Source organism: Dromaius novaehollandiae, unplaced genomic scaffold (genome assembly GCF_036370855.1).
Source record: "Dromaius novaehollandiae isolate bDroNov1 unplaced genomic scaffold, bDroNov1.hap1 HAP1_SCAFFOLD_31, whole genome shotgun sequence".
Lineage (NCBI taxonomy): Eukaryota > Metazoa > Chordata > Aves > Casuariiformes > Dromaiidae > Dromaius > Dromaius novaehollandiae.
In genome coordinates, this window is record NW_026991289.1 from 4,849,501 (window position 1) to 4,912,709 (window position 63,209).

General features: G+C 64.2%; 2 protein-coding genes and 1 pseudogene across 5 annotated transcripts; 1 reads left to right on the forward strand and 2 right to left on the reverse strand.

Moving 5' to 3' along the window:
- Positions 1 to 2,010: 2,010 nt before the first annotated feature.
- On the reverse strand, positions 2,011 to 3,691 carry LOC135325572 (class I histocompatibility antigen, F10 alpha chain-like; annotated as a pseudogene).
- A 24,067-nt stretch (positions 3,692 to 27,758) lies between these two features.
- Positions 27,759 to 33,973, reverse strand: LOC135325583 (NACHT, LRR and PYD domains-containing protein 1b allele 2-like). Of its 3 annotated transcripts, none has more exons than XM_064503683.1 (16): positions 33,916 to 33,973; positions 33,570 to 33,653; positions 33,377 to 33,462; positions 32,756 to 32,956; positions 32,552 to 32,605; positions 32,236 to 32,292; positions 32,089 to 32,142; positions 31,679 to 31,740; positions 31,172 to 31,233; positions 30,713 to 30,936; positions 30,307 to 30,563; positions 30,035 to 30,160; positions 29,200 to 29,341; positions 28,677 to 28,757; positions 28,414 to 28,461; positions 27,759 to 28,281 (listed from the first exon to the last, which is right to left on the reverse strand). In XM_064503683.1, exons 4-16 carry the CDS (start codon positions 32,757 to 32,759, stop codon positions 28,028 to 28,030), a joined length of 1,425 nt encoding a protein of 474 aa, XP_064359753.1. In that variant the 5' UTR covers positions 32,760 to 32,956; positions 33,377 to 33,462; positions 33,570 to 33,653; positions 33,916 to 33,973; the 3' UTR covers positions 27,759 to 28,027. The 3 variants fall into 3 exon arrangements, with proteins under 3 accessions (XP_064359753.1, XP_064359751.1, XP_064359752.1); XM_064503681.1 differs by having other exon boundaries at positions 29,044 to 29,341; XM_064503682.1 differs by lacking the exon at positions 32,756 to 32,956 and having other exon boundaries at positions 29,044 to 29,341.
- A 4,296-nt stretch (positions 33,974 to 38,269) lies between these two features.
- SF3B2 (splicing factor 3b subunit 2) lies at positions 38,270 to 60,406 on the forward strand. Of its 2 annotated transcripts, none has more exons than XM_064503645.1 (22): positions 38,270 to 38,453; positions 40,084 to 40,130; positions 40,402 to 40,479; positions 41,359 to 41,634; positions 42,379 to 42,438; positions 42,554 to 42,671; positions 43,510 to 43,604; positions 44,103 to 44,208; positions 44,305 to 44,393; positions 44,475 to 44,663; positions 44,747 to 44,884; positions 46,301 to 46,381; positions 47,776 to 48,003; positions 50,427 to 50,576; positions 53,594 to 53,683; positions 54,293 to 54,400; positions 55,152 to 55,259; positions 56,968 to 57,110; positions 57,202 to 57,303; positions 59,659 to 59,758; positions 59,839 to 60,024; positions 60,154 to 60,406. In XM_064503645.1, exons 1-22 carry the CDS (start codon positions 38,321 to 38,323, stop codon positions 60,223 to 60,225), a joined length of 2,697 nt encoding a protein of 898 aa, XP_064359715.1. In that variant the 5' UTR covers positions 38,270 to 38,320; the 3' UTR covers positions 60,226 to 60,406. The 2 variants fall into 2 exon arrangements, with proteins under 2 accessions (XP_064359715.1, XP_064359716.1); XM_064503646.1 differs by having other exon boundaries at positions 60,157 to 60,406.
- Positions 60,407 to 63,209: the final 2,803 nt, after the last annotated feature.

Below are 63,209 nucleotides of genomic sequence, written 5' to 3' on the forward strand. Positions count from 1 at the left end.
GGCAAAGCCTTAGCTCACTGCTGGGGCAGTGTTCATTGTTATGATTTAGAATCACCTCCTCCTCCTCCTCTGGACTTTGAGAGACAACAGTAAGACCCAGCAAGAAACAAAGGTACAATCGTCGGCAGAAACCACAACAGTAAAGATAAGGAAGAAAAAGAGCCTGCCTAGGAACAATGATGAGATCCAATGAGGAGCAGGAGACCCCAGACCTAAAAATTACTATTGGTCTAACTACCGCGTGAGGGGTGGGAAATTTAAGTTGAAAAAACTATAATTGCCCAGGATTTTTTTTTGTTGGGGTCTCTCTTTGGAGGCACCCAGCTCGAGCTGTAATTATTGCACGCACGTAACTAAAATTTACTTATTTAATTTGCTTTGATTTGGCTCTGAATTTTACTTGCGGGAACCTAGGGTCGGGCCCTGTTATGGTGGCCGACAAGCCTAATTTCCATAACAGTACAGTCAGAAAACAGCATTGTTGTTGTAACAGACACACCTAAAAACAACGTTCCTGTGCTACGAGACGCACCACAAAAACAGCGTTCTTGTTCAGAGGCCCACCACAAAAACAGCGTTCTTGTTCAGAGGCCCACCACAGAAAGAGTATTCTTGTTTGAAGAGGCCCACCACAGAAACAGCATTCTTGTTCGAAGAGAGCCACCAGGACAAGTGCTGAAAAAATCCAGCAAATTCTCTATTTCCCAGGCAACTGGCAGATGGAAACCCTGCCTCGCACACTGATAAAACTGGTTTTACCCCAGCTCAGAGCTGGGACCACGGCAGGAGCAGGCTCCGAGCGCTCCTCTTCTCTGGGGGCTTCCTGCCACCATCACAGCTTTTTGCAGCACGTCAGAGCCAGGGAGCAGATCCAAGGCACAGTGAGACAAAAGCCTGAGCCCCCCGACCTGTCCCCGGGTGCCCACCTGCACCCCGCAGCACCCGAGCACCCAAATGGGGCGGGTTTAGCCTCGAGCGGGGCGTCAGGTGCTGCTGCTCCCGGGCTGTGGGAGCCGAGGGGACTTGGCGGCGTCCCGGAAGCTGCAGCGAGGAGACGGCAGGCGCTCGGGCGGGCTGGGCCCCCGCTGCCCACGCTGCCGGGTCCGGCCGCGGCTCCTCGCTTACCAGGATGGAGCGCTTAAATGGCGGCATTGCTTCCTGCAAAGACAAGAGAGGAAAAAATCAATAAAGGCAGAGGTGTGAGGGGTGGGGGGGTGCACCCGCACCCCCGTGCGCGCCCTGTCCTGCAGGTCCCAGCCCCACGTCACCGTCCCCCACGGGAGCTGTGCTGCGGGGCTAAATCCCCCCTCCCAGAGCCAGGGGAGCAGGCAGAAGCCCCCAGGAACCCAGCCATAGCGCCCGGCCGGCCGGCAACCCCATGGCGGGTGCCAGCCTGGTATCGCGCTGGGCCGGGGCCCCCCGCCCCGCTCCCAGCACCAGCTCTGACCCATTCTGGAGCTGATGGATGCCCCGTCGTGGCCTGTGAGAGAGGAGCGGCAGTGAGCCCCGGCCCCGTGCCAGTGGCACTGTGGGCCCCGCACCAGCCGCGGGCAAAGCCGGGCCAGGGCAGAGCCCGCTGGGCCGGGACTCAGCCCTGGAGCCGCCTCACAGGCACCACGAGCAGAGGGCAGCGCCCGGGCGCCTCAGCCTCCAGCGGCGGGATGCCAACCCTTTCCCTGCCCTGCAGCCAGGGAAAAGCTGCGGGGCGCGGAAGAGAGGAGACGAGGGCAGGCGGGGGATGAGATGCACCAGCCCCGCGGCCGCCAGAAACCAGAGAGCAAATGCTGCCCTGCTGCCGGGCGCGGCCCGGGACAGAGCGGCCCCGGCACTCACCTTTGGCGATCGCGTACCCCTTCTCCGTCCTCCCTGCGGGAAGAAAGAGGCATCAGGCCACGCGGCCCCTCGCAGCCCGGCTCTGCTCCGGCCCCAGGGCGCCAGCTCGGGCCCCTTCTCCTCCCGGCCTCCCTCCCCCCGCCTCCACAGCCCTGGTGCTTTACCCCATCTGCTCTTCTAGACCACAAAGTCGGCGATCACCGCGATGACAACCACCACAGCGACGACCGCCCCAAGGACAACAGGCAGCAGGGAGCTCGGTGGCTCTGGAAGAGAGTGGGGCCGGGAGCGGGGGCTGGGAGCTGCCCCCAGCGGGCACTCCACAAGCTCTGGCCGCCCGCGCTCACCCCAGGAGAAGAGGCCGGGCTCCGGCAGGCTGGCGTGCTCCACACGGCACTGGTACTCGTGCTTCTCTGTGGGGAGGGCCTCAAAGCTGGCCCAGGCAGGGAGGTGCCATCGCTGTTGGGTGTGACGCTGTCCCGCTTGGTCTCCTGGGCTTGGACGCGGCCCTTTTTCAGCCAGCTGATGCTGATGGGCCGCGGGTAGAAGCTGTGAGCCTGGCACGACAGGGTCACGAAGCCGTGGCTCTCCTTGGCCGACACTCTCACCGTGGGGCGCTCTGGGGAGACGGCGCGAGGGAGGGAGGTCAGGCAGCTCGCGCCCAGGCCCGGATGCACATGCCGCACCGCGCCGCCAGCAACGCCCTCGAGCGCCTGGGCCCAGCGCCAAGCCCAGGGCCTGTCCCTGTGTCCGGGGGGTCCCGCCTCGCCCTGTCCAGCGCGGCCCTCCCGTGCTCCACGTATGTCCGCAGCGCCTCGATGCAGCTGTTCTCCAGGTAGTGCTTCCAGCACTCAGGCTCATTCTCAGCCTCCCACTTCCTCTTCGTGATTAGCGCAGCAGCATCCGCCGTGACGAATGTCAGCGTGTCCTTGTCAAAGGCGATGAAGTCCTTCCCGTCGTAGCCAAGCTGCATAAACCCCCGGGTCCCGCCATCCTCCAGGAGGTCACAGCCGTACGTGCGCTGCACTGTGTGATACCCTGAGACACAAGCAGGGAGACGGGGGCTCAGGGGCAGCAGAGGGGCTCGGACCCAGCACCCAGCGCAGGGCCGGGGGCACTCCAGCCCCACAGCCCCCAGCGCTGATGGCGAGCGGCTGCCGCCGGGAGCCCCGGCCCGGCCCCTGGAGCCCCGGCCCGTGCTCACCCCCACTCTGGTTGTAGCACTCCTGCAGCATGTCCAGGTACACACGGAAAGTCTCCTGACAGTCCTGATTGATCCGGGTCTCCTCGTCCCAGTGGTCCTGACCCTCCTGCTCCATCCAGGCCGCGCCCGGCACCACTCTCTGCGTCTCGCTGTCGTAGCGATCGATGAGCTCCCCGTCCACGTAGCCCACGGAGACGAAGGCGGGCAGCCCCGGGCTGGGCTCCGTCACGGCGATGTTGAAGTAGCGCAGGGAGTGGGGGCCTGCGGGGACATGGGGTGCGGTGAGGGGCCGGGCGGGCACATTGGGGGGCATCCGGGGGATCAAGATGTCCCGGGGGGACAAGACGGGCGGGTCGGGGGGGCAGCATGTCCCAGGGTTCAGGTCGGGGGGGCAGCACGTCCCGGGGGGGGCAGGTTGGGGGGCTCCGGGGGGGCAGCACATCCCGGGGGGGTCCAGGGGGGTAGCACGTCCCGGGGGGCAGGTCGGGGGGGCAGCACCTCCCGGGGACGGTTGCAGGCCGGTCCGTGGGGCCGCTGACAGGGAGCCCGGCAGCGGGGGAGGGCAGAGGGGGGCTGGGGTCCCCGCCCGCACTCACCACTCGCCGCCGCCCCACCGCCCCCCAGCAGCAGCAGCAGCAGCAGCCCCGGCCCCATCGCCCGCCCCGCTACCGCCTCCTCGCTGCCATCGCCGTCGCCCTCACACAGCACCGAAGCCCACGGGGGCCACGCCCCCGCGCCGCCATTGGCTCCGCTGTGATGCACCGCCATTGGCTGCGCTCTGTCCCACCCGCCAATAGCGGCTCGAGTCGACCCAGGCGTCACCAGGCGCTGGGCAGATCCCGGCGCGGCAGGTTGGGAGAAGTGAAAGTGAGGGCGCGCGCGGAGGGCACTGCACAGGGCCGAGCCGCGACTCCCGCCCCACCTTGTCGCACAGCCATTGGCCCCGCCGGCGGCCGCCCGCCAATGGCGCGGCGCGGCAGTGGTGACGCCACCGGGCGCCGGGCAGATCTCTGCGGAGCGCGTGATGGGCGGGAGCGCGGAGGCCATGTGGGAGGACGAGGACGATGTGGGGATGGAGATGATGTGGGGACGGGGACACTGGGGGGATGGGGATGATGTGGGGATGGGGATGATGTGGAAGTGGGGACGATGTGGGGATGGGATGCCATGGGGATGGAGACGATGTGGGGATGGAGATAGAGTTGGCTCTGTCACAGGGGCAGGGGGACACTGTGGGGATGGGGATGATGTGGGGTTGGGGACGATGTGTGGACGGGGACACCATTGGGATGGGATGGAGTTGGCTCTGTCACAGGGGCAGGGGACGTGGTGGGGACAGGGACACCGTGGGGATGGGGATGCCATGGGGCTGGAGATGGAGTTGGCTCTGTCACAGGGGCAGGGGGACGTGGTGGGGACAGGGACACCGTGGGGATGGGGATGCCGTGGGGCTGGAGATGGAGTTGGCTCTGTCATGGGCAGGGGGACGTGGTGGGGACAGGGACACCGTGGGGATGGGGATGCCATGGGGCTGGAGATGGAGTTGGCTCTGTCATGGGCAGGGGGACGTGGTGGGGACAGGGACACTGTGGGGACGGGGATGCTGTGGGGCTGGAGATGGAGTTGGCTCTGTCGCAGGGGCAGGGGGACGGGGACACCACGGGGATGGGGACGTGGTGAGGACGAGGACGGCAGGCGAATGGGGATGCTGTGGGGATGGGGACACCGTGGGGACGGGGATGCCGTGGGGATGCTGATGGAGTTGGCTCTGTCACAGGGACGGGGGGACACGGTGGGGACGGGGGTCAGCTCCGGGGATGGAGTTTGGCTCGGCCAAGGGACGGGGACCCAGCGGTGGAGATGGGGACCCGAGGATGCAGGGACGGGGGCAGGGATAGGGACAGGAGACCATGGGGACATGGCGATGGGGACACGGGGCCAGCAGCGGGAGCTCAGGGAGTGGCGCCCATCGAAGGCCGAGCGCTGGTAGGTGGCCCCCGGCCCACTCCCTGCACCCGTAGATCTACTGGAAGATGTGGAAACCTGCCCAAGGTGGCACCCATGGGTGAGGAGCTGCCCGGGGACCCAGGCGTCCAGCCCCGTTGCACCCCTGGAGCCAGGCATCCAGTCCCATCAGCACCCACACCCATCCATGGAGCCAGCTGTCCAACCCCATCAGCACCGTCCGCCACCCATGGACCCAGGTGTCCAGCCCCATTGCACCCGTGTTGTCACCCATGGGCCCAGGTGGCCACCCATCAGCACCCACCACCACCCATGAACCCAGGCCCCCCCACCCCATTGCACCCATGGTCCCAGCCCACTGCCCCATTGTGCCCACAACCTCAGGCCCCTGCCCCATTTCACCCATATCCCAAGCCTCCCCGCCCCATTGCACCCATATGCCCAGCCCCCTGCCCCATTGCACCCATGTCCCCAGGCCCCTGCTCAATTGCACCTACCTCCCCAGCCCCCCGCCCCATTGCACCCATGTCCCCAGGCCCCTGCCCCATTGCACCCATATCCCAAGCCTCCCCGCCCCATTGCACCCATATGCCCAGCCCCCTGCCCCATTGCACCCATGTCCCCAGGCCCCTGCCCCATTGCACCCATATCCCAAGCCTCCCCGCCCCATTGCACCCACCTCCCCAGCCCCCTGCCCCATTGCACCCATGTCCCCAGCCCCCTGCCCCATTGCACCCATATCCCCAGCCCTCTGCCCCATTACACCCACATCCCCAGGCCCCGCCCTATTGCACCCATATCCCAGGGCCCCTCCCCACTGCACCATATCCCCAGCCCCCCGCCCCACGCAGACGGGGCCACACTGCAGCAAGCCCAGCGCAGGCCCCCAAGCTGCCTGGCAGCTGCAGCACAGCACACAGGAGCAGAGGCCAAGGGTGCTGGCTTTGTGCAGCCGGCGGAAGAGAAGGCGTAGGGGGATCTCACTGCTGCCTGCAAGAGCCTAACGGGAGCGTGCAGAGAGCATGGAGCCAGAGACGTCCTGAGGGGCCTGGGGACAGGTTGAGGGCAACGGCACAGCTTGCGGCAGGGAAAATTCCCCTCAGAGACTGCAAATGGCCTTGGAAGCCGAATGGTGGTGCAACACTGGAGCAGGGTGCCAGAGCTGTGTGGGAATCCATCACCAGAGACGGTCAGAGCTCGACCCTGACAGGGCCTGCGAAACCTCCTCCGCTTGCCTCCACTTGCAGCAGGAGGTTGCAGCAGACACCTCCGGAAGACCCTTCCCACCCCAGCTGCTCTCTCACTCTGCGACTGCTTGTAGGGCTTTCTCTGCAGCCCTGACTGCCTTCCTTGGCAGCGCCTGCACTAGTCTTTCTCCTGACAGTTCCCTGACACCAAGTAACACGGCGGGAACAGCTGCCGAGGGTTTATTTGGAGCAGAACATGGGCTGTGGGACACGATGCGGCAGCATTGCTGTAGCAGCCAGGAGAGAGCCTCCGTCGCTCTGCCTCTTTGCTCTGCGCCATGCCCCATCTCGGGCCACCTGTCTGGCAGCTGCATCCTCGCGCTGTTCCTCTCACTGCCCTGAGACACAGCGGCAGCTAAAAGCTCTGCGCAGAGCCCGAAGCGCTGCCCTGAGCCGCGATGGCCATCGCCTGGAAGCCTCAGCATGCGGGAGGGCGGCGATGCCTGTGGAGGAAGGAGAGCCGTGGGCGAGGGGCTGGGCAGGCGCAGGGCAAGCACCCGCCTGTCCCTGGCAGCAAGGGCTTTCCCGAGGGCTCACGGCCTCGGCATGGCCAGCCCCTGGGTGCTTCCTGCTGCCAGCCTCAGTGCCGCTCGCTGTGCCGTCCCCAGAACGGCTCTCGACTTGGGTACCTACCTGAGTCCACCTCTGGCGTGGGCCTGAGGGAAGACGACGACTTGTGCTCCTCTTTGGGCTCCCAGGCAACCTGCATGGGGAGAGCAGCAACACACCCCTGTGTGGTATCAGCTGGCCATGCTCAGCATCCTGGTGCCCTGCGATATGTGAGGGGGGAAAGGGTCTGGGGTGGGGGGATGCTGTGAGTGGCCGCGAGCCCCAAGGGGAGGCACATGCAGCTGGCTGGGCAGTGGCACAAGGCTTGTCTTGGGGCCGTAGCAGCAGGGCTGGGCCGGGGGCCACGGCGGGCAGCGGGGGATGGAGGTGGCCGGGTGCGGGGCACAAGGGGGCTGGCTCGCTGGCTGTGGGAGGCGGCTGCTGCTGGGGCTGCCCCTGCCCTCCTCGCTCAGCATCCATGCCCCAGGGCTGGGTGCTGTGCAGGCCGGGGAGGGCACGTCAGCCCTGGGCCTCTGGCACTTGGAAACGCAGAGCACCAGGCATCTTCCCCAGGGCAGAGAGTGCAGAGGGCAAAGGGCTGGGGGGACAGCTTCTCACCACGGCCGTGGGGGACCCATGCGATGGGGCAGCTCTTCTCACCCACCCTGCACACCCCAGACACTGCTCACACCGCACCTCCCTTGGGTGGTGGGTGCCGACGCCATGCTCCTTGCTCACCTGGTGAGGAAGGCCTGCGGCCAGGGCAGAGCCTTCTGCTGCGCTTTCTTCGGGGAACGGTGGTTGGAGAGGCAGGCTGTTGCTCTCCCCACAAGGGCCTCCGCACAAGTGGGAGGCCTCTGGCGCAGCCTCTGCGGGATGCGATGGAGGCACAGGAGCATTTTCCTCTGCATCCTCAGGGCCTCTGGCTGCGGGGGAGGCCTCCACCTTTGTCCCTGTGCTGGCCGATGGGGACAGAGGCACACTGTCCCCTGCATCCTGGGAGCCTCCCGCCAGAGCAGATGCTGCTGCCACGGCTCCTCGGGGCACTGCTGGGGCCAGAGGCGTGCTCTGCAGGTCACCAGCTGCCTCCCTGGCAGCATCTCTGCCCTTCACAACGGGTGAGCAGGGCACCTCCTCAGGGCACGGCTCTGTGTCTGCCAAGAGGCTCCTGAGGCTCGGTCTGACCCAGCTCATGACCAAGGCCGTGTTTTTCTCCAGCTCCTCCCATTGCAAAGGCTCTTCATCAACGTCCTCTTCCTCATCGCTCCACTCCACGCCAGCATCCTCCGGCGCTCCCCGGCCTCTCTTCCCAGCTCCCAGCTCCCTCCTGGGCGCATGGGCGTACAGCCGCTCCTGCACCTCCCACTTGGACCTGGCGTCCTTCAGGAGCTCCACTCGCGTCACCTCCGGTTGCCACAGGTTATAGAAGGAGTTTCTGGCACAGAGCTGAAGCCAGAGAGGGAGATTTGTGAAGGCAGCTGCTTTTCCCACCAGCAATGCCCCCCGCAGCCCTGCCAGCACTGCCACCATCACGCTGTTGCAGCAGGGCGCAGCGGCTGGCCCCAGCACACGGAGGGTCACCATCTGCCGCGGCCCACCCTTTGCACTCACCTCCTTGGGGCGAACATTGAGGCATCCCGATGCTGTCAGGGAGAAACGTTTCCCCTTGCCTTTCCGCTCCTTGCCCTCACTCTCCTTCGGCCTTGGTTCCTTCCTCTCCAGAAAGGCTTCTCGCAGCTGGGCCAAGCTCTGCCCGGTGCGCGCCACGCAGCTCCTGTCGAGCTCCTCCAGCGTCTCTGTTTTGATTGAGAGCACGGCGAGATACTGCGCGGGGTTGTCGGGGTGTATGTGCAGCGGCGTGCCTCGAAGGCGACAGATGATGCCCAGAGGCTGCTGTTTGGGCCTCTGCACTGCAAGCTGCCATCCTAGTGTGACCAGTCCATGGCCACTGCCCAGGGAAGCTGGTGCACCGGCCCCCGTGACCTTCCTTTTGCCATCACGAGTGTGGGCATCAGGCCCTTGCAGAGCTGTGGCAGCTGTGCTTTTGCCATGCTCGCTGCTCTCCTCTTGGGCTCTCTTTGCCACTGCTGCTGGACCAAGGGCGTGTGCCGATATCTTCCATGGCACGGCTGCACTGAGCTCCTTTGTGCCTTTGTCCACATCAGGCTGCACCAGCTGCCGGTCACGTCCAAGACTCATGTCATCAGCACAGCTCCAGGCTGCAGACACGAGCTCAAGGCCTGTGGATTCCAGAGCTGCGGCAGGTGCTACAGGGCTGTGTGCAGCAAGTCTCTGGCTCTCAGCCCTCAATTCCATGCATGCATCTGCAAGGATGCTCTGAATAAGGCCAGCAGGCTCAGGCCAGGAAGGCCAGGAGGACTCTGCTGTGACCATGTCACTGGGGCAGCTGCCAGCAACGGCTTTGGCAGAGCTGGGTGGCACCTCTGCGAAGCGGGGGCTGCTGAGCCCAACCTGCTGTGAAACACCTTTGGCCATTGTCTCCCACTGCGGGACCTCCCCCACGCCAGAAGAGGCTGATTCTCCTTGGGGATTCTCAGCGGGGGAAACTTGCCCTTCTGCAGGCTGCACCTCAACACCTTGGGACGCTGAGGCCTTGCTCCGCACCAAGTCCTGCCTGTGCGCCATCGTCTCCAACCATTGTGCCTTGGTCTCCTGCGCACAGGCATCTCTGGGAGCTGCCAGCACCTTGCTACCTGGCTCCTGGCACAGTCCTTCGACAGTTCTCGAAAAAGCCACCCTCAGCAGCAACGGTGGCAGCCTTGGCTCTGTCAGGCAGCCTGGCCACGGCTCATCCTGCTCCTTGCATGCTGGCATGCCTCGCATCTGCCTTTGAGGAATGCTCTGTGCTCCCGCAACAAAGGAGGTGCCTCCTGGCAGCTGCCGGCTTTGCACAGGAAGACTTGTCCTGGCACCATCACCTCGCAGCAGCCTTGTTTTTCCCAGCGCGGAAGACCCAGCCCTGGCCTCAGGCAAGCAGCGGACAGGAGCTTGAAGTGCCCGGGGCAGAGCCCCAGCTTCCCGCTTGCCTTGTTGAAGGGCAGGCAAAGGAAGATGCACTGCCTGTAGACCTTCCTCTGCCAGGCTCTTCCTGCACTCCAGACACATCACAGCAGCACTAAGAGGCGGCAGCTGCTCCCTGGCTTTGGCCCTGCCTCTTGCAGAAGATCTGCAGGATGTCTCCAGAGCAGGCAGCTTGCTTCCACGGGCAGATCCTGCCGTTTTAGCTGCAGAGGCCTCCAGGCCTCCAAGGAGCTGCCTAGCTGCCTTGGGTGCATGAGGTGCTAAGCTGGGCAGATGGAGTGTTTCCGTTTCTCTCTTGAACGCTGCGATGAGAACATCTCTGGCAGTGTCCTTCACCGTCTGCAATCCAAGCCCAGGAGATAGGAAAGTGATTGCAGCCCTTTCCTCCCCCCCAGCCCCCGCCCCCACTCTCCATCCTTCCCACAATTTCCAGCACCTCTGATGCCCTCAACAGCGGCAGCGCTCTGCCACGCAGGCGGCTCCCACCCTGCTCCCAAAGGCTGCATGGGGACAGGGCTCATCAGCACTGCGCAGGACAGGGGCAAAGGCAGTTCCCCTGAGGAGCCTGAGACCTCCTGGTCTCTCCCACCGCTTCCCGCCTGCTTCTCCGCAGCTGCAGCCAGGCAGGCAGAGGCTTTGCCACCATCGCTGCTCAGCTCGGTACCTCTGCAATGAGGTGTTCGAGGCCTTGCAAGCTCTGTGGGCCGGGCAGCAACGGCCGCCTGTCCCTTCGGTGCGACGAAGTCGGGGTCGGGATGCGTTGCAGCGCTGCGCGCGGCTCCCGCTGGCCCCCCTGCAGGGAGAAAAAAGCCCATGATGGAGGCGGTTGCGTTCGTACAAGCGGCCCCTCAGGCACAGGAAAGCCCGGCCCCATGGCGAAGGGAAGCTCAAGGCCGAGCACGACCCAGCTGTGCTAAGCCTGGAGATGCTCTCTGACCCTCAGCACAGCTCACAGGCTCCATTTGGGCCTTGCAGCATCCCGGTCGGTGTGCTTTGTGCACCAGAAAACCCCCAGCACCAGCAAGAAATACCCCCTGGCCAGAGAAGATCAGGCCTGGCTCGCTTGCCCCACCTCCTCTTCCCCACCGTCCTCACGCTTTCCGTGCGGCTCCCGGCCCTGCTGCCTGCCTCTCCCTCCAGCCCCACCGCTCACCTTGCTTCTGCGCTTCGGCCTCACAGAAAGCCCATCCACAGGCTGGGAGCCGGCATTCGCCTGCCGCCCCTTGTCCATCCGCAGGAGCTTCTCCTGCGCACCTGCCACTCTGGCCCTCAAGAGAGCTGCTCCCTCCTCAGCGAGCTGCTCTCCTCAGAGGGCACAGCCAGGGGCTCTGCTCCCAGCACGGACTCGGTCACCACGGGCACCGCCCCATCACAATGGCCTTGGGGGCACGATGCCACCCCCATCACAAAGCCCTGCACGTTGCCATGGGGACCCCCGTGACCACCTCCTGCTGTGACCAGGGCACCCGCATCACAAGGCCTTGCTGGTGACCGTGCTAGCACCGACATCACAAGGCCTTGCTGCTCACCGGGGGCACCTCCAGCCCCACGGCTTTGCCTCCAAGCCTCTGGTGCCAGCTTCTGAGCCCAGCTCCGAGCTGCCATCTGTGCCGCAGCAGGGATTTTCCTCTCCCCACCTCTCTGCCTCCCAGACCGTGCAGATGCTGCCCTTCTTCAGGCCCTCTAGAGCACACAGCCAGCCACTGCAAGACCACTCCTCTTGCTCGGGCCACGAAGCCTCACCCATATGCCTCACCGTCCAGCCCTGGCAGAGCTTCCTGCATTCCCGCTGCTTTCTCACAGAAAGGCCAACTGCCCCTCCGCCCCTTCCCAGACGGGCCTTCCCAAAGAGGCTGCAGCCATCCACCGCAGCGCTCCAGGCATGCCACGCTGCAGGCCCGCAGCTGCACACAGACTGCAAAGTGCTCCTGTCTGGTCCCCAGGCTGCAGGCATTAGCGGACAGACCCCCGAGACAGGTGCCTGGCTCTGCAGATTTCCCACAAAAGCTGTCAGAGATTGATTTCTCCAGACTGCTGCTCTCTAAGCACTTCCCTGTTGGCGTGCACGCACTGCGCTGGGCCCCTCCAGGCTTTCTTTGCTCCACATCACCCTGCACCTTTGTCTGGCCCTCCCACACCATCCCTTCCTCACTCTTCCATGCATCCTCCTCTCCCCTCAGGGGCGCTGACTTTTGGGCTCTCCTCACCACCTTGGCCACCGGCTTGAGCCTCACGGCAGCACACGGGCACACTCTGCTTCCTGATGAAGCGTGACACCCCCCAGCCTTGGTGCCTCGCTGCTGGCTCGCCTTTGGGACGTCCAGCTGCTGGACCGCCAGGCCACCGGGGCAAGCAGGCCCTGCCCTCACCTGTGCACCTCTTCCTACTCACGGGGCTTGGGCTTTTCTTGCTTTTGCCCCCGGGGGCACGTGGGGACCATCTCTCCACGCCAGCCTTCATGCACAAAGAGGGGCCCACGCTCAGGAAACCAAAGCCCTGCTGCCAACACCAGCTGCATGCCCAGGGGCTGACCTGCTGGATCCAAGCACTGCTGCTCAAGCCCATTCCCCTCACTGGCAGCATGCAGGAAAAACCCCACCTGTCCTGCCAGGCCTAGAGCCATGTCATCACACTTGGTACTTTCCAGGCAGGATCCTTGTGTCAAGGAATAGCAAACTGAAACTGTCTAGAGGTAGCCGCTTAGCACGACTTCTCTAAAACTTGCTTAGCATGAGTAGCTAAATTTGTTGAAGCCTTAGGCCGCATTTAGATAAAATAATGAACTTTTATCTAGTTCAGTAAGAAAAGGGCCTGAGAGCTGGTTCAAACTGGAACGATAAGGGAGTTGCAAGCAGTTTGCATTCCTGTGCTTCGTGCTCCAGGAGGGAGGATGTCAAGGCTCTGAAATAAGGCCTCGTTGGGCGCCAGGACCCTGGGGAACAAAGCCTCCTCTCACTGCTGAAACACTGTTAATTTGGGGGGTCTGGACTATCTCGGGGTCTGGATCATATCCCCTTCGTCAGGACCTTGGGAGATAACACCTACTGTCACTGCTGGGGCAGTGCTAATTGCTGGAACAGCACCTCTCTGTCAGGGCCTTGAGAGACAAGGGCGGGACCTGAGGAATCAAGACACGTCTGTCAGCAGAAACCTCAACAGTAAAGAGAAACAGCCTGCCTAGGGACAGGGATGAGAGCCAATAAGGAGCAGGAGACCCCAGACCAAAATATTACTATTGGTCCAAACTACCGCATGAAAGGTGGAGAGCTCAGATTGGAAAGTATAATTGCCCAGGGATTTCTTTGCTTGGGGTCCCTCTTCGGAGGCACCCAGCTCGAGCTGTAATTCGAACAGAGTCAGCAGAACCTCATCGGACTCAGAGTGGTGGTAGCTAGCTTCTTCTCTTTTTTTCCAACTTTCTCTATCTTCTCCCCTTACCCTCTTTCCCCTCCCCCCTTCACCTCCCCTTCCCCTTTCCCCACCTTTTCTCCCCACTTTGTGGAAAGTAAAGTTAAAAGGTTGTACGATATTTGACCGGTGTTAGCGTCTTAATCTCATCCTTGGGATCGTAATGAAACCCTCCCGATATTGGATCGGGACATGACCCCGATCCATTCTTTGGTTTCATTCATTCAAACAGCAGAGATAATATCATGCCTCGGAGGAGAACGTATGCTAAAGCCCTGCTCAGAACTAGGTCTTCCAAGAAGCCGCAGCTGCTGCTTCCTCCCTAGGCAGAGGGCAAGAGTCAGTTCAAATACCAGATCAGCTCATACAAAGAGGGTTTTGCCTTGCAAACTCTTCTACTTGGGAGAAGTAGAACGGAGAGTGAAAGCACCTTCTCAGCTTCTTCTAGTTGCTTTCAAAAAAAGACTAGGAAGCACCGTCACGGCTCTTAAGGCTTTCTTCAACAAAAGCAGGTCTTCTCAACTCTTGGGCTCCCAATCCCAGTTGCTACTATCACCACTGCACTATCTCCCTTTCGTGTCAGGGCCACAAAAAGTCCCTACAACCTCATGGAGAGCCTTAACTTCACCTTCCAGAGACCACAGGCAAGACTTGCTGTTCAGATACTACTAAAGTCAAGCAGAAGGTATTGGGTGGGGGTAGGAGATGGTAAACGCAAATATATTCCTATCAAAATAGATGCTCATTCAGCAGAGTCGGCTAGTTCAGAAGGTAGAACTCAAGGAGGCAAAACATTGCTGTGTCCTCCAGTTCAGCTTTCAGCAAGACATAAGCTTCAGTCGAGATGGCTTCACTCACACCTTGCCACCATCAGCCTGCCAGCAGAGACAAAGCACAATGCAACCTTCCCCATGGCATGTTCAGAGAGAACTACAGCTTCAGTCCCGGGCGATGGTAACAACACCTGCTCTAAAACACAAGCACATCTTGCCACAGCTCCAGAGAAGGCTGGGCCCATTCGTGCCCATCCTTTCCCTTCCCTCCTCAGCAACGCCAGGAGAAGAGCAAGCTCTCAAAAAAGCGCTACAACTCTACCTGGACTCCCACACCTTCAGGCCCTCTTCTTTTCAAAGCCCTTTTCCTCCACAGCAGCGGAGATGGCAGCTGTGCAGGGCTCATCATTTTACGCTGCCAAGTCGAGACCGAGTCCCGTTCTCACCGCTTAAGCGAAACCTTTGAGAACGGCCCTTCCGCGCTGCACTACAACAGCAGCTAACACCCATCGAATTCCCCGGCAGCTCCACCACCCTCACCCAGAAGCAGACTAAAGTATAGTGTCCTTTTCCCACGAGAGGAGGAAACACAGCCTGGTGTGGCATCAGCTGGGGGGGATTCCCTGGCCGCAGGAAATGCGCCAGCTGCCCACGCATGGGAGAAGGAAACTTCTCCTTGGGCACGGAGTGGAGTGCAGCCTGCAGAGCTGCTCAGCTGAGCCCAGGAGACATGTGTGATCCGTAGAGCTGTGTCTCTGCCTGGGCTCCATCCACTGTATTTATGAGAGCTCCCTTCCTTCGGTGGCTTAGACACATGTCCGCGCCTGCGTTGTGGGCCCGTAAGGTGATTCGGGGCAGATACTCGATGTCGTGGCCTAAGCCTGCTGCTCTGGGGCCCCGTGAGATGCCGGGGTGTCCAGCAGAAGCACCTACGGCTGGCAGGGACAGCAGGGGAGCTGCGAGTGGATGCTGGACACCCAGCGCGGGGCATCTGCAATGGATTTGGGGCCTGGCGCCACCAGCTGAGTCCCACCACAGCACTGAGCACAGACCGTGCTGGCTACACGCAGGGCTGCTGCAGGAGTGTCATAGGGGACATCCTGTGTGATGTCCTCTCCCGCGCGGCCCCGGCCCCTGCCCACGCATCCCGGTGAGGCTGCGCCAGCCCAGGCGCCGGGGCTGCTCTTGGCCCACTCTGCTGCCGGAAGGCACGGAGCCCCGAGCAGCAGCTGCCAGGGGAGGCCAGGGCAGCGCTGGGGACAGGGATGGAGCTCCGGGACGCTGGCCCACCCAGAGCAGGACGTTTCTTTGCCTTGCTTTGCAGTGGCCGTGCCCATCTGGGCTGCTGTGTGCGACCATGTTCTGGAGAAGCTGGTGCTGAACAAGGTGGGTGGGCCATCCTCTTCCTCCCCTCCAGCCCCGATGGCTGCAGCAGCCCTGACCCCTCTGTGCCATTGGGTGCAATGGTCCTGCCCCTCCTCTGACAGCAAAGGGAGCATGCTGCAAAGGACAGCTGTGCCCCGGACCAAGTTCTCCCCAAAGGGAGACGGCAAATGTCCAGTGCAGGGGCAGTTGCAGGAGGGTGGGAGGCTTTCTGGGCCTTCTCTGGTGCCCCTGGCAGCGTGCAAGGCCAAAGCAAAAGCCTGGCATGTTTCTCCAAGGTGATGGGCCTTCTTGGAAACCCTTTGATGGATCTGCTGGAGGTGAGGCAGGCTTGCCTTGTAAGGCTGAGAGGGGGAGGAGGAGGGGGAGGGAACGATCTGCAATGTTCTTCTCAAGGACTTCTCCAAGGCTTCTCCCAAGCTCTCCAGAAGGCTCCATCTTGCCCCTTTGTACACCGGGTGTGGGCAGGGCACGTAGCACCATGGCCATGCTCGGAGAAGTCTTGGCTCTGTTTGTCCATCTGCCATGCTCCTAATGCTTCTCTCCTCTTCTCCTCTGGCTGCAGGACGTGAGAATTCTTCCCCTGGGCACCTTCAGTGTTGTTGCAGAACAAGTCGATGCTGGCAAGAAGGGTCTTCTGACTGTTCGTAGACCCACGTTTCGCCTCTGCAGCAACCTTGTGGATCTTCACAGCCTCACCCATGATAAGGCCGCTGTTGGGGGTAAGAAGGGAGAGTGAAACTTCTGCTTCCCCTGGGGACATGGGTGGGGTGTGTCTCTCTGCTGCTTCGCAGTGGCTGTTAGAAATGTGGAATTGCTCCCCCAGGTCTTGAGAACAGCCTCCATTTTTTTTTTTTTTTTAATCTTACCACAACATCATAATGGAGGATCAAATGAGACTCTCTCAGCTGCCTCCATCGGAGGTGTTTTGGGGCTGCTGCTACTTCTAAGGCCATGTCCTTCCAACTGTTGTTCCCTGTTTATGCCACAGCAGGCAAAGAGCAGCGTTGCTGCTGGCTCTTGCAAGCTGCCTGTGCTTTGAAGTGGCTGCAAGCCATCTGCAGAGAGCCTTGCAACACAGATGGGAAGCCTAGTGTGTAGGCAAAGGCATCAGAGGCCAGCGGTGCTGTGATTGCTGGGGAGTGGTGGGAGCAGTGCAGCTGCAGTGTGCGGCTGGGGATGGCTGTGGGGCAGCAGGAGCTCGGAGCTGTGTCTGGAGGGGGCCTTTCCTCTCCTACGACTCCGTCTTCTCTGTGCTGGGAGCATCAGCCTGGGAAGGAAGCACTACTGTAGCCTTGGGCTAGGAGGTGGCAAAGTGCTTTGAATTTCTGCTGGGGAGGGAGGACGTGAGCCTCCTTGATGGGCTTTGGCAGGGGGTTGAAGAAGACAGCTCTGTAGGCCTGTGCTGCTGGAAGGCCTTCGAGCTCCCAGCACTGGGTTGGAGGCTGCTGCAGTGCTCTGTCCGTGATGGTGCTGCTCTTTCGTTGCTGCCTAGGGCACAAGCAAGCTGCGACCCTGAAATATCCTCACGTAGCCGTGGCCATCTCCGTTCCTTGGAAAACAGTGGCAGCTTGCGTAGAGGAGACCGTGCACCTTCTCTCCTGCTGCCTTGCGAATGGGCAGAACGTGGCCCTTGTTTTGGAGGGCATTGGCATGCTTGTCGTCGAAGGCAAAGAGGTGAAGATGCGATTTCACAAAGGCCTTCTGCGCAGGCTGAATGGCTCTTCACAGCTGCTAGAAGCTCTTCTTGCTGTAAGTTTCCCATTTTGGCAGCGCTCCTTCTCACTCCTTGAAACCCTAGCCAAGTGGCAACGAAGAGCTCTCTCTTGGCCTGCCACAAGCCGTCTGGGTACGTGGACAGTGCTAGCCTCGAGTAATGCCAGCTCCCTGCCCAGTTCTTCTTCTGTGTTTTTCCCTGCTAGGCTTCCTCCAGAAGTATTGCCCCGCAGCTGCTCTTCTGCAGAATTGAGGAGCTGCTGTGAGGAAGAGCGAGGCTTGTTTCCAAGTTTCGGAGAAGCAGCTTCTTCTCTGCCTTCCCCTGTGTCTCTGCCCTTTGCAGATGCCAGAGATGAGGGATTCGGTCCTCTCGGGCACCGAGACAGCTTCTTCCCAGATCCGTTCTGGCTCTGTCATTGTCTTTCCAATGTGAGTACTTTGGCTGGCTTCTTTGCGTCTTAGCCCCTGGCTCACCAAGGCAGCAGCTGCTCACCACAGGTTTGGTAAGGGCTGCCTTGCCAGGGCGTGTGCAGGCTGCTCAGGAAGTGCTTTGGGAGCAAGTCTTCCCACGGGCTGGTTCCCAGTGCCCTGCGGGCATGCTCTTCCCTCCTATAGCCCTGGGTGTGTGTGTGGGGGGGTTCTGCCGAGCTCTGTGCTGGCTCCCACCTTGCTGAGGGCTTTGTTGCATTAAGGGCCTGGGGATGGAGGCTGTTCTTTGCACAGGCACCACCCTGAGCGTGGGAGGGACTGCAAGGGCTGTGGAGGAATTTCCCCTGGTGGTGGAAAGCTGGAGGGAAGGAGCCTCCTCTGTTGTGCCTGGACATGAGCATGCACAGGGCTGGCAGACAGGCTCCAGTGGTGACCTGGAGGGTTTGTCTTGGAAAGCTGCGAAGGAGCTTTCTGACGAGAGGGAGGGGAAGCCCTGGAGCAGCGTGAGGAGGAAGCTTGTGGCCCTGCAGGCAGGCCTGTTGGGTCCCTGGGCTTCCTAAGAGAGTCCTGCAGGAGCTGGCCTATTCCGCACATTCCCCTTTGGGAAAGGGTCGGCTTCCGAGCAGCTCTGACATGTGTCTGTGTGCCCAGAATTGGCTTCAGTGGCAAAGGGCATGTGGAGCCCTTGCTTGTGAGTGGTGTCTTTCGTTGCTTCCAGGTACGTGCTGGAGACGGCCCCTGGGAAACCAGCTGTGCGAGCTGTGAAGCCCACCCGTGAGGAGGAGAAGGGGCAAGATGTGGGCAGCAGCAAGAAAGGTAATGGAGTGGCTGGCTGCTGGCAGGGCTTTGTGCCTTCTCCTTCGGTCCTCCTTGGCAGGGCATCGGAGCCCAGGCTGCAGCACCATGGCTCGGCTAGCGTGAGGCAACGGACTGCGGAGGCAACAAGAGCTCAGGGCAGCTCGAGATTCCCAACAGCCCTTGGTCCTGCCAAGCTCCCCTTGGCCACAGGACCCCGTGCCCTAGTGTACACTGCAAAGTACTCCTCCATTTGAGGAGTTGGAGAAGAAGGGAGTGCAACTGGAGGACGGTCCTTGTGACTCATCACCTCTGCCCAGAGCAGAATGCAAAAGGAAGGAGGGCCCTCTCTCCTGGAATCCAGGGACTTTCCTCTCATGGGAAAAGTCCCCTAGAGTAGAGGGTCCAAAGTCTGCTCACACGTGCAGAGACTTCCTTGGGTTTTCAAAGCAGGCAGTTCTAGCCTTTTCTTGTGAGTTTCTCAGACACATTCCCAAAAGCGCTGCCCTTGGGTTGCCTCTGTCACCAGAGGTAACGTAGGCCTGTCACATGTGTCAAAGTATCTGCACGCCACTCTGGTTCCAAGGGTCACCGTGATGCTGCTCTGAAGTGTGTTCTTGTCTCCTGCTTGCAGAGAAAGTGTCTGGCCAGCGGCTGCTGCTGCGAGAGAGGCAGCCGGCACCCAGGGTAGCGTTTGTGCCTATGGAGGAAGACGAGGGGGTGAAGGACAAGGGGAAAGAGCCTCCTGGCAGGTAAGAGCCTTGGAGCAAGGGAGGAGGGTGACCCTGTAGCCCTGCGTGTCTTGGAGGGAGAGGTTTCCCTTGGACCCAACGTCCCTCGGAGCTCTGGATGCCTTTGAAGCTGTGCCGTGCCGCAAGGACTAGGCATCCCTCGCTGGAATTCTGGGACCTGGGAGCCCTTTCCTTCCCAGGAAATCTTGTCTGGTGGCTGGCACAAGCAGGGTGTGGTTACACCCTGCTAGCAGGAGCCTTTCTGCGTCCCCAAAGGAGTGCCAAAAACTTGTGCAAAGTTGGTGGAAGAGGTGGAAGAGAGGGCTGCAAGTCAAGGAATGGTGTTGGAGGGGAGGAGCGCCTTGGGTGATTATCTGCCCAAAGGAGTGATGTTTCCCCTTGGGCAATGCCCTTCCTTTGCCTTCCATCAGCAACGCGCAAGGAGGGTCTTCTCCAGGCCGCCGTCAGGCGGTGTTGAGCAGCAGGTTTGAGAGGTGTGCCCTTGCCGCAGGCAGTCCTTAGAGGCCAGGGCTGGTTGTTTTGTCACTTGGAAGAGGATGTAACTGTGGGACATAAGAGCCTGAAGACTGCAGGAGTGCAAGCGACCAAGCAGTTATTCCCGTTTCAGTTTCCGAAGCTTCCAAGAAACCTGGCCATGGAGGAATGGCTAACAGAGTTGGCAGGATAGCAAATAATGGTGTTTTTTGGAGCTGCTCCTTATAGATGGCCCTGCAGCTCTTCTTGTAGCATGGACAGACAGTCTGTCTGTGGGCACCCAGAGCTCTCATTCACGCATGTCGTGCAGCACTGCGTGTTTTGGCGGGGGGTGATCTCCGCGTCCATTGATGTGACCCCAGTCAGTGGAACCCACATGCTTCTGCTGCAGAAGCAGGTGCCCAGCCTGTGAGCACAGCTTGGAGACCCTCCTCCCCCTGTGCTCATCCCACCTCCCCATGATGTGTGTATTTGCAGCATGCTCCCAGCAATCCAAGCGTGCTCTGCCAAGGATGAAGCACCCAGCAGGAGGAAGCAATCTCTAGACCCTAGAGCACGAGCTGCATGGGCTGTGAATGAAGGTCATGAGAAGGCAGGAGAGGTAGGTGCTGCAGACAGAGGTGCTTCTTGTGCCAGCCTGCATTCTGCAAAAGCATTGTGCTATGGGCGCTGGCTGTACAAGAGCTCTTCCAAAGACCACGGTCAGAGGAGAGGGTGAGCAATAAGCTCCCTAGGAAAAGAGACCTGCCTCAGGCCCCACTGCCCCCTCCCACACTCCCAGGCAGGATTGCACTGCAGATTGCCCTAGATTGTAGTGAGCTGCCTTCCCCTGTGCTTGCCTCCCTTGCCTTCTCCATTAGGCAAGAACTGGTGTGCTGGCTGAGCCTCTTGGCCTTTGCCCTTGCCAAAAACCCGCGAGGGCTTTTAGCCATCCTCCTGTATTGCCCTGCAGCTGCTGCTCTGTAGAATTGAGGGGCTGCTGTGAGAAACAGCGAGGGTTGTTTCCGAGTCTCTGAGAAGCAGCTGCTTTTCTGAACAGTGGAAATGTTGGGTGCCCTTGTGAGCAGCGAGACCTTTCTCTTGGTAGCATCTCACCTGTGCTTCTCACCTTTGCAGATGCTACCAGACTGGAATTCTACCTTCACAGCCAGCAAAAAACCTAGAACTGAGGCCCCTGCTCCTCCTGCTCATCCCGATATGTTTCTACCGTGAGTGTATTTGTTTGCTTCTTCACCCCTGGCTGACGAAGGGAGCATCTTCTCAGCACAGGTCTGATAGGGCTGCCTTGCCAGGGCTTGCGCAGGCTGCTCAGGCAGTGCTTTGGGAGCAAGTCTTCCCAGCGGCTGCTTCCCAGGCACCTGCAGGCACGCTCTGCCTTCATAAGGGCTCTGTGGGGGGGAGGTTCTGCTGAGCTCTGTGCTGGCTCCCACCTTGCAAGTGGTTTGTGCTTTACTGCCTTGATCCTTTCCTCCTTCTTCGACACGGGGTGCCCAGCAACAGTCCCTTGTCTTTGGGGCCACCGAGCAGTGGCTAATGGACTTCGCAGGGCAGTGGGTAATGGTGTGTCTTGCGGGTCCTTGTAGATGACCCTGCTGCTCTCCTTGCAGCATGGATAGAAAGTCTGGCTGTGGGCAAGCCCGGAGCTCCCTTCGGACATGTTGTGCAGCCCTGGGTGTTTCATTGGGGGGTGATCTCCATGTACAGTGATGTGACTCAACTCAGTGGAACGCATGTGCTTCTGCTGCAGTCCTGCCTTCTGCTGCAGGAGCAGGTGCCCACCTTGTGAGGATGAGCGGAAGACCCAACTCCCCCTGTGCTCATCCCACCTCCCCACGACGTGCGATTGCAGCCCATTGCCAGTCATCCCAGAGTGCTCTGCCCTGAAGGCAGCACCAGCTGGAAGGAAGCAGCCTCCAGAAGCCTGAGCACGTGCTGCACGCCCTGCCAACACCGGCCATCAGAGGACAGGCCTGGTAAGTGCTCCGGATCGACGTCCTTCTGGAGCCAGCCTGCGTTCTGCAAAAGCATCATGCTATGGGCGGTGGCTGTTGAGCTGTGTGATTATTTAGCTGCTTGGTCCAAACAAGTAAGGGCTGTTCAGCCTTGCTGGGCTTCCCTTTCCAGCAAAAGGGTGCTGCCAGGAAGGCTCAGGGCAAGGGGCAGAGGAGACGGTGAGAAGTAACCTTCCCTTGCGGGAAAGCAGACCAGCTGTCTCCCCCAGATTTCAAGCTCTGCAAGTAGCAATTCCCTCCACTTTTTTTTCTGACAGCAAGAGAAATCAGAGACTGAGCCCATGGGAAAGAGAGGGAAGCCTGCGCAGGCTGAGAGCTAGCCTGGGGCGTGTTGCAGTCCCCTCGCTGTTCTGCAGCTGGGGCTGCAGCATGGCTGCCTGGGGCAGCAGTTGTCATGCGGGGTGCCTGAGGGCAGGCCAGAGCCGGGGGGCTGGTGACCGCCCACGTCCTGCAGGCACTGGGTGCTGGCGAGGTGCATGTTGCGAGCAGCTGAGTGGACTTGGAAGTGGGGCACAAAGGGGTGTGGAATTGTCTGGCAGGTGCGGCGGGCTGGTGAGAAGCTGCCTGGAGAAAAGCTAACTATTCGGAATGTCATGAAGTACCAGCTGGGAGAAGATAAGGAGGTGATCCTGAACATTTACTTCTCGCGCCTGGAGGAAGAGGCCAAAAGGCTGGCGGCTGAAGCGGGGCCTCCCCCACAGAGCAGGTATGTGGCAGCTCCAGGAGAAGCCTGGCAGAGCTGAGGGGCAGTGAGGCAGCGAGGGGTGCCCCTCCCAGTGCCAGAGCCCCTGGGTTGCCTAGAGCATGCTGTGACCTTTCCTGAGAGGGGCTTGAGGTGGCTGGAAGCCTGACACTAAGCAGCGCTCTGCAGCCCCAAGCAAATGGCTCGCACTGCTGTGGAGCTGAAGGGCTGTGGCTGCAACTGGGAGCAGGGTGGAGGGGCTGTGGGAGGAGAGGAGCAGGAGGGGTCCGAGGCAGAGTGAGAGAGAGGAGGTGTCAGTGCTGCTGCAGCCCCATTGCCCCCGGAGCAAGCCACAGGGCTGGCCTTGGCTCAGCCTTGCCTTCCATCCAAGGGGTAGCTGTTGGGTGCTCAGAATTGGCTTCAACGGTGGCACCTAGCAGTTCTGAGCAGCTGAGCGCAGAGCGATCCTTGCAATGCTTGTGTGCCCCTTTGCAAAGCTCTCACTGACTGCTGAAGCCAAGACACACGTTCCCCACCTCCACCAGTCTCGGTGCCAGAAAAATCAGCCACAGGCTGCTGAGCTGCACGCGGGACCTTGTTTGGACCCAGGGGCCTGTGTCCCATGCCGGTGAGCATGGCACCACCAGCAGAAGCCCCTGCAAACATCGCTGGCCTCAACTAGTCAGCAGTATTTCTCGGCCTTTCTGCCCAGGCAGAACACAGCCTCTTCCTTTCTCCCTCCTTCTGCAGGGGGAAGAGGAGCCGTCGGCGGAGGCCGAAGAAGCAGCAGCAGTGACTGCGAGGCATGTGGGCACACGGGAAGCTTTTTTCAGTTGAATTAAACCACCAGGGTCACTAAACCTTGCCCAAGAGGGCAAGAAGAAGGACACAGAGAAGGGCTTGAGCCTGAGCCTCCCTTGCTGGTGCCCAGTGCTGGCTGCATGCTGGGAGGGAGCTGCCAGCTCCTGTGTGTGTGTTGGGTGCCCTTGAGTGGGGGCTTTTACGGGTGTGAGGGGCCTAAGGACGGTGCCAAGGGCCGGAAGGGGAAGCTGCCACCCAGGAGGTTTGGTGCCAGCAGAGTCCATGGCCACCTTGGCGGTAGCATCCATGAACTACGGGAGTTGCAGAGCCTGAGGGGAGCGAGGAAGGAGAGCAGCAGAGCACAGAGCCTGGCCTTGAGGCGAGCAGACTTCCCCTTCTGCAGGGACCTGCTAGGACAAAGGAGCTTGGGAGATCTGGCAGGTCTTTAAGGTCTTTAGGGACAGCCTCCTCCAAGTGCTGCACTGCTCCACCTTGCTACTGGAGCAAGGAAGCAGCCAAGTCTGTTCTGCCCGTTCTGTGCACCTCCAGGTCTGCATGTCTTTCAGTGAGCAGTGGCAAGGTGTTTCTCGCTGTGGTGTCTCCAGGACCAAGCCTGCTCCCCATCTCTTCCTCTCCCAGGCCACAACTTCTGTGTTGTGGACTCCAAGCCAAGAACTACCTGCTACTGCGAGCAAGATCAAACTAGCGTCATAGCACTCAAAGAGAAACAAAACCCATGAGCCATATGAACGTGGTGCAAGAGAGAAATTGCTCTCACAGCTAAACCAAGTGAAAGCAAGCTGCAGGCAGGTCTCCCAGAGGTCAGTGACAGCAAGCCTGACAAGCCTCAGGCCTGAGGCCTTGCCAAGTCAGTGCAAAGCTTACAGCCCATCACTAGGAATGGCAGATTCCATAGGACAGGGCTTCATCGTTACATCTGGTAAGTGCACATCTGCAAATGCAGGAGCTTTGCTTGCGAGCCCGCTCATGAAAACATTCATAAGCATTTCACGAGGATCAAGTGCCCTTCTCCCTGCAAAGTGACAAGCTTAGGGGAAGAACGTGCACCTCAGACAAGTTTCCAGCCTCTTCATCCTCCACAGCTTTTCACTAACCCCCCCAGCAGGCGCTGCGAGAGAAAGCCCACACCAACTCTTGCAACTGCCTTGGCAAAGCCAGAGGAGGGCCTGCAGAAGTCCAGGACATCTGCTGTGGCAGATGTCCTACACGGACACTGAGGTTCTGCTTGCACACTGCAGCTCCCGAAATGCTTGTTCCAGGGCTGTGAGAGCTGCAGGCTGCTGTGGCAGGAGAGGCCTTGGCTGTGCTTGGGTTCATTCCTCAGCTGCTTGCTGGGCTGTGCTAGGCCTCGGTTTTCCGGCAGATTCCTCTCTTGCCCCTGTCACCACTGATGGGAAAACACGTGGAAACAACCCTGCCCTTCCAAGGTAGCACTCTGAAAGACAAAACCAGGCTGCTGTTGCAAACTTTGCAGCAATCAGAGGAAGCCAGGGCTCCTGTGCTCGGAAACACTAGGCATACGGCAAAGCTCAACCTAAGGGGGCCTCCCTCGATGGCTTTGCCACTGATGCCGAGGGAGTGAAGAGTCTTAGGCCAAGAGTTTTGCAGAGCAGGAGCAGAGGGGCCGCTGGGTCCAACGCAATGTTGCTTCAGCCTGGGCCTGCAGGGAATAGCCTCTGGCACATCATTGCCCAGCCATTCCGTGTGCTTCCATCCTTCCGTAGCTCCTGCTGAGGGCTTATAATACGGAGAGGAATGAGTTGGTTTGGGTTTTGTTTTGTGTTAAGAGCCAATCCCTGCCCAAAAGACATCTTGGGCCGGCTTTTTCCTTCAGAGCTGTGTTCTTCATAGCGTGGAGTCGCCTGTATGTGAGCACGACGTGGATGTGAAGTGGAGGCCCACTGCCGAACGGGGCAGGCAAAGGATCCCGAAAAGGCTGAGCTGCTGACTGCCATCTTTGCCTCAGTCTTTACTGCTAAGCCTGGCCCTCAGGAGTCCCCGGCCCTGCAGACCACAGAGGAAGGCTGCAGGGAGCACGTCTTTCCCTTGCTGCGGGAGGACTGGGTTAGGGGTCACTTCAGCAAAGCGGACATACATCATGGCACTCTGGAAGAAAGCAAATGTCTCCTCAGTCTTCCAAGAGGGCAAGAAGAAGGACCCAGGGCACGACAGGCCGGTGAGCCTCACCTCGAGCCCTGCAAAGCTGCAGGGGCAGCTCATCCCGCACACCATTGCCAAGGTGATCAGGAGCAGTCAGCACGGCTTCGCCAAGGGGAAATCACGCTTCAGTGACCTGAGAGCCCTCCATGATGGAGGGACTGGCTGGGCAGATGAGGGGAGAGCAGTGGACGTTGTCTGCCTTGACTCCAGGACGGCCTCCAACGCTGTCTCCCATGACATCCTCAACGCTGGCTCCAATCCTCAACGTGTTCATCGGTGGCCTGCATGATGATCCAAACCTGGGAGGGGCAGCCGATACCCAGAGGGCTGTGCTGCCATCCCGAGGGACCTCGACAGGCTGGAGACGAGCGGAGGGGAACTTCATGAAGGTCAATAAAGACAAGTGCAAAGTCCAGCACTTAGCACAGGTTACTAAGGTCAGGAAGGGAGCGGAGCATCTCTCCTAGGTGGAAAGGCGGAGAGAGCTGGGCCTGTTCAGCCCGGAGAAGAGACGGCTGAGGGAGGATCTCATCAACGTGTGTAAGTGTCTGAAGGGAGGGTGCCGAGAGGATGGGGCCAGGCTCTTCTCAGTGGTGCCCAGCAATAGGACAAGAGGCAACGGGCACAACCTGAAACCCAGGAAGGTCCATCTGAACAGAAGGACAAGCTTCTTCCCTCGCAGGGTGACTGAGCACTGGAACAGGTTGCCCTGAGAGGCTGTGGAGTCTCCATCCTTGGAGAGAGTGAGAAGCCATCTGGCCAGGGTCCTGGGCAAGCTGCTCCAGGTGACCCTGCCTGAGCAGGCCGGGTGGACTACAGGACCTCCAGAGGTCCCGTCCAACCTCAACCCTGCTGAGCTTCTGTGGTTCCAGGAGTGGAGGCCAGCTCCCAGGCTACTTGCGGGTGGGCAGGGCCAAGCCCCCGCGGGGCCAGGCCTCGAGGAGCCCCCCCGGGGCTGCTGTCGTCATGCCGGGTCTGCCCGAGTCCTGCCGTGGCCCCCGGCATCGCTGCGGCCTCCGCTCACACGCTGCTGTGCTGTCCGGGATGGAGAGCGGAGGGAGCCTTCGCCCGGTCTATGTGCGGGCGTCTGGGCCGGGCGATGGCCTGGCCAGGTCCCTGTGTCCTCGGGGCCTCCCCGGAACGGCAACGCCGCAGCTCTCCATGCTTTCAGCCACGAGACCAACCGCTCTGGAAACACCTCCTGTGAGAAGACCTCCAGGGACGTGACGCTACGTGCATGCGTGTCCCCACCGCCTCATTCTTCAACCCTTTCTGCAGTTGGCCTGGGAGAAGAGCCAAGCTTTTGGGTGCTGCAAGGAGATGACCATGCCAGCGCTGTCACCCCGGAGAAGGGCGGAGCAGGGGGATGTGGGTCTCCCCAGCACACGCCATTGCTTATCGCGGCACGCTCCCTGCCGTCATTGAACATCTGCATTTGTCATCCCACCGCTGCAGATGTGGGCAGCGATCCGAGGCTGCTGGGACACAGCAAGTCCCTCCCAGCTGCCGAGAAGGAAGAACATCTGTCCCGAGGGGAAGAGTGAGCTCAGGAAACCTCTTCCAGCTACGAATTGGCAGTGCCTGATGGGCAGGAGCAGTCCCATGGCGTCCATGCTGCTTGTGAGGTCACTTCTGCGTCAGGACCCGATAGGCCAGCAGCAGGCCCATGACTTCGAGGCTGACCGTGAGGTCCCTTGTGCCTAAAATGACGTCAATGCTGCCTGTGAGGTTATTCCAGCCTCCCTGCGAAGCCAGGAGGAGGCACATGGCTGCTGCTTCTGCTCGTGAGGTCACTTGTGCCTCGGCACCGGAGAGGCCAGCAGCGGGCACATGGCTGCCGTTCGTGCTCAGGAGGCAGCAACCTGCCTGGGGAGGCAGCAGGAGCGTCGCTGAGCTCGGTGCAGGAGGGGAGAGAGGGGCCACTGGGTCCAACCAAATGTTTCTGCAGCCTGGGCCTCTCCCGTTGTGTCTTCGTGGACGCATGGATGAAGCATGAGCTGGATAAGAGGCCAGGGAGGTGGACCAAAACCTGGCTGAGCTGCAAGGAGCTTTGCAGAGAAGCACCCGGTGGGCACCAAGTTGACGGTGAACCAGCAACGTGCTCTGGTGGCCACAAAGACCCATGGCATCCTGGGCTGCATCAGGAGCAGCGTTGCCAGCAGGTCGAGGGAGGAGATGCTTCCCCTCTCCTCAGCGCTGGTGAGGCCACACCTGCAGGGCTTGGTCCACCAGTACAACATGGACCTAGTGGAGCAAGTGCAACCACCGAGATGACTAAGGGCCTGGAGCTGCTCCCATACGAGGAGAGACTGAGAGCGCCAAGACTGTTCAGCCTGGAGGGGAGAAGACTCAGGGGGATCTTATCATTGTCTAGAAACGCCCGATGGGGACAGGGGGTGAAGAAGACGGACACAGATTCTTCTCAGTGACAGCCAGGGACAGGACAAGAGGCAACGGGAACATACAGAAATACAAGAAATCCCATTAAACATAAGATTTTTTACTGTGAGGGTGATGGAAACACTGGACCAGGTTGCCCAGGGGGGTTGTGGAGTCTCCATTCTTGGAGATATTCCAAATGCGACCACACATGGTCCTGGGCAACCTGTTCTAAGTGACCTTGCTATAAAAAAGGCGGTGGGGGTAGGTGATCTCCAGAGGTGCTTTCCGTCCTCAGCAAGGCGTTGATCCTGCGGTGACGCTGCCATTGGTGAGGTCACTTGTGAGCTGCCTGAGGGACTTTGCTCCTCCACGAAAGACCGTATTGAGGAGCAGCATTGGTTACTTCTCAAGATCTTCGACGAGGTGTGGGTGCTTCTCCTTCAGGGCCTCGTAGATGCGGTCCTTGCACCAGGGAGTCCAGCTCGGCATCAGCTTGAACAGCTCGCGCATCCTGCTGTGGGACGTTTTCTCCGCCAGGATCCTTTGGTATTGCTCGAAGTCCAGAACATCCCCGAGCAGGAGGTCCAGGACGCCCTTCACTTCGACGACGCGGTTGATCAGCTCCACTCGGTGCAGATCCAGGAAGTGCTTCTCTGTGGAGGCCACAAGCGAACTCAGCGGACTAGCCCGAAGTGGAGGCCTGTGAGAAGGTCCCATCCGACCCGGGGCCGTGCCAAGGTCGATGGTGGGGTTCAGGGCGGGCATTTCACCCCCAAAGGTCTCACCTGTCGTCGTCGCGGAGGCTCCTGGGATTTGTCCTCTGTCTGCCCAGCCTGTGGGAGAGCAAGACGGAGCAGACACGAGAGGGTGAGCGATGGCGGGGCCCAACGAGGGATCTCCAACCCCGCGTGGTCAACGGGGCGCTGGAGGACGCAGGGACGGAGCAGACGCACTTCCACGGGAAGCTCCGTCCTGCAGGAGCACCCAGCCTCCCAGGCCACCTCCCAACCTTGGCTTGGTGACCTTTTCCCACAGCTTCGCCTCCTACCTGGCTGGCTGCGCCGCGATCTGGGGGGCCGGCAACTGGCGCGCGGGGCATCTGCGCCCGCCCCGCTGGGTGCGATGTCTCCTGGAAGAGGACAGGAACCAAGGTTGGGTTCCTCCACCCTAGGGCTGCTCCCGTTCCCGGCCAGCTGGTGCCATCACGTGGCAGCAAAGCTAATTACAGCCCTATCAGGGCCCACCACCACTCTCACATTGGCCGTGGGAGCTGCTGGAGCTACAGATGATGTTTGATGGGCACCTCTGACAGGGAGGTGAGATCCCATCACCTGGTTCAACACGTATGTCTTGCTGGGAACTCACTGCAGTGGAGCTTTAACCTAATTTCAGACACCGTCACGGCAAATACGTACGATCGAGCTCGTCACCCTCGGTTTCTTCTGCAGCCAGCAGAAAAAGACGTTTTGAAGGTTCTGCTTCTGTCTGAAAAGACTCGGGCACCAGACTTCCCTCCTTGGGACATCTCACAGCTTCACCATGCTGGAGGGGAAAGGACGCGAGACACCTACCTCTTCGCAGCACCGCGTGCCACATGCACTTGTCCCTCTCTTCGTCTTTCAAGCTGAGTTTGACTTCCTCTACCATGACACTAAGGTAGATTTCACTGAAGATCTGCTGCTTATCTGCCCCTCTGAGATGGAAGTCCAGGATCTGGTGGAAAGGCAGGAATTGCTCTCAGGAGCTGCTCTTTCATAGCCAGAACAGCAGAAGAAACCAACCCTGTGACCATCCATCATGGTCAAGCTCATCCGCTTGATGGAGGAGCACAAGAAACCAACCCCATGACCATCTGCCATGATCAAGCTCATCCACTCAATGGAGGAGCAGAAGAAAGCAACTCCATGACTGTCCATCGTGGTCAAGCTCATCCTGGAAGAGTATGAATGAGATGGAAGAGTAGAAGAAACCTTGTCTTAGCATATGTCCCCAAAATTTGGATATTTCATGGAAACAAATAGCTTAGGCTCCAGGCGGCAACTCTTGCCCCAACCTTAGACACTGATATTGGGGTGGGATAAACTACATTTTGACGGAAACCAGTCTCCTTGGTTGTGGAGCAACCTGAGATGGTTCTTCCACCTGAGACAGAGGCGTTTTTAGCGACAGAAGTTGGAGAACCATCACACTCTACCAACCTAAAGGGATCATAGGAAGGAATTGGAGAGACAGGCCATTTTCTAGAGGTCACAGCTCATGTTGAGGACGTTTATATAGGAGTTGAGGCTTGCTAACAGCACAAGAACCGTCGCTTTGCCGCGTGATTGGGCTTATTCCACCCATAAAACGCTCGGCTCTACCACGTGAAGTACCACCTGCCTCAGCTCTTCCCCAAATCCCAGTTACCTTGGGTTGTATGGCTATGGGTGCGGAGCCAGAAACAACGTAGGACCTCCCGCAGTTGACACGTTTGGTCAAAGGCGGTTTATCCACCCGGTAGGACATGGACTTCTTCTCTGTCTCTTCAATTGCCTGCAGAAAGTCAAACATGGTCAGCGCCGGGAGAGAAAGATGAGCAAACACGGACGTACATGTAGATCCGGACTCATCAGGCGCCGCCCAGCCTTGGAGGAGCGGTGACGCTTCTGCAGCACGGCATGTGCTTGCTGGGATCTCACCTGCTTTATGGAGCGGTCATCGGGGATCAAGTAGAGATGGAGGGTGACAGGTTCCTTCCTGGTGGCGTGGTAGATCAGCACAAGGGAGTGGATAGGAAAATGGAGAATTGAAGCTATCTTCCTCCAAAGCACCCCCAGAAAGGAGAAGCTGGCGTTTTCCAGCACCGCGTGGAATGGCTTCACCCTCGCCGGCGTCTCCAGGACCAGCTTCCCATCAACGAAATGGCCAATTCGCATCTTGGAAGTGTCTCCTTGGCCTGCCGGGAGGAAACAAGGTCTCCTTTGGCCTCCGGAGGCTCCCACCGAGGTTTAACCCGTGAGCCCAGAGCGGGGACTCCCGGACCTCGGCTTTGGAGGAGGAGGAGGACGGAGAAGGAGGTGGGGGAATGCCACGAAGCCGCTCCACCTCTGAGGCACACGAAGTGTGGCAGGTAGACGGCACCCACGGCGCCAGCCGGCTCCGCCCGGATGTTGAACAACGGGCCGACGAAGGTCCATCTCTTCGCGTCGCCTCCCCGCAGGTGCTGCTGCCAGGAGCCGTACTCGTAGCTCAGGGTGACCGCCGCCTTCACGTCGAAGCACAGATCGGTCTCGGCGCACCGGAACGAGCCGGCACCGGGGAGGGAAACTCTGCGCAGCAAAGAGGAGAGCCAGATCGGGGAGGTCTAGCTTGGACCCATGATGGAGTTAACATCCTGCACGAGCAGCGCTTAAAACCTGCCTCCCAAAGAGGCCAGAAGCTCTCGGATAACAGCAGCCGCCTGGTAGACACCATAAATTCAAGCAGGCTGCTCCTACCTCAGTCCCGCCAAGCATTCGGCCATGTTCCCTGAGACGCCCCCAATTTGGAGCCACCACCTCTCACCTGTAGGCTTTCTTGCCACCCTCATCCCAAATGATCTCTGGCACAGTCGCTTCTGGGAGACACTGGAGAGAGGAACGAGCGTTAGCTTGGCACCCACCAGAGATGTCCCAGGAGCTCTGCGAGGTGCCGTGGGAGAAGAGCTTGGTAGTTTTGGAGCCAAGGAGGTGAGAGGGACCAAAGCCCAGCCTCGTGGTTTGCATCCTTGCGGGAGTATCACGCACACGGAGATGATCCCCAGAATTCAGCGCAGGAAAGAAAGGCAGAGCAGACGGAGAAGATGCATTACACCGTTCTCCATCACCAGCTCAGCAAACGGGCAGGAAAAATTAAAAAGCAGGCAGAAAAAATGAAAAAACCCATCTCAAGCCCATCCCAGCAGGTCCCCAGAGACCCAAGGTGGATGTACGTCTCTCCCACCATGCGGCCAGGGCTGCCCAGGCATCTAACCCTGGGCGAGGTGACTCTTGGGGACAACGGAGAGGGACGCCGGAGATAAGGAGCTCCCACCTTGTCCCTCTGACAGCGGCCACAGCCATCCTCCTCCCTGCGTCGGGCCACCAGGGAAACATCTGTCACGGAAATAGCAGAAGAAATAAATCCCAGGCGGCTTTCGAGGCTCTTCAGGGTGTTGTGAGGCAATGGTAACTGCATGCTAGAGCAGCTGCGCTCTCGCTCACGGTGTGCGACGCTACAGCGTGATCCCGTTTGACCTCATTTCAACCAAGATCAGACCTGGACCATCCTCCTCCCCCCGGCTGAAGGTTGGGTGAGTTGCGTCCCGCCGTTGGTCCCACCAGGGCTGAGCCTCGGTGAAAGGCAGCTCCCCGTTTCAGCAAAATTAAGCACGCCAGCAACGGGATACGAAGCCCCTGAAACGCCCATGAAACCTCCCTGCGGACAAGCTCAGCGCTACTCACCGGGATCAGATGAGTCCTCCTCGGAGCTGGATGAAAAGCCAAACCTGGACATCTCTGAAGAGACACGAGAATAGGTTAAAAGACACAAAAGAAAGACGATGAGCGACACAGAGCCTCAGCGGAGGTGCGAAGCATAACCTCACTCACCCATGAGCGCCGCATCTTGCTGCATCCAGGACGCAACTTCAGCTTGTCCGTGGATTTCTGGAGGAGAAAGAGGGAAAAGTCCTCAAAATCTGGAGCCCGGATCAGCTCTCCACTAAACTGCCAGCTGCGGGCAGGAGCCAGGCTGCCCCGTTCCCCAACTTCGTGCCATCTCAGAGGGGTTCAGGACCCAGCTGGATCAACCCTGCTTGGAGACCAGAGACCTCCCAAGGTCCCGGCTGAGTTGGATTGTTCCTACAACGCTACGGCTGAAACCGCCGCAAAACCCCGTCCCCAAGAGGGTGAAAACAGGACCAACCTGCTTCTCTGTCTGGCACCAGAGAAAAGCACTGTTTGTCGCTTCTGCTCATTTCTGGAAGGAGACGCAGAGAGGAAACCGGTGGGAAACCCGATCCGGCGGCGCGACGTGGGATGAGGACCCCAACCCAAGGGGACACCCCTAACCCCCCTCCGACCTCCACCCCAGGGAGGGGGTGCAAGGAAAGAGGACCAGGTTTCACACCCATTATTCCTGCCCCGCTTTCGGCATGGGAAGTCCCGTCTCCTTCTCCAAGTGACCTAGGTCAAACCGAGCCGCGGCTCCAGGGCGTTTCGTTCCTCGGAAAACGCACGTGCAAGGAGGTGGACGTCACTTGTTGGGACACAGCCAGGAGGAGAAAGGTAGCTGCTCCAACTAGGGGGGTCCAAGCAGCTCTTCCGCACCCTCAGGAGTCAAAAAGAACCAAAAACGGGGCCAGACTGAGCACCAGAAGAAGTAAAAACATGATCTTGGAGCAACTCAGCTGGTAGATCGCATCCTTGTTGGCTGAGAGTCCATAGAGACGCGTTGAAGGGACAACGTGTTGGAGGCTTCATGTGTCCAAGGGACCACGTGTCCGAGGGACCACACGTACTTCGGAAACGGAGGAGCCCACCAAGACCCGACAGAGATGACTGAGTGGAAGGGGAAGGACGAGGCAGTACTGGGAGCTGGAAGGAGTTTTGGTGTCTAAAGCTGGGGCTGAATCCCACCGCAAGGGTTGGAGGGGCCAAATCCCACCACGAGCGCTGGAGGAGCTGAATCTCCCCTGGGAAGCGGGAGGAGATAAAACCTACCCAGAAACTTGGAGAGGGTAAATCCTACCTGAAGAGTTGAAGATGATAAACGCGACCTAAAAAATCAAGTCTGAATCCCACCAGGAGAGTTGGAGATGAATCCCCCCAGGAGAACTGGAAGAGAAGGAAAATCTCACCTGAGAAATCAAATATGAATCCTACCAGGAGGGTTAGAAAAGGCAAATCCCACCTGGAGAGTTGGAGGAGGAGATAAATCCCACCTGGAAGAACAGGTGTGAATCCCACCAGGAGAGCTGAAGAAGCCAAATCCCACCTGGAGAGCCAGAGGAGAAGGAAGATCTCACCTGGAAAGACAGAGGAGGTTGGATGAGGTCAATCCCACTCCAAAAGTTGCAGGAGGTCAATCCCACCGCAAAGGTTGGATGATATCAATCCCACCCTGAAGGCTGGACAAGCTGAATCCCACCAAGAACACTGGAAAAGCTGAATCCCCCCAGGCAAGTCAGAGAAGGTCAATCCCACCCAGAAAACAGGACAAGGACAATCCAACCGGGAAAATCAGGAGGAGTCAATCCCAACTGGAGAGCTGCAGGAGCTGAAACTCACCCGGAAGGCTGGAAAAGGTCGATCCCACCACAAAAGCTGGCCGAGATCAATCCCACCTGGCAAATTAGAAAAGCTCAGTCCCGGCCCAAAAGCTGGATGGGATCAAGCCCACCTAGAAGGCTGGATGGGATCAAGCCCACCTAGAAGGTTGAATGAGGTCAAGCCCACCTAGAAGGCTGGATGAGATCAAGCCCACCTTGAAGGCTGGATGAGATCAAGCCCACCTAGAAGACTGGATGAGATCAAGGCCACCTAGAAGGTTGAATGAGGTCAAGCCCACCTAGAAGGCTGGATGAGATCAAGCCCACCTTGAAGGCTGGATGAGATCAAGCCCACCTTGAAGGCTGGATGAGATCAAGTTTACCTAGAAGGTTGAATGAGGTCAAGCCCACCTAGAAGGCTGGATGGGATCAAGGCCACCTAGAAGGCTGGATGGGATCAAGGCCACCTAGAAGGCTGGATGAGATCAAGCCCACCTAGAAGGCTGGATGGGATCAAGCCCACCTAGAAGGCTGGATGAGGTCAAGCCCACCCCAAAAGTCGATGGAGTCAATGTCACCAGGGAGACGGAAAAGGCCATTCCCACCCCAAAAGCTGGGGGAGGTCGGGGCCACCAGGGAGGTCAAACGAGGCCATTTCCACCCAAATGCTGAAGAGGGCAGTGCACTGCTTGCACAACCCCAGACCTCGCACACCCGGCCCTCGCACACCCGTACCTCGCGTACCCTGTCCCTCGCACACCCATCCCTCGCACACCCCCATCCCTCGCACACCCTGTCCCTAGTGTACGCCAGTCACTCGTGCACCCCTGTCCCTTGCACACCCGTCCCTCGCACACCCGTTCCTCACGTACCCCGTCCCTTGCACCCCCGTCCCTCGCACACCCCATCGCTAGTGTACCCCAAACCCTTGCACCCCCATCCCTCGCACGCCCGTTCCTGGCGTACCCCATCCCTCGCACACCTCGTTCCTCATGTACCCCGTCCCTCGCACACCCCAACTCCTCACACCCCCATGCCTTGCACACCCTGTCCCTAGTGTACCCCAATCCCTCGCGCACCCCCGTCCCTCGCACACCCCATCCCTCGCACACCCCAATCACTTCCACACACCTCAGTCCCCTGCACACCCCTGGCCCTCGCACACCCCAATCCCTTGCACACCCATATCTCCTGCACCCCCGTCCCTCGCACACCCCGTCCCTCGCACAGCTGTCACCCCCATCCCTCGCACAGCCGTCCCTCGCACCCCCGGTCCCTCGCACACCCCCATCCCTTGCACACCCATCCCTCGCACACCCTCAACCCCGTCCCTCGCACACCCCTGTCCCTCGCACACCTCGTCCCTCGCACCCCCGTCCCTCGCACCCCTAGTCCCTCGCACACCCGTCACCCCGTCCCTCGCACACCCCAATCCCTTGCACACCCGTCACCCCCGTCCCTCGCACCCACGTCCCTCGCACACCCATCACTCCGTCCCTCGCACCCCCGTCCCTTGCACACCCGTCACCCCCATCCCTCGCACACCCCAATCCCTCGCACACCCTCAACCCCGTCCCTTGCACCCCTGTCCCTCGGGCACCACGTCACCCCGTCCCTCGCATCCCCGTCACCTCCGTCCCTCGCACACCCAGGGCCCTCGCGCAGCCGTCACCCCGTCACCTCGTCCCTCGCACCCTCAGCCCCCGCACCCCCATCACCCCATCCCTCGCACCCCCGGGTCCCTCGCACCCCCCGTCCCCCCGTCCCTCGCCCCCCCCCCCCCCGTCGCACCCTCGTTGCTGCCGCCCCGGAGCCGCTGTCGCTTGGAGCCGCTTTCGCTTTCGCTCCCACCAGAACCGGAACCCGGCGGCCGCTGGGGGGGGCACACGCAGCCCCACGGCTGCCCCACGGCTGCCCCACGGCTGAGCCCCACGGCAGCCCCATGGCAGAGCCCCACGGCAGCCCCCCATCAGCCCCAGGACGCTGCCCCACGGCTGCCCCACGGCTGAGCCCCACGGCAGCCCCATGGCAGAGCCCCACGGCAGCCCCCCATCAGCCCCACGGCGCTGCCCCACGCACGTGCCAGCCCCACGGCAGGGCCCAACAGCAGCCCCACGGCACTGCCCCACGGCAGGGCCCCACGGCAGCCCCACGGCCACCCCACGGCCACCCCATGGCAGCTCCACAGCAGCCCCATGGCAGAGCCCCACGGCCACCCCACGGCCACCCCATGGCAGCTCCACAGCAGCCCCACGGCCGCCCCACGGCAGCCCCCCATCAGCCCCACGGCGCTGCCCCACGCACACGCCAGCCCCACGGCAGGGCCCCACAGCAGCCCAACAGCACTGCCCCACGGCAGAGCCCCATGGCAGCCCCATGGCCACCCCACGGCAGCCCCATGGCAGCTCCACAGCAGCCCCATGGCAGAGCCCCACGGCAGCCCCCCATCAACCCCACGGCGCTGCCCCACGCACACGCCAGCCCCACGGCAGGGCCCCACAGCAGCCCCACGGCACTGCCCCACGGCAGAGCCCCATGGCAGCCCCACGGCCACCCCACGGCCACCCCATGGCAGCTCCACAGCAGCCCCATGGCAGAGCCCCACGGCAGCCCCCCATCAGCCCCACGGCGCTGCCCCACGCACACGCCAGCCCCACGGCAGGGCCCCACAGCAGCCCCACGGCACTGCCCCACGGCAGAGCCCCACGGCAGCCCCCCATCAGCCCCACGACGCTGCCCCACGCACACGCCAGCCCCACGGCAGCCCCACAGCAAGGCCCCATGGGCACCCTATGGCAGCCCCACGCACACGCAGCCCCACGGCAGCCCCACAGCACTGCCCCACGGCCGCCCCACAGCAGGGCCCCATGGCCACCCTATGGCAGCCCCACGCACACACCAGCCCCACAGCGCTGCCCCACGGCAGCCCCACAGCAGCCCCCCGCACACGGCAGCCCCACGGCACTGCCCCACGGCATTGCCCCCCCCCCACGCACCAGCCCCACGGCGCTGCCCCACAGCACTGCCCCATGGCAGGGCCCCACAGCAGGGCCCCGCACCAGCCCCACGCACAGCCCAGCCCCACATCAGCCCCACAGCGGTGCCCCACAGCCCTGCCCCCCCCACACGGCAGCCCCACGGCAGGGCCCCACACCAGCCCCACGGCCGCCCGGCGGCACACGCGTGTGCGAGGCAGCAGCACGGCGAGGCCGGGGGGGGGGGGGCACACGTTTCTGGGGGGGGCGGTGGGGCCATGTGGCCCCGTCCCCCCCCCCAGGGGACCCAGGCGTCCCGGACCCCCCCCCCAAGGTGCCCAGGGAACCCCCATCCCCTCCCCCCTCAGGGGGCCCAGGCATCCGGGCTCCCCTGCCCCCCCCCATCCCCCAGGGGACCCAGGCGTCCGGGCCCCCCCCCAGATGCCATGGGGATCCCTGTCTGTCCCCCCCAGGGACCCAGGCATCCAGGTGACCCCCGTCCCCCCCCCCAGGGGACCCAGGCGTCCCGGACCCCCCCCCCAAGGTGCCCAGGGAACCCCCATCCCCTCCCCCCTCAGGGGGCCCAGGCATCCGGGCTCCCCGCCCCCCCCATCCCCCAGGGGACCCAGGCGTCCGGGCCCCCCCCAGATGCCATGGGGATCCCTGTCTGTCCCCCCCAGGGACCCAGGCGTCCGGGACCCCCCCCCAGGGGACCCAGGCGTCCCAGACCCCCCCCCAAGGTGCCCAGGGAACCCCCATCCCCTCCCCCCCTCAGGGGGCCCAGGCATCCGGGCTTCCCTGCCCCCCCCATCCCCCAGGGGACCCAGGCGTCCGGGCCCCCCCCAGATGCCATGGGGATCCCTGTCTGTCCCCCCCAGGGACCCAGGCATCCAGGTGACCCCCCCCCCAGGGGACCCAGGCGTCCCGGACCCCCCCCAAGGTGCCCAGGGAACCCCCATCCCCTCCCCCCCTCAGGGGGCCCAGGCATCCGGGTGACCCCCACCCCTCCCCTCAGGGGACCCAGGCGTCCGGGGCCCCCCCCAAGGTGCCCCCCACCCCTCCCCCGCTCAGGGGACCCAGGCGTCCGAGCACCCCCTTCCCCCCCCCCGGCCGTTGCCTCAGGGCCGGCTCGGAGGCCTCCACCCCCCCCCGCGCCGCGAACTACAACTCCCAGCAGGCCGCGCGGCCGCCGCGCCCCCTCCCCCGCCCTTCCCGGCGTCCCGCGCGTGCGCATTGGGCGGGCGCTGAGGCGGCGGCGGCGGCGCGGGGAGGGGGCGGGCGCTGAGGCGGCGAAGCGCGCGCGCGTGCGCGGGGAGGGGGCGGGAGCTGCGGCGGCGGCGCGCGCGGATTGGGCGGGCGCTGAGGCGGCGGCGCGCGCTGATTGGGCGGGCGCTGAGGCAGCGGCGGCGGCGGCGCGGGCGCGTGGAGGGGGCGGGCGCGGGCGGGAAGATGGCGACGGAGCGGCCGGAGGGGGCCGCGGGCCCCGGCGCGGGGGAGCTGCCGCCGCCGCCGCCGCCCTACGCGGCCTGGGCCCCCGCCGAGCTGCAGGCCACGCTGGCCGACATCGGCGCCCCCGCGCAGGGTCCGCGGGGGGGGACGGGACCGGGGGGGGGACCGAGGCGGGGGGGGCGCTGGGGACCGGGACGGGGGGGGGGGGACAGGAATTGGGGGGTTATTTGGGGATGGGGGGGGTTGGGGACAGGCCCTGGGGGCTCTTTGGGGACAGGGAGGGGGGGTTGGGGACAGAGACGGGGGGGGCAGGGAAGGGGGTGTATTTGGGGACAGGCCCTGAGGGCCATTTGGGGACGAGGGGGGGGTCAGGTCCTTGGGGGGTTGGGGACAGGGACGGGGGGGTATTTGGGGACAGGTCCTTGGGGGGTTGGGGACAGGGATGTGGGGACAGGGATGGGGGGTATTTGGGGACAGGGACGGGGGGGATGGGGACAGGGACGGGGGGGTTGGGGACAGGGACGGGGGGTATTTGGGGACGGGGGGGGCTTGGGGACAGGCCCTGGGGGCTCTTTGGGGACAGGGATGGGGGGGTATTTGGGGACAGGGATGTGGGGACAGGGATGGGGGGTATTTGGGGACGGGGGGCTTGGAGACAGGCCCTGGGGGCTCTTTGGGGACAGGGATGGGGGGGTATTTGGGGACGGGGGGTCTTGGGGACAGGCCCTGGGGGCTCTTTGGGGACAGGGATGGGGGGGTATTTGGGGACAGGGATGTGGGGACAGGGATGGGGGGTATTTGGGGACGGGGGTCTTGGGGACAGGCCCTGGGGGCTCTTTGGGGACAGGGATGGGGGGGTATTTGGGGACAGGAGTGGGGGGAAGGTTAGGGACAGGCCCTGGGGGTTATTTGGGACGGGGGGGGGACAGGGATGGGGGGTATTTGGGGATGGGGGGGTTGGGGACAGGCCCTGGGGGCTATTTGGGGACAGGGAGGGGGGGTTGGGGACAGAGACGGGGGGGGCAGGGAAGGGGGTGTATTTGGGGACAGGCCCTGAGGGCCATTTGGGGACGGGGGGGGGGGCAGGTCCTTGGGGGGTTGGGGACAGGGACGGGGGGGTATTTGGGGACAGGGACGGGGGAGTATTTGGGGACAGGGATGGGGGGGTATTTGGGGGCTGGTCCTTGGGGGGTTGGGGACAGGGATGTGGGGACAGGGATGGGGGGTATTTGGGGACGGGGGGGCTTGTGGACAGGCCCTGGGGGCTCTTTGGGGACAGGGATGGGGGGGGTATTTGGGGACAGGAGTGGGGGGAAGGTTAGGGACAGGCCCTGGGGGTTATTTGGGACGGGGGGGGGGGACAGGGATGAGGGAGTATTTGGGGATGGGGGGTTGGGGACAGGGATGGGGGGGTGGGGACAGCGAGGGGGGGGCTAGGGACAAGTCCTGGGGGCTATTTGGGGACATGGAAGAGGGGGGAAGAGGAATGGGGGTATTTGGGGACAGGGATGGGGGGGGTTGGGGACCGGCCCTGGGGGCTATTTGGGGACAGGGGCGGGGGGGGGGAACAGGGACAGGGGCAGTATTTGGGGACGGGGGGGGGATTTGGGGATGGGGGGTGTTTGGGGACGGAGGTGGGGGGTTGGGGACAGGGGGGTTAGGGACAGGGGGCTATTTGGGGGGGGGATTTGGGGCAGGACGGGACAATTTGGGGGGGGGGGACAACTTTTGGGGGGGGGTGCTGACCCCCGGGTGCCCCCCAGGCAGCCGGGAGGAGCTCGTGGAGCGGCTGCAGACCTACACGCTGCAGGTGAGGCGCCTCGGCACCCATGGGTGGCCCCCCGGGCACCCTTGGGTGGGGGGCACCCCCCAAAATCCCCCCCCCAAACCCCCCTCTTGTGGGTGTCACCGTGTCCCAACACCCCCCACAGCAGGGTCCCCATGTCACCTTGGGGTGGGGGGGTCTCTCTGTCCCCCCCTGCTCTCAGGGTGGGGGGTCCCTCTGTGTCCCCCACCTCAGGGTGGGGGGGTCCCCAGATTGTCCCCCCCCCGTCACCATGTGTGTCCCCCCCCCCCCGCAGACAGGCATCGTGCTGAGCCGCCCAGTGCTGCGGCCGGAGGAGGGTGACAAGGGGGGGCAGCCGCCGCTGCCCGGGCAGGTAGGGTGCTCTGGGTGCCCCCCCAGGGGGGCTGGGGGTGCTGGGGGGGTGGGGAGGGCCCCAGGGTGCCCCCCCGGGTGCTATGGGGAGCAGGGAGGTCCCTGGGGTGCCCCCTGGGTGCTATGGGGGGTGGGGAGGGCCCCGCAGGGGCAGTGGGTGCTTTGGGGGGCAGGGAGGGCCCCGGGGTGCCTCTTTGGGGGTGGTGGGTGCTATGGGGGGCAGGGGGAGGGCCCTGGGGTGCCCCCCGGGTGCTATGTGGGGTGGGGAGGGCCCCGCGGGGGCAGTGGGTGCTTTGGGGGGCAGGGAGGGCCCCGGGGTGCCTCTTTGAGGGTGGTGGGTGCTATGGGGGGCAGGGAGGGCCCCAGGGTTCCCCCCTGGGGGGGCTGTGGGTGCTGCAGGAAGCGGGGAGGGCCCTGGGGTGCCCCCCTGGGTGGTATGGGGGGCCGGGAGACCTCAGGGTGCCCCTCTGGGTGCTCTGGGGAGCTGGGAGGACCTTGGGGTGCCCCATTGGGGGTGGTGGGTGCTGTGGGGGGTGGGGAGGACCTTGGGGTGCCCCATGGGGGTGATGGGTGCTATAGGGGCCAGCAAGGACCTCAGGGTGCCCCATCGGGGGTGGTGGGTGCTGTGGGGGGCTGGGAGGATCTCGGGGTGCCCCATGGGGGTGGTGGGTGCTATGGGGGGTGGGGAGGACCTGGGGGTGCCCCATCGGGGGTGGTGGGTGCTGTGGGGGGCCAGGAGGACCTGGGGGTGCCCCATGGGAGTGGTGGGTGCTATGGGGGGCTGGGAGGACCTCAGGGCGCCCCATGGAGTTCCGGGGAGCCCATGGGTGCCAAGCCAGCACCCTTGGGTGCCCCCCACCCTGACCCCCGGCACCCGCAGCTGCCCGGCCTGGCCCTGCAGCACCCGCCGGTGGCCATGGTGCCCCCCGGCATGGCCATGAGCTACCCGATGGGCGTGGGGGTGCCGCCGCCGCCCCCCCCGGGCCTGGGCCCCCCGCCCCTGCGGGTGCCCCCCGGCGAGGGGGGGCTGCGGGGCCCCCCCGGGGGGCACCCCGGGGTGCCGGCGGGCGAGCCGGGCCTCTCCGAGGACGAGCGGCTCAAGCTGGCGCAGCAGCAGGCCGCCCTGCTGCTGCAGCAGGAGGAGCGCGCCAAGCAGGTAGGGCACCCATGGGTGCTGCCCCCCCCCGCCTCGGGGGCACCCATGGCACACTCTCCGGGTGTGGGGCACCCGTGGGACCCCCCGCGAACAGCGTGGGCGTCAGGGGCATCCCCTCATCCCAGGTGGTCGCCCATTGGCACCTTCCTGGGTGCACGCGGCACCCACGGGCACGGGTGGGAGCTCGGGGTGGGCTGGGCACCCATTGGACACCCCCAGGCACCCGTGGGTCTTCTCCAGGGTGTGGTTGGGCACCCTTGGGTCTCTTGGAGCCTGATTGAGCACCCATGGGCTCCTTGGCAGGGTTGGAGACCCATTGGGCACCCATGGGCACCCATGGGTGCCCCCAGGACATGGGTGGGCAGCTGTTAGGCACCCATGGGTGCTCTTGGCATGGGCGGGCAGTCATTGGACACCCCTGGGCACCCATGGGTGCCCCTGGGACATGGGTGGGCACCCAAGGGTCACCTGGCATGGTTGGAGATCGCTTGGGCACCCCTGCGCACCCATGGGTGCTCCTGGCATGGGTGGGCACCCACTGGACACCGCTGAGCACCCGTGGGTGCCCCGAACCGTGACCAAGCACCCATAGGCCCCCCCTCAGCCACACCTGAGCACCCTTTATGCCCGGTGGCCCCCCCCAGCACTGCTGGCCCCCCCCAAGCCCTGACGTAGCACCCAAAGGTGGGGGGGGGCAGCAGGGGGTGGGTGCCCAGTGTCACCCTGCTGTCCCCCCCCCCGCAGGGCCAGCACCCGTTCGGGGACAAGGCAAAGGAGCAGGAGCTGCTGGAGCAGCAGAAGCGGGTACGGTCCCGCCGGGGGGGACACGGGGACGCGGGGGGGACATGGGGAGGCGTGGGGGACACGGGGTGACGCGGGGGGGACGCGTGGGGACAACGGTGACACCGGCGCCCCGCAGGCGGCGGTGCTGCTGGAGCAGGAGCGGCAGCAGGAGCTGGCCAAGATGGCGCCCGCCGTGGCCCGGCCCCCCCAGGAGCTGGCACCCTTGGGTGCCCGGCCCGCCATGGCGCCCCGAGGTGAGTGCCACCGTCCCCAAGGGGGACATGGGTGTCCCCATCTCCGTGGGGGTCCCTTGGGTGCCCCCAGGGATCCTGGGGTGTCCCCATGGGTGTCCCCATCCCTGTGGGGTTCCTTGGGTGTCCCCATCCCCATGGGAAGGTCCCTTGGGTGCCCCCAGGGGTCCCCATGGGTGTCCCCATCCCTGTGGGGGTCCCTTGGGTGGCCGCAGGGATCCTGGGGTGTCCCCATGGGTGTCCCCATCCCCATGGGGGTCCCTTGGGTGTCCCCAGGGTGTCCCCATGGGTGTCCCCATCCCTGTGGGGGTCCCTTGGGTGGCTGCAGGTGTCCCCATCCCCATGGGAGGATCCTTTGGGTGCCCCCGGGGATCCCAGGGTGGCGCCCTGGGTGTCCTCATGCCTGCAGGGGTCCCTTAGGTGTCCCCATGGGTGTCCCCATCCCCCTGGGGGTCCCTTGGGTGCCCCCAGGGATCTCAGGGTGTCCCCATGGGTGTCCCCATGGGTGTCCCCATGCCCGTGGGGGTCCCTCAGGTGCCCCCAGGTGTCCCCATCGCTATGGGAGGGTCCTTTGGGTGCCCCCAAGTGTCCCCATCCCCATGAGAGGGTCCCTTGGGTGCCCCCAGAGATCCCGGGGTGTCCCCATGGGTGTGCCCATCCCCATGGGGGTCCTTGGGTCCCCCCAGGTGTCCCCAGGGAGGTCCCTGGGTGTCCCCGTCCCTATGGGAGGGTCCCGTGGGTGCCCCCAAGTGTCCCCATTGGTGTCCCCATGCCCGTGGGGGTCCCTTGGGTGTCCGCCAGTGGCCCCTACCGTCACCCACCGTCTCCTCTCGCCCCGCAGGCAGCGCACCCATGGGTGCCCCCATGCCCGGCATGCCCATGGGCGCCCCCCGCCCCCGCGGGCCCCCCCCGCCCCCCGGCGAGGAGAGCCGAGAGGTGAGAGCTCGGGGGGAGGGGCACCCGGATGCCTGGGCCCTTTTGGGGGGGGAGGGGGGGCACCCGGATGCCTGGGTCCCCGTTGAGGGGGGGACAGAGGAGGCCACCACCTTTGGGTGGCACCTGGATGCCTGGGTCCCTGTTGGGGGGGGGATAGAGGAAGCCACCCACCCTTGGGTGGCACCCAGATGCTTGGGTCCCCATTGAGGAGGGATGGAGGAAGCCACCCACCCTTGGGTGCCACCTGGGTTCCCATCAAGGGGGGGTGGGACAGAGGAAGCCACCCACCCTTGGGTGGCACCTGGACACCTGGGTCCCCATTGTGGGGGGACCCACCCTTGGGTGGCACCCGGACGCCTGGGTCCCCATTGGGGGGGGACGGAGGAAGCCACCCACTCTTGGGTGCCACCCGGACGCCTGGGTCCCCCTTGAGGGGGGGACAGAGGAAGCCCTGCACCCTTGGGTGCCCCCCCGGACACCTGGGCTCCCCCCTCGCAGCCGGACGACTCCACCGTGGGCCCGAAGATCCCCCAGGCGCTGGAGAAGATCCTGCAGCTGAAGGAGATCCGCCAGGAAGAGCTCATCACTGTGCCCGGCCTCTCGGGTGAGCCCGGGGGGGCACCCTAGGGTGGGCGCCGGGCCCGGAGGGGGGGCACCCCGGGGTGCCCCCCGCCGCTCACCCACTCCCCCCCCCCCGCAGCCGACGACGAGATGGAGACGGACTCGCGGGCCTCGCTCAGCGTCTCGGCCTCCGAGGCCGAGGACGACGCGGCGCTCTCCAAAAAAGAGGTGAGGCCGCAGGCCGGGGCGGCCGCGTCTCAGCACCCTTGGGTGCCGGCACCCTCACGTCCCTCTTTTCCTCCCCGCCAGCGCAACCGCAAGCGCCGCAACCGCAAGAAGAAGAAGCGGGCGCGGGCGCCGCGCGACGGGGCCCCCCCGGCCGCCCGCGAGGCCCCGGCGAGCGCCGAGGCCGAGGTGGAGGTCGAGTACGTCACCGAGGAGCCCGAGATCTACGACCCCAACTTCGTCTTCTTCAAGAGGATCTTCGACGCCTTCAAGGTAGCTCGGGGGGGCGGGGGGGCGCGCCTGGGCCCCCCCTGCGGCGGGTGGGACCTCCTGGCACCCATCGCTTGTCCTCGCAGCTCACGGATGACGTGAAGAAGGACAAGGAGAAGGAGCCGGACAAGGCGGACAGGCAGGAGAACGCGGCCGCGCCCAAGAAGAAGGGCTTCGAGGACGGCCAGAAGGGCAGCGAGGACGACAGCTCGGAGGATGAGCAGGTGGGTTTCGGGTGCCCTGGCGGGACGGGGACGGGCGCCAGGGTGGGGACGGGCAGCGTTTGGGGCACCGGGGTGGAGATGGGGTGCAGGATGGGTGTTGTGGTGGTCACCTTGTGGACAACAGGCACCAGGATGGGAATCAAAGAGGGAACAGGCACCATTTTGGGTGGTCATGGTGGTTGTGGACCCCAAGATGGGCACTGTGGTGGGGATGGGAGCCAGAACGGGCGTCATGGTGGGAACAGGGACCATGGTGGTGACTTTGGTGGAGGTGGACACCAAGATGGCCATCGTGGGGACAGGGACCACGGTGGTGACAGTGGTGGAGGTGGACCCCAAGATGGCCGTCGTGGTGGGGATGGGAGCCAGAACGGGCATCGGGGTGGAGACAGGGACCACGGTGGTGACAGTGGTGGAGGTGGACACCAAGATGGCCATGGTGGTGGCAATGGAAGCCAGAACAGGTGTCGTGGTGGGGACAGGGACCATGGTGATGATTTTGGTGGAGATGGACACCAAGATGGGCACCATGGTGGGGATGGGAGCCAGAACGGGCATCGGGGTGGAGACAGGGACCACGGTGGTGACAGTGGTGGAGGTGGACCCCAAGATGGCCATGGTGGTGGGGATGGGAGCCAGAACAGGCGTCATGGTGGGGACAGGGACCATGGTGGTGACTTTGGTGGAGGTGGACACCAAGATGGCCATCGTGGTGGGAATGGGAGCCAGAACGGGCATCGTGGTGGGGACAGGGACCATGGTGGTGACTTTGGTGGAGGTGGACACCAAGATGGCCATCGTGGGGACAGGGACCACGGTGGTGATGGTGGAGTTGGACCCCAAGATGGGCACCATGGTGGGGATGGGAGCCAGAACGGGCATCGGGGTGGGGACAGGGACCACGGTGGTGACATTGGAGGAGGTGGACACCAAGATGGCCATGCTGGTGGGGATGGGGACTGGGATGGACACTGTGGTGGGAACAGGCACCAGGATGGGCATTGCGGTGGAGTCAGGAACCATGATGGCTGTCGTGGTGGAGTTGAGCACCATGGTGGGGATGGGCATCGTGGTGGGACCATGGTGAGGACAGGGATCATGGTGGGGATGAAGGACCATGGTGGGCATCGTGGTGGGAACGGGCACCAGGATGGGCATTGCGTTGGGTTGGGAAGCGTGATGGCCGTTGTGGTGGAGATGGGCACCGTGGTGGGAATGGGGACCGTGGTGGGAAGCGTGGGTGGGATGTGGACTGGGGTGGACGTCACGGTGGAGATGGGCACCAGGATGAACACCGTGGTGCAGACTGTGACAACAGTGGGCACCAGGGTGACAGGGAGCGGAGGGGACGCACTGAGGGGCTGGGGGTGGCACCCGCTGGCCCCCGTCCCTGACACCCCGGGGTGGCATTGGCAGGAGAAGAAGCCCGAGGTGCCCAAGCTGTCGAAGAAGAAGCTGCGGCGCATGAACCGCTTCACCGTGGCCGAGCTGAAGCAGGTGAGGGAATGCGGGGCCCTGTGCCCACCTCGGGGTGCCCGTGACACCCGTGTGCCCACCTGGGGACAGCTGTGACACCCTGGGGTGCCCTGTGCCCACCTCGAGGTGGATGTGACACCCGTGTGCCCACCTGGGGACAGCTGTGACACCCTGGGGTGCCCTGTGCCCACCTCGAGGTGGCTGTGACACCCGTGTGCCCACCTGGGGACAGCTGTGACACCCCAAGGTGCCCTGTGCCCACCTCGGGGTGCCCGTGACACCCGTGTGCCCACCTGGGGACAGCTGTGACACCCCAAGGTGCCCTGTGCCCACCTCAGGGTGGATGTGACACCCGTGTGCCCACCTGGGGACGGCTGTGACACCCTGGGGTGCCCTGTGCCCACCTCGAGGTGGATGTGACACCCGTGTGCCCACCTGGGGACAGCTGTGACACCCCAAGGTGCCCTGTGCCCACCTCGAGGTGGATGTGACACCCGTGTGCCCACCTGGGGACGGCTGTGACACCCCAAGGTGCCCTGTGCCCACCTCGAGGTGGATGTGACACCCGTGTGCCCACCTGGGGACAGCTGTGACACCCCAAGGTGCCCTGTGCCCACCTCGGGGTGGACGTGACACCCGTGTGCCCACCTGGGGACAGCTGTGACACCCCAAGGTGCCCTGTGCCCACCTCGAGGTGGATGTGACACCCATGTGCCCACCTGGGGACAGCTGTGACACCCCAAGGTGCCCTGTGCCCACCTCGAGTTGGACACAACACCCGTGTGCCCACCTGGGGACAGCTGTGACACCCCAGGGTGCCCTGTGCCCACCTCGGGGTGGATGTGACACCCGTGTGCCCACCTGGGGACAGCTGTGACACCCCAAGGTGCCCTGTGCCCACCTTGGGGTGCCCGTGACACCCGTGTGCCTACCTGGGGACAGCTGTGACACCCTGGGGTGCCCTGTGCCCACCTCGAGGTGGATGTGACACCCGTGTGCCCACCTGGGGACAGCTGTGACACCCCAAGGTGCCCTGTGCCCACCTCAGGGTGGACGTGACACTCGGGTGCCCACCTGGGGACAGCTGTGACACCCCAAGGTGCCCTGCGCCCACCTCAGGGTGGACGTGACACTCGGGTGCCCACCTGGGGACAGCTGTGACACCCTGAGGTGCCCTGCGCCCACCTCGAGTTGGACACGACACCCGTGTGCCCACCTGGGGACAGCTGTGACACCCTGAGGTGCACCGTGCCCACGTTGAGGTGGACACGACACCCGGGTGCCCCCCTGGGGACCCCTGGGCCACCCCAGGACGCCCCATACCCCACCTAGACGACATCGGGGTCCCCCACACCCACCCGGCGAGTCCCGGGGTGACCCCAAGGGTGACCCCAGCGCCCGCCTGTCCCCGGCAGCTGGTGGCCCGCCCCGATGTGGTGGAGATGCACGACGTGACGGCGCAGGACCCCAAGCTGCTGGTGCACCTCAAGGCCACCCGCAACTCGGTGCCCGTCCCCCGGCACTGGTGCTTCAAGCGCAAGTACCTGCAGGGCAAGAGGGGCATCGAGAAGCCGCCCTTCGAGCTGCCCGACTTCATCAAGCGCACCGGCATCCAGGAGATGCGCGAGGCCCTCCAGGAGAAGGTGCCCGCGGTGGCCGGGGACGGGGACGGGACCTGGGGACCTCTTGGAGGTGGTGGGGGCGTCCTGAGGGATCCTGGGGGCTCGTCTCCAGGGCGTTTGGGAGGTCCTGGGGGATCCTGGGGGCCTGTCTGATGTGTTCAAGATGTTCTGGGAGATCCTGGGTGCCCATCTAAGGTGTTGAGGATGTTCTAGGAGATCGTGGGGTCCCATCTAAGGTGTTGAGGATGTTCTGGGAGATTTTGGGTGCCCGTCCAGGGCATTTGGGAGGTCCTGGGTGATCCTGGGTGCCCAACTAAGGTGTTGAGGATGTTCTGGGAGACCTTGGGTGCCCACCTGGGGTGTTGATAGTGTCCTGAGGGATCCTGGATGCCCGTGCAGGGCGTTTGGGAGGTCCTGGGTGATCCTGGGTCCCCATCCAAGGTGTTCAGGATGTTCTGGGAGATCCTGGGTGCCCATCCAGGGCACTTGGGAGGTCCTTGGGGATCCTGGGTGCCCATCTAAGGTGTTCGGGATGTTCTGGGAGGTCCTGGGTGCCCAGCTAAGGTGTTGAGGATGTTCTGGGAGATCCTGGGTGCCCATCCAGGGCATTTGGGAGGTCCTGGGTGCCCATCTAAGGTGTTCAGGATGTTCTGGGAGATCTTGGTGCCCCTCCAGGGCATTTGGGAGGTCCTGGGTGATCCTGGGTGCCCATCTAAGGTGTTGAGAATGTTTTGGGAGGTTCTAGGTGCCCATCTAGAGTGGGGAGGATGTTCTGGGAGGTCCTGGGTGCCTGTCCAGGGTGTTTGGGAGGTCCTGGGAGGTCCTGGGTGCCCATCTAAGGTATTGAGGATGTTCTGGGAGACCTTGGGTGCCCAGCTGGGGTGTTGATAGTGTCCTGAGGGATCCTGGATGCCCGTGCAGGGCGTTTGGGAGGTCCTGGGTGATCCTGGGTGCCCAGCTGCAGTGTTCAGGGTGTTCTAGGAGATCCTGGATGCCCGTGCAGGGCGTTTGGGAGGTCCTGGGTGATCCTGGGTGCCCAGCTGCAGTGTTCAGGGTGTTCTAGGAGATCCTGGGTGCCCATCCAGGGTGTTTGGGAGGTCCTGGGTGATCCTGGGTCCCCATCCAAGGTGTTCGGGATGTTCTGGGAGGTCCTGGGTGCCCATCTAAGGTGTTGAGGATGTTCTGGGAGATCCTGGGTGCCCAGCTGGGGTGTTGATAGTGTCCTGGGGGATCCTGGGTGCCCGTCCAGGGCATTTGGGAGATCCTGGGTGATCCTGGGTGCCCATCCAAGGTGTTCAGGATGTTCTGGGAGATCCTGGGTGCCCATCCAGGGCACTTGGGAGGTCCTTGGGGATCCTGGGTGCCCATCTAAGGTGTTCGGGATGTTCTGGGAGGTCCTGGGTGCCCATCTAAGGTGTTCAGGATGTTCTGGGAGATCCTGGGTGCCCAGCTGGGGTGTTGATAGTGTCCTGGGGGATCCTGGGTGCCCGTCCAGGGCATTTGGGAGGTCCTGGGTGATCCTGGGTGCCCATCTAAGGTGTTGAGAATGTTTTGGGAGGTTCTAGGTGCCCATCTAGAGTGGGGAGGATGTTCTGGGAGGTCCTGGGTGCCTGTCCAGGGTGTTTGGGAGGTCCTGGGAGGTCCTGGGTGCCCATCTAGGGTGTTGAGGATGTTCTGGGAGACCTTGGGTGCCCACCTGGGGTGTTGATAGTGTCCTGAGGGATCCTGGATGACCGTGCAGGGCGTTTGGGAGGTCCTGGGTGATCCTGGGTGCCCAGCTGCAGTGTTCAGGGTGTTCTAGGAGATCCTGGGTGCCCATCCAGGGCGTTTGGGAGGTCCTGGGTGATCCTGGGTGCCCATCCAAGGTGTTCAGGATGTTCTGGGAGATCCTGGGTGCCCATCCAGGGCACTTGGGAGGTCCTGGGTGCCCATCTAAGGTGTTCAGGATGTTCTGGGAGATCTTGGTGCCCCTCCAGGGCATTTGGGAGGTCCTGGGTGATCCTGGGTGCCCATCTAAGGTGATGAGGATGTTCTGGGTTATCCTGGGTGCCCATCTAAGGTGTTGAGAATGTTTTGGGAGGTTCTAGGTGCCCATCTAGAGTGGGGAGGATGTTCTGGGAGGTCCTGGGTGCCTGTCCAGGGTGTTTGGGAGGTCCTGGGGGATCCTGGGGGCCCATCTAAGGTGTTGAGGATATTCTGGGAGGTCCTGGGTGCCCACCTGGGATGTTGATAGCACCCTGAGGGATCCTGGGTGCCCATCCAGGGCATTTGGGAGGTCCTGGGAGATCCTGGGTGCCCAGCTGCGGTGTTGAGGACATCCCTAGGTGCTCAGCTGGGTTGTTGAGGACATCCTTGGGTGCCGTGGGGGCGTTGGGGACATCCCCAGGTGCCCTGGGGACGTCCCGGCGGGCTCTGGGTGCCCCCCTGACGCCCGGCGCCCGCAGGAGGAGCAGAAGACCATGAAGTCCAAGATGCGGGAGAAGGTTCGGCCCAAGATGGGCAAAATCGACATCGACTACCAGAAGCTCCACGACGCCTTCTTCAAGTGGCAGACCAAGCCCAAGCTCACCATCCACGGCGACCTCTACTACGAGGTGGGTGCCACCAGCACCCATGGGTGCCCCCGGGGCCCGCCCGGGCCCTCGCTGCCTCCGGGTGCCCACAGCACCCACCCACCACCTCCGGGTGTCCATGGGGACCTCAACGGGGCTCTGTCACCTCCGGGTGCCCCCCAGCACCCACCCACCACCTCCGAGTGTCCCTGGGGACCTCAACGGGGCTCTGTCCCCTCCGGGTGCCCCCCAGCACCCACCCACCACCTCCGAGTGTCCCTGGGGACCTCAACGGGGCTCTGTCCCCTCCGGGTGCCCCCCAGCACCCACCCACCACCTCTGGGTGTTCCTGGGGACCTCAACAGGGCTCCGTCATCTTCGGGTGTCCACCAGCACCCACGCACCACCTCCGAGTGTCCCTGGGGACCTCAACAGGGCTCCGTCATCTTCGGGTGCCCCCCAGCACCCACCCACCACCTCCGGGTGTCCCTGGGGACCTCAACGGGGCTCTGTCACCTCCGGGTGCCCCCAGCACCCACCCACCACCTCCGAGTGTCCCTGGGGACCTCAACGGGGCTCTGTCCCCTCCGGGTGCCCCCCAGCACCCACGCACCACCTCCGAGTGTCCCTGGGGACCTCAACGGGGCTCCGTCATCTTCGGGTGCCCCCCAGCACCCACCCACCACCTCCGGGTGTCCCTGGGGACCTCAACGGGGCTCTGTCACCTCCGGGTGCCCCCAGCACCCACCCACCACCTCCGAGTGTCCCTGGGGACCTCAACGGGGCTCTGTCCCCTCCGGGTGCCCCCCAGCACCCACCCACCACCTCCGAGTGTCCCTGGGGACCTCAACGGGGCTCTGTCCCCTCCGGGTGCCCCCCAGCACCCACCCACCACCTCCGAGTGTCCCTGGGGACCTCAACGGGGCTCTGTCACCTCCGGGTGCCCCCCAGCACCCACCCACCACCTCCGAGTGTCCCTGGGGACCTCAGCGGGGCTCCGTCATCTTCGGGTGTCCTCCAGCACCCACCCACCACCTCCGAGTGTCCCTGGGGACCTCAACGGGGCTCTGTCACCTCCGGGTGCCCCCCAGCACCCACCCACCACCTCCGAGTGTCCCTGGGGACCTCAACGAGGCTCTGTCATCTTCGGGTGTCCTCCAGCACCCACCCACCACCTCCGAGTGTCCCTGGGGACCTCAGCGGGGCTCCGTCATCTTCGGGTGTCCTCCAGCACCCACCCACCACCTCCGAGTGTCCCTGGGGACCTCAACGGGGCTCTGTCCCCTCCGGTTCCCCCCCAGCACCCACCCACCACCTCCGAGTGTCCCTGGGGACCTCAACGGGGCTCTGTCACCTCCGGGTGCCCCCCAGCACCCACCCACCACCTCCAAGTGTCCCTGGGGACCTCAGCGGGGCTCCGTCATCTTCGGGTGTCCTCCAGCACCCACCCACCACCTCCGAGTGTCCCTGGGGACCTCAACGGGGCTCTGTCCCCTCCGGGTGCCCCCCAGCACCCACCCACCACCTCCGAGTGTCCCTGGGGACCTCAGTGGGTCTCTGTCACCTCCGGTTCCCCCCCAGCACCCACCCACCACCTCCGAGTGTCCCTGGGTACCTCAATGGGGCTCTGTCACCTCTGGGTGCCCCCTGGCACCCACCTTGGTGTGGGGTCCCCTTCTGGTCACCTCCCTGGTGACCTCAGGCTGGGTGGCCTCCTCCGTGTCCCCATGGCTCTGAAGAACCTCCCATGTCGCCCCGGTGGTGCCACCATGTCTGTCACGTCCTCCTGAGAGTGCCACCATGTCCCTCGTGCCCCCTGGTGGTGTCACCTTGTCCCTTGTGTCCCCCAGTGATGTCCCTATGTCCCCCCTGATGGTGCCACCATGCCCCCGATGATGCCACCTTGTCCCTTGTGTCCCCTGGCAATGTCCCTATGTCCCCCTGATGGTGCCACCATGTCCCTCATGCCCCCAATGATGCCACCCTGTCCCTTGTGTTCCCTGGTGGTGTCCCCATGCCCTCGCAATGGTGCCACCATGCCCCTCATGCCCCTGACGATGCCAGTTTGTCCCTTGTGTCCCCTGGTGATGTCCCTATGTCCCCTGTGGTGGTGCCACCATGTCCCTTGTACCCCAGATGATGCCACCCTGTCCCTTCTGTCCCCGGTGATGTCCCTATGTCCCTCCCTGATGGTGCCATGTCTCTCATGCCCCCGATGATGCCACCCTGTCCCTTGTGTCCCCTGGCAATGTCCCTATTTCCCCCCAATGGTGCCACCATGTCCCTCATGCCCCCCAACGATGCCATCTTGTCCCTTGTGTCCCCGGTGATGTCCCTATGTCCCTCCTGATGGTGCCACCATGTCCCTCATGCCCCCGATGGTGCCACCCTGTCCCTTGTGTCCCCATGATGTCCCTGTGTCCCCCTCGATGGTGGCACCATGTCCCTCATGCCCCTGACGATGACCCCCGTCCCCCAGCACTGTCCCCATGCCCCCTGATGATGCCACCTTGTCCCTTGTGTCCCCAGTGATGTTTCTATGCCCCCCCAATGGTGCCACCATGTCCGTTATGCCCCCGATGGTGCCACCCTGTCCCTTGTGTCCCCTGACGATGTCCCTATATCCACTCTGATGGTGCCACCATGTCCGTCATGCCCCCGATGGTGCCACCGTGTCCCTTGTGTCCCCTTGTGATGTCCCCATGTCCACTCTGATGGTGCCACCAGGTCCCTTGTGTCCCTGGCAATGTCTCTATGTCCACGCTGATGGTGTCACCATGGCCCTCATGCCCCTGATGATGCCAGTTTGTCCCTTGTGTCCCCAGGGATGTCCCTGTGTCCCCCCTGATGGTGCCACCAGGTCCCTTGTGTCCCCTGATGCCACCCTGTCCCTTGTGTCCCCTGGCGATGTCCCTATGTCCCCTGTGATGGTGCCACCATGTCCCTTGTGTCCCCTGGCAATGTCCCTGTGTCCCCCATGATGGTGCCACTTTGTCCCCCCACCGTGATGTCCCCGTCCCCTCGCGATGTCCCCCCGACGCTGTCCCCCCCCGCGCCAGGGGAAGGAGTTTGAGACGCGCCTCAAGGAGAAGAAGCCGGGCGACCTCTCGGACGAGCTGCGCATCGCCCTGGGCATGCCCGTGGGGCCGGTGAGCCGGGGGGCACCCATGGGTGCTGGGGGGCACCCATGGGTGCTGGGCACACCCACAAAGGGGGGGCAGCATGAAATGGGTGGGGGGGCACTGTGGGTGTGCTGGCGGGGGGGCACGGCGGGCGCCGGGGGGGGCGTCTCGGGGAGGCGGGGGGCACCCATGGGTGCTGGGGGGCACCCATGGGTGCTGGGCACACCCAGGAAGGGGGGGGCAGCATGAAATGGGTGGGGGGACACTGTGGGTGTGCTGGCAGGGGAGTACCGAGGGGCGCGGTGGGCACCGGGGGGGGGGTCTCGGCCAGGCGGGGGCACCCATGGGTGCTGGGGGGGCACCCATGGGTGCTGGCCACACCCACAAAGGGGGGGCAGCATGAAATGGGTGGGGGGACACTGTGGGTGTGCTGCCGGGGGGGCGTCTCGGGGAGGCGGGGGGCACCCATGGGTGCTGGGCACACCCAGGAAAGGGGGGGGGGGAGGATGAAATGGGTGGGGCACAGCCAGTGCTGGCGGGGGCATACTGAGGGGCGCCGGGGGGGGGGCGTCTCGGTGAGGCGGGGGGCACCCATGGGTGCCCTGCCTGACCCTGGGTGCCCCCCCCCCCCCGTAGAGCGCCCACAAGGTGCCCCCACCCTGGCTCATCGCCATGCAGCGCTACGGGCCCCCCCCCTCCTACCCCAACCTCAAGATCCCCGGCCTCAACTCCCCCATCCCCGAGGTGAGGCGGGGGGGGGTTTCAGGGTGCTGGGGGGTCCCATGGAGGGACCTTGGGGTGCTGGGGGTCCCACAGAGGGGCCTCAGGGTGCTGGGGGGTCCCACGGAGGGGATTCAGGGGGCCTCGGGGTGCTGGGTGGGTCCTGGGGAGGGAGTTCAGGGTGCTGGGGGGGCCTCAAGGTGCTGGGGGGGGTCCTGGGGAGGGGGTTCAGGGTGCTGGGGGCACCTCAGGGTGCTGCAGGGTCCCAGAGAAGGGGTCAGGCAGGGCCTTAGGGTGCTGGGGGGGCTCGGGGTGCTGGGGGGGCCCGAGAGGGTCACAGGGAGGGGGGAAGGGGTCCTGGGGGAGGTCCTTTGGGTGCTGGGGGGTGTCACAGTACTGGGTGGGGGGGGTCCTGGGGAGGAGTTTGGGGTCCTGGGGGGGTCCCTTGGGTGCTGGGGAGGGGGTCGCAGGGTTGTCGGGGGGCTCTCGGGGGCAGGGAGGTCAAGGGGGGGGGTCCCTTGGGTGCTGTTGGGTGACAAGGGGGAGAGAGGGTCTGGGGTGCCGGGTCGCAGTCCGGGGGGGCCCTTGGGTGCTGTTGGGTGACAAGGGAGGCGGGGGAGGACTTGGGGTGCCAGATCACGGTCTGGGGGGGCCCTTGGGTGCTGTTGGGTAACAAGGGAGGGGGAGGGAGGGTTCGGGGTGCCGGGTCGCGGTCCGGGGGGGCCCTGGGGTGCCCAGGGGGGGGCCAGGCACCCATGGGTGGCCCCGGGCGCAGGGCTGCTCCTTCGGGTACCACGCCGGGGGCTGGGGGAAGCCGCCCGTGGACGAGACCGGCAAGCCGCTCTACGGCGACGTCTTCGGCACCAACGCCGCCGAGTTCCAGGTACGCCGGCACCCGCGGGTGCTCCCGGCACCCATGGGACCCCCCCCGGGGCTCCCGGGCACCCGTGGGAACCCCCCGGCTCTTCTGGGCACCCTTGTCTCCCTCTTGGGCAACTTCATCTTTCTCCTGGCCACCTTTGTCTCCCTCATCTTCTCCCTGGGCACCTCCATCTACCTCATCTTCCTCCTGGGCACCTTCATCTGCCTTGTCTCCCTCCTGGGCACCTTCATCTTCCTCCTGGGCACCTTCATCTGCCTTGTCTCCCTCCTGGGCACCTTCATCTCCCTCCTGGGCACCTTCATCTTCCTCCTGGGCACCTTCATCTACCTCATTTTTCTCCTGGACACTTTCATCTCCCTTGTCTTCTTCCTGGGCACCTTCGTCTACCTCCTGGGCACCCTCAGGCACCTTCATCTCCCTCCTGGGCACCTTCGTCTCCCTTGTCTCCCTCCTGGGTGCCTTCCTCTTCCTCCTGGGCACCTCTTTCCCCTTCTGAGTCCTCCACCACCCTCATTTTCACCTTGGGCACCTCCATCTCCCTCCTGGGCACCCCGGGTACCTTCATCTCCTTTCCGGGCATCCTCATCCTCATCCCAGGCAGCTCCATCTCACTTTCGGGCACCCCTGGGTGCCTGTCTTCCTCCTGGGCACCTTCATCTTCCTCCTGGGCACCTGGTGCACCCTCATCTCCCTTCTGGGCACCTTCCTCTTCCTTCTGGGCACCTTCCTTTTCCTGCTGGACATCTCCATCTTTCTCGTGGCCACCCCAGGCATCTCCGTCTCCTTCCTGGGCATCTCCATCTTGCTTTTGGGCACCCCTGGGCCCCTTCATCTTCCTCCTGGGCACCCTCAGCCCTTCCATCTTGCTTTTGGACACCTTCGTCTTCCTCCTCGGCACCTTTGTCTACCTCATTTTTCTCCTGGGCACCTTCATCTCCCTCCTGGGCACCTTCATCTCCCTCGTCTCCCTCCTGGGCACCTTCATCTCCCTCGTCTCCCTCCTGGGCACCTTCATTTACCTCGTCTCCCTCCTGGGCACCTTCGTTTCCCTTGTCTTCCTTCTGGGCACCTTCATCTTCCTCCGGGGCACCTTCATCTTCCTCCGGGGCGCCTTCGTCTCCCTCATCTTCCTTTTGGGCACCTTCATGTCCCTTGTCGTCCTCCTGGGCACCTTCATCTTCTTCCTGGGCACCTCCATCTCCCTCGTTTTTCCCCTGGGCACCTTCATCTTCCTCCTGGGCACCTTCGTCTCCCTTGTCTGCCTCTTGGCCACCTTCATCTTCCTCCTGGGCATCTCCATCTACCTCACTTTTCTCCTGGGCACCTTCATCTCCCTCCTGAGCACCTTCGTTTCCCTTGTCTTCCTCCTGGGCACCTTCATCTCCCCCCTGGGCGCCTTCATCTCCCTCGTCTCCCCCCTGGGCGCCTTCGTCTCCCTCGTCTCCCTCCTGGGCGCCTTCGTCTTCCTCCTGGGCACCTTCGTCTCCCTTGTCTCCCTCATGGCCACCTTCATCTTCCTCCTGGGCACCTGCATCTACCTCACTTTTCTCCTGGGCACCTTCATCTCCCTCCTGAGCACCTTCGTCTCCCTTGTCTTCCTCCTGGGCACCTTCACCTCCCTCCTGAGCACCCCACGCGCCCTCGTCACCCCCCGGGCACCTCCGTGTCCCCCCCCGTCTCCCTCACGGTCACCTCTGTCCCACCGCAGACCAAGGCGGAGGAGGAGGAGATCGACCGGACGCCCTGGGGCGAGCTGGAGCCCTCGGACGAGGAGTCCTCGGAGGAGGAGGAGGAGGAGGAGAGCGACGAGGAGAAGCCCGACGAGACGGGCTTCATCACGCCGGCCGACAGGTGGGCGCGGGGACACGGCGCGGGGACGCGATGACGCGGTGACGCCCGGAGGCCCCGGCACCCGCTCACCGCCCGCCTGCCGTCCCCGCAGCGGCCTCATCACCCCCGGCGGCTTCTCCTCGGTGCCCGCCGGCATGGAGACCCCCGAGCTCATCGAGCTGAGGAAGAAGAAGATCGAGGAGGCCATGGATGGGTACAGGGGCCGTTGGGGGGCTTGTGGGGGGGACGGGAGGAGGTGGGTGCTGGAGGACACCTGGGGTGGGTGTTAGGGTGGGTTTTGGGGTGCCAGGAGGAGGTGGGTGCTGGAGGTCACACTAAGTTGGGTGCCGGGGTGGGTTTTGGGGTGCCAGGAGGAGGTGGGTGCTGGAGGACACCTGCATTGGGTGCTGGGGTGGGTTTTGGGGTGCCAGGAGGAGGTGGGTGCTGGAGGACACATGGGGTGGGTGCTAGGGTGGGTTTTGGGGTGCCAGGAGGAGGTGGGTGCTGGAGGACACCTGCATTGGGTGCTGGGGTGGGTTTTGGGGTGCCAGGAGGAGGTGGGTGCTGGAGGACACATGGGGTGGGTGCTAGGGTGGGTTTTGGGGTGCCAGGAGGAGGTGGGTGCTGGAGGTCACACTAGGTTGGGTGCCGGGGTGGCTTTTGGGGTGACAGGAGGGAGCGGGTGCTGGAGGACACGTAGTTTGGGTGCTGGGGTGGGTTTTGGGGTTGGTATGAGGAGGTGGGTGCTGGAGGACACCTGGGGTGGGTGCTAGGGTGGGTTTTGGGGTGTCAGGAGGGAACGGGTGCTGGAGCACACCTGGGGTGGGTGCCGGGGTGGGTTTTGGGGTGCCAGGAGGAGGTGGGTGCTGGAGGACACGTGGGGTGGGTGCTGGGTGGGTTTTGGGGTGCCAGGAGGAGGTGGGTGCTGGAGGACACCTGCATTGGGTGCTGGGGTGGGTTTTGGGGTGCCAGGAGGAGGTGGGTGCTGGAGGACACCTGGGGTGGGTGCTGGGGTGGGTTTTGGGGTGCCAGGAGGAGGTGGGTGCTGGAGGACACCTGGGGTGGGTGCTAGGGTGGGTTTTGGGGTGCCAGGAGGAGGTGGGTGCTGGAGGACACCTGGGGTGGGTGCTGGGGTGGGTTTTGGGGTGCCAGGAGGAGGTGGGTGCTGGAGGACACCTGGGGTGGGTGCTGGGGTGGGTTTTGGGGTGCCAGGAGGAGGTGGGTGCTGGAGGACACGTAGTTTGGGTGCTAGGGTGGGTTTTGGGGTTGGTATGAGGAGGTGGGTGCTGGAGGACACCTGGGATGGGTGCTGGGGTGGGTTTTGGGGTGCCAGGAGGAGGTGGGTGCTGGAGGACACCTGGGGTGGGTGCTGGGGTGGGTTTTGGGGTGCCAGGAGGAGGTGGGTGCTGGAGGTCACACTAGGTTGGGTGCTAGGGTGGCTTTTTGGGGTGACAGGAGGGAGCGGGTGGTGGAGGACACGTAGTTTGGGTGCTAGGGTGGGTTTTGGGGTTGGTATGAGGAGGTGGGTGCTGGAGGACACCTGGGGTGGGTGCTAGGGTGGGTTTTGGGGTGTCAGGAGGGAACGGGTGCTGGAGGACACCTGGGGTGGGTGCCGGGGTGGGTTTTGGGGTGCCAGGAGGAGGTGGGTGGTGGAGGACACGTGGGGTGGGTGCTGGGTGGGTTTTGGGGTGCCAGGAGGAGGTGGGTGCTGGAGGACACCTGGGGTGGGTGCTGGGGTGGGTTTTGGGGTGGCAGGAGGAGGTGGGTGCTGGAGGACACGTAGTTTGGGTGCTAGGGTGGGTTTTGGGGTGTCAGGAGGGAGCGGGTGCTGGAGGACACCTGGGATGGGTGCTAGGGTGGGTTTTGGGGTGGCAGGAGGAGGTGGGTGCTGGAGGACACGTAGTTTGGGTGCTAGGGTGGGTTTTGGGGTGCCAGGAGGGGGTGGGTGCTGGAGGTCACACTAGGTTGGGTGCTGGGGTGGCTTTTGGGGTGCCAGGAGGAGGTGGGTGCTGGAGGACACGTAATTTGGGTGCTGGGGTGGGTTTTGGGGTGTCAGGAGGAGGTGGGTGCTGGAGGACACCTGGGGTGGGTGCTAGGGTGGGTTTTGGGGTGTCAGGAGGGAACGGGTGCTGGAGGTCACACTAGGTTGGGTGCTAGGGTGGGTTTTGGGGTGCCAGGATGGGAGCGGGTGGTGGAGGACACCTGGGGTGGGTGCCGGGGTGGCTTTTGGGGTGCCAGGAGGAGGTGGGTGCTGGAGTACACGTAGTTTGGGTGCTAGGGTGGGTTTTGGGGTGCCAGGAGGAGGTGGGTGCTGGAGGACACCTGGGGTGGGTGCTGGGTGGGTTTTGGGGTGCCAGGAGGAGGTGGGTGCTGGAGGTCACACTAAGTTGGAGGTCACACTAAGTTGGGTGCTAAGGTGGGTTCTGGGGTGCCAGGAGGTGACAAGGTGGGCGCCGGGTGGCTCTGGGTGGCCCGGGGACAGGAGGTGGCTTTCGGGGCCGCTTTGGGGCCACGGGGTGGGCCACCCGCCGGGTGCCCGCCCCCCAGCTCCCCCCCCCGCCCCCCGCAGCAGCGAGACCCCCCAGCTCTTCACGGTGGTGCCCGAGAAGCGCACGGCCACCGTGGGCACCGCCATGATGGGCTCCACCCACATCTACGACATGTCGGCGGTGAGTGCCACCGCGCCGGCGGGGACCCGGGGGGGGGGGACACGGGCCACCCATGGGTGCTGACCGCCCCGTCCCCGCAGGTGATGGGCCGCAAGGGCCCGGTGACGGAGGCGCAGGGCGTGGAGGTGGCCCTGGCACCCGAGGAGCTGGAGCTGGACCCCACGGCCATGACGCAGAAGTACGAGGAGCACGTGCGCGAGCAGCAGGCCCAGGTGGAGAAGGAGGACTTCAGCGACATGGTGGCCGAGCACGCCGCCAAGCAGAAGGTGAGGTCACTTACGGTGTCACCGGGGTGGGGAGCGCCCATGATGACGTCAGGACGCCCGCGGTGACGCCCCGCTGGGGACACCGAAGGTGCCACCACCCGTTCCTCACCTTCTCGTCTCCCTCCACAGCAGAAGAAGCGCAAGGCCCAGCCCCAGGACGCCCGCGGCGGGGGCAAGAAGTACAAGGAGTTCAAGTTTTAGCTGTCCCCCCCGTGTCCCCGAGCCCGCGTCCCCGATGCCACCGTGTCCCCGACGCCCGTGGCATCTCCAACGCCGCGTTTTCCCCGATGCCGCCACCGTGGTGTCACCACCGTGGTGTCACCTCCCACCGTGGGTTTTTTTTTTGTAAATAAAGAGCCGGGGAGCCCCCGGCGTCACCCGGCTGGGCGCGTGGCTCCTGGTGGCCCCAGCGGTGGCCCTGGTGGCCCCGGGGGTGGGGGGGACCTGCTGGCCTGCCGGTGGCATCGCCCACACGGTGAGCCTCTCCTCGGTGGCCCTGTTGTGTCCCTCCTGCCCCGGAAGGTCCCACAGGGTCACTGTGGCCCCGGTGTCCCCTGTCCCTGGTTGCTCCATCCCTGGTGTTTCCTGTCCCTGGTGACCCCCTGCAGTGTCCCGTGTCCCTAGTGGCCCCTGTCCCTGGTGGCTCCCATCTCTGGTGGCCTCTGTCCCTGGTGGCCCCCCCAGTGTCTCCTGTCCCTGGTGTTTCCCCCCCCCATGTCCCGTGTCCCTGGTGGCCACCCCAGTGGCCCCTGTCCCCAATGTCCCCTGTCCCTGGTGGCCCCTGTCCCTGGTGGCCCCCTCTGCACAGTGCTGCTCTCCCCAGTGTCCCCCCCCCAGGTCTCTGCTCTCCCCCATGTCCCCAGTGTCCCCCCCACGGTGCTGCTGTGCCCCATGTCCCTGCTGTCCCCCATATCCCCGGTGTCCCCCCCCCATGGTTCCCCTCTCCTGCTGTCCCTTGTCCCCGGTGTCCCCCCCCACGGTGTCCCGCCCACCCGTGCTGCCAGTCTCCCTGGTGTCCCCTGTTCCCAGTGTCCCCCCCCACTGCTGCTCTGCCCCATGTCCCCAGTGTCCCCCTTGTCCCTGGTGTCCCCCCCCAGGTGCTGCTCTCCATGATGTCATCCCCCCCTCATGGTGTCCCCCCCCATGGTGTCACTCTCCCCGGTGTCCCCTGTCCCCAATGTCCCCCCCCCCCATGGTGCCACTCTCCCCTGCGGCCGCACTGTCCCCTGTGCCCCGCCCCCATGGTGCCACTCTCCTCCGTGGCCCTGGTGTCCCCCATCCCCGGTGTCGTCCCCCCCCCGGGGCCCTGCTCTCCCCCATGTCCCCTGTGTCGTCTGTCCCCCCCCCCCCCCCCGGTGTCCCCGGCCCTGGGTGGGGCTGCCCCGCCCCTTTTATACCGGCACCCGCGGAGGGGGCGGGGCCGGGGCCGGCGCCGCCCAATGAGCGCCCGGAAGCGGCTGCGGGGCGGGGCCTGCGGCCCTGCAGCGAGGGGGGGGAGCTGCGGCCGCGGGGGGCGGGGCCGGGGCCTGGCGGCGCCAGCCAATGAGCGCCCACGCCTGCGGGCGCAGCGAGGACAACACGCGGAGGGCGGGGGGAGCCAATGAGCGCCGCGGGGGGCGGGGCTGAGGGGAGCCGGGCGCGCTGCCGGCGCTGCTTCCGGGTGGGGCGGGGCTGGGAAGAGCAGCCAATGAGCGCTGAGCGGGAGGGGGCGTGCCCGCGGTTGCTGGGGCGGGGCCGGGCGGTGGCGGTCGCTAGGGATGGGGCTGCGGTGGAGAGGGCGTGGCCTTGACCGCTGGGGGCGGGCGCAGGTGGGGAGGGGTCAGGGGCGGTGCCTTGGCCTCTGGGGGCGTGGCCTTGGCTTTGGGGGCGTGGTCGGGGCGGTGGGGGCGTGGCCTCAGCGGAGAGAGAGTGGGGCCGGGTGGTGACAGCGTTCTACAGGGGCGTGGCCTCGGCCGCGGGGGGCGTGGCCACAGCAGGCGGGGCGGGGCGGTGTCCCCGGGGGCTGCTGTGGGCGTGGCCTCGGCCGCGGGGGGGCGTGGCCGGGCAGGAGTGGGGGCCGCTGGGGGCGTGGCCGGGCGGGGGCGGCGGAGTGGAGCCGGGGACGTGGCCGCGATGGAGGGGGCGTGGCCGGGCGGCGACAGCCGCCTCTGGGGCGGGGCCTTAGCCGCTGGGGGCGGGGCCACGGCGGAGGCAGTGAGGCTGGGTGGTGGCAGCGTTCGATAGGGGCGTGGCCTCGGCCGCGGGGGGCGGGGCCGGGCCGGGGCGGGCGGCGGAGTGGAGCCGGGGGCGTGGCCGCGGCGGAGGGGGCGTGGCCTCGGCCGCGGGGGCGTGGCCGGGCAGGAGTGGGGGCCGCGGGGGGCGGGGGCGGCGGAGCGGAGCCGGGGCCGTGGCCGCGACGGAGGGGGCGTGGCCTCGGCCGCGGGGGGGGCGTGGCCGGGCGCGCGGCGGCCGTTAGGGGCGGGGCGGCGGCGGCCGTTGGCGGCGGCGGGGCCATGGCGGAGCGCGCGGCGGGCGGTGGCGGCCCGCGCGGCCCCCCCGGCCCCCCCCAGCCGCAGCCGCCGCCCCCGGCGACCCCGCAGCAGCAGCAGCAGCAGCAGCCGGCGCCTCCCGCCGGGCCGCCGCCCCCCGCCGCCGGGCCCAGCCCCGCCACCCCGGGCCCCGGCACCCCCGGCGGCAGCGGCGGGGGCCGCCCGGTGCAGATGAACCTGTTCGCGACGTGGGACGTGGATCGCAGCTCGCCCAGCTGCGTGCCCCGGTGAGCCCCCCCCCACCCCCCCCCCCCGGAACCACCCCCCCCCCCCCCCGGCATCGGCCCCCGCCGCTCCCGGGCCCGGGCCTGCGCGGGTGGCGCCGGAACCGCCCCGCTTCCCCCCCCCCCCCCCCCGGGGCCGGGCCCGGTCCCGGTTCTTCCCCCCGGGGCCGGGCCCGGTCCCGGTTCTTCCCCCCCCCCCCGGGGCCGGGGCCCGGTTCTTCCCCCCCCCCCCGGGGCCGGGCCCGGTTCTGGTTCTTCCCCCACCCCCCCCGGGGCCGGGGCCGGTCCCGGTTCTTCCCCCCCCCCCGGGGCCGGGCCCGGTTCTGGTTCTTTCCCCCCCCCCCCCGGGGCCGGGCCCGGTTCCGCTTCCCCCCCCCCCCCCGGGCCCGGTTCTTCCCCCCCCCCCGGGGCCGGGCCCGGTTCTGGTTCTTCC

Bases quoted from the DNA above. Each gene is read 5' to 3' on its own strand.
- SF3B2 (XM_064503645.1), top strand. From the start codon at position 38,321: ATGGCGACGGAGCGGCCGGAGGGGGCCGCGGGCCCCGGCGCGGGGGAG. The intron at 42,672-43,509 runs GTGAGTGCCACC...CTCGCCCCGCAG, and splicing joins GCCCGCCATGGCGCCCCGAG to GCAGCGCACCCATGGGTGCC. The intron at 44,885-46,300 runs GTGGGTTTCGGG...TGGCATTGGCAG, and splicing joins ACAGCTCGGAGGATGAGCAG to GAGAAGAAGCCCGAGGTGCC.
- LOC135325583 (XM_064503681.1), bottom strand. The intron at 32,143-32,235 runs GTGAGTGAGGTT...GTGTCTCTTCAG, and splicing joins GCAAGATGCGGCGCTCATGG to AGATGTCCAGGTTTGGCTTT. The intron at 29,342-30,034 runs GTAACTGGGATT...CCTTTCCACCAG, and splicing joins CCATAGCCATACAACCCAAG to ATCCTGGACTTCCATCTCAG.